The sequence below is a fragment of the Canis aureus genome, chromosome 6, assembly GCF_053574225.1.
Source record: "Canis aureus isolate CA01 chromosome 6, VMU_Caureus_v.1.0, whole genome shotgun sequence".
In the NCBI taxonomy this organism is placed as follows: domain Eukaryota; kingdom Metazoa; phylum Chordata; class Mammalia; order Carnivora; family Canidae; genus Canis; species Canis aureus.
This window is the reverse complement of record NC_135616.1, coordinates 4920041-4979312: the sequence shown is the minus strand read 5'-3', so window position 1 is coordinate 4979312 and position 59272 is coordinate 4920041. Positions and strand designations below refer to the sequence as shown.

The 59272-nt window shown below is 43.2% G+C and overlaps 1 long non-coding RNA gene across 1 annotated transcript; it reads left to right on the top strand.

The window, feature by feature from the left end:
- Positions 1-14686: 14686 nt before the first annotated feature.
- On the top strand, positions 14687-52940 carry LOC144315096 (uncharacterized). Its single transcript, XR_013380886.1, has 5 exons — positions 14687-14807; positions 15611-15683; positions 45702-45938; positions 50507-50543; positions 52460-52940. It is a non-coding gene; the product is annotated as an uncharacterized LOC144315096 (long non-coding RNA).
- Positions 52941-59272: the final 6332 nt, after the last annotated feature.

The window sequence follows — 59272 nt, the reverse complement described above, 5'->3', positions numbered from 1 at the left end:
ATATGACAAGTTCAGGCAGTTAGGAGGCAGTGATTTTAGTTTGTAGACAAACTGACTTGAGAGGAATGTAGTTTTGATTGGGTGCGCTTTGCATTATGAAGATAAAACTTGAGATCCGCAGAGTATGTCTACATGTAACAAGCAGGGAAAATGCCAGAAACATTTCTGTTGTCCTTTTGAGATTACTAGGTAACTATTGGATTCCCTTGTCAGGAAATTGCTTGGCAGCCTGGATATGGTGCGGCATGGCCCAAAGAGAGGCACCGTGGAAGGCTGTGGTTGTTTCTCTGGCCTCCAGGCTCCCAGGACAGGGCATTCGTGATGGCTCGTTATATTCAACCCAGGTCAGGCAGCTGCTGCTGTTGCTGCTGCTTCTTCTTCTTCTTTTTCTTCTTCCTAGGAGTAAAATTTAGGCCACAAAATATAAATATGCTATGCATGATTTAATTCAAGTTTAAGTGCATCAGGGAATGCACTGAGCCTGTCCTCTGCTTTAAACCTTGCACAAGGTATAGAAACCATATCTGTGGACATTAGCAACATTCTGTTAGCCTTGCCATTATTGAGTCAAGGGCTTCCTTTGAGGGAGTGGGTCCAGTAGCCCATAAGTCCTTAGAATGGAGGCCACAGACTTTGAAAGATGGAATGCTAAGGCTTCTTCTTTTTTAAAAAAAGATTTTATTTGTTTATTTGAGAGAGAGAGAGTGCAGGGGAGAGAGAACTCTCAGAGGGAGTGGCAGAGGGAGAGGGAGAAGCAGGCTTCTTGCTGAGCAAGGAGCTCTATGTGGGGCTCGATCCCAGGACCCCGAGAACATGACCAGAGCAGAAAGCAGATGCCTAACTGAGCCACTCAGGCACCCACTCAGGCTTGTTCCTCCTACTGCACCCAGGAGATGAAGGGCTGGTGAGGGAGCACTCCGCAGAAGGAAAGCCAGGCCTTCTGCTGAGCCTCGGAGGGCACGGTAGTTCTTAAAACCAAAGTGGGGATGTTACGGAAGCTGTCAGCTCATGTGATGACTTCAACTGGCCTCCAATATGCTACGTTGATGTTTCTCTTCCTTCTCCCTCTTGCCCGGCGGGTTCTATTTTCCTTCCTTCAATATTTATTAAGTATCTTCTATGAGAGATCAGTGATGGCTCACTAAATACATATTTTGAATACTCTTAGCTGGTTAATATTTTCATGACATTTCTTAAAGTTCTGTGTGCAACTATCTTACTTGGAGATAGGGGAAGAAAAAAAGAGCAAAATGTCAGCTTCTGCTGGGAAATTGTTTACAAAATGTTATCATGATTATCTTTCCATTTTGGGTGCTCTTCATTCCTTTGTGGAGATCTAGATTTCCATCTGGTATCATTTTTCTCCTGCCCAAAGGATTTCCTTTAACATTTCTTGCAGTGCAGTTCTTCTGGGAATGAATTCATTCAGCTTTTACATGTCTGAAAAAAAAACTATTTTGTCTTTATTTCTGATTTTTTTTCCCTGTGTATAGAGTTCCAGGTTGACAGTTTTTTTCCCAGCATGTTCACGATGCTGAACACAAACTTACTTTTTTTTTCTGGAGAGAGAACATTGTTGTAATTTTAATATATTTTTCCTCTGTATGTAATGTGTCCATTTTCTCTGTTATTAAGATTTTTTTTTTTTCTGCTGGTTTTAGGCAATTTGAGGATGATGTGCTTCGGTGTAGTTTTCTTCATACTTCTTGTGTTTGGGGTTTGTTGAATTTCTTCGATCTGTGGATTCAGAGTTTTCATCAAATTTGGAAAAAACTGTGGCCAGTATTTCTTCAATATTTTTTCCTGTCCCTACCATTGAGGATTTCAATTATAAATATAAATATGTATGTATAGTAAGCCTTGAGTTTCACAACACAGTGATGTTCTAGTCATTATTTTTTTTAGTCTTTTTTTTTAGTCAATGTTCCATATTAGATTATATTGCTAGAGTCTAACTTGCCTACAGTCCTGCTATTAATTTCATTCAATGTATTTTTCAATCCTAGGAGTTTGAGTTGAGTCTTTATTATATCTTTCATGTCTTTTCTTAACATGTTTATGCCTTCCTCCACCTTTTGGTATGTACAGAATTATAATAGGAAATTGCAATAATTGTTTTAATGTCTTTGCCTACTAATTCTATCCTTTGGGTCATTTCTTTTTCTTCTTTTTTAGAGAGAGGGAGAGAGAAAGAGAGAGAGAGAGAATTAGCAGGGATGGGGGAAGAGAGAGAGGGAGAGAGAGAATCTTAGACAGATTCTACACCCAGTGTGGAGCCTGACACAGGGCTAGATCTCAGTACCCTGAGATTGTGACCTGAGCCAAAATCAAGAGTCAGATGCTTAACTGACTGAGCCACCCAGGCACTCCAATCCTTTGGGTCATTTCTAAATGTGTATACTGATTGATTTTTCTTTTCATTCTGGGTTTTATATTCCTGGTTATTTGCATAGCTGGTAATTTTTGTTTGGATGCTAGACATTTTATCTGTACATTTTACCTTGTAAAGTACTGGGGGTTTGGTATTCATTTAAGTAGTTTTAGGCTTTGTTCTGGGATAAGTTATGTTACTTGCCTGAAGTCATTTGACTGTGATGAAAATTTCTTTTAAACTTTGTTAGGTGGGATAAGAGCAGTCTCTGGTTTAGGACTTATTCTTCCCTACTCCTGGCATGCTGTACCTGATGGTCTGTATGATGTGACATTGCCCACTCTGGCTGGTGGGTACATGAAGTAGTTCCAGGATTCTCTCTGCTACTCTGTCCTGTGAACCCCAGCTGTCCTGGCTTCTCTGGTTTCTCAGCATTCTCTTCTCAGCTCAGTGAAACCATAGGGCTCAGTTTGGGCTTCCCCTCTTGCCTTGCAGCCTGGAAACTCTGTAGGCAGTACACTGGGACAATCACAGGGCTCCTTTGTTTGTTTCTCTGTTCTCGGGAATCATTATCCTACATTGTCTGTTGTCCAATGTCTAGAAACCATTGTTTTCTCTCTGTTGTCCAGTGTTTCAGGTTTTTAAGATGAGAAGATAAATCTGGTTCTTGTTATTCCATTGTGGCAGGCTAAGCTTTCTTTTAAGCACTGGAATATAGGAAACACTATGATTGAATTAGCCTCTGCTCATATGGAGCTTATAATGTAGAAGTACAAAGGAATTTTTACTCATTCATTCATTCAACAAACTTATGTGATTCCTTACTATGTGCTATTCTACGTTCTTACATTCTAGTGGGAGAAGAAGGCAAACATGTCAAATGTAATGTGCTTTAAGGAAATATAAAGGGGGATGCTGTGATGATGGGGTGGGTGGATATTGATATTTTAAATAGGGCAATAGAGGATAGCATCTCCGTGGAGGTGGAAATTGACTAGAGACATGAATTAAGTGAGATTGCTGACTAGAGGAAGAAGCTTTCAGGCAGAGAAAAGAGTAAGTGTAAAGATCCTTAGGCAGGAATGTCATTAGCCTATTTTAGAAACAGGAGATCAGTGTGGCTGGAGGTAAGTGAGCGAATGAGTGGGGTTTGAGGTCAAAAAGATCTAGATCTTGCAGATTGTGTAGTTACGACAAACATGGGAACATTGTGAAAGGGGACCAACCATGTAGTGGGGTCCTAGCTTCGTTTTTTGCCAGCTTTTTTTTCTAGTAAATTACTTTTAAGAATAAACTAAGTAAACTTAATTTATACCCTGCTAATTCTGTTAATTAACTAATATTTTATGATTTTTACTATTATTTATTACTGTGCCTCTCCATCCTTTATTCTGACAGAGGCTCTTGATAATCCTTACTTTGTTGAAGGTGTAGCTGGTTCATAGAGAGGGTATGTGGTATAAGGCCAAATACCAAAGCAATATGGCCTTGTTAGAATTATAAATCATGGGATGCCTGGGTAGCTCAAAGTTTGAGCGTCTGCCTTTGGCTCAGGGCATGATCCCAGGGTTCTGGGATCAAGCCCCACATCAGGCTCTCTGCATGGATCCTGTTTCTCCTCCCTCTTCCTATTTCTCTGCCTCTCTCTGTGTGTATTTCATGAATAAATAAATAAAATCTTATAAAAAAGAATTATAAATCATATCCCCCAAATTTCAGAGGATGTACTATTGCCTGCCATACCCAGGAAGCCCACAGGTAGTGTGAGTGGTATTCGAGCTAGTTTTCTTTGTGGTAGGATTATTTTTTATTTATAAAAAAGATGAAACTAATATATTTTCATGGTAAAAAATGCAAACTAAATGGAAGTCCCATTCTGCAAAGATAACTATTGTGAACAGTGTCTTGTTTAGCTTTCCAGAAACTTTCATTGCATTTGAAAGCACAGACTTGAATCTGTATACTTTTTGGTTAAACAAATATGAGCTAACTTTTCCCTCCACTCTGTATTTTTTCTTCATAATGCCCTTTTAAGGTATCTTTGCATTTCAGTGCAGAAATAAAACAAACAATCTTAAAATTTGTATGGAATCTCAAGAGACCCTGAATATCCAAAGCAATCTGGAGAGAGAAGAACTAAGCTGGAGGCATCATTTTTCCTGATTTCAAATGATACAATAAAGTTATAGTAGTGAAAACAGTATGATACTGGCATAAAAATAGATAAATAGCATGGAATAGTGAGCCCAGAAAGAAACTCACAGATTTATGGTCAACAAATCTATGACAAAGGAGGCAAGACTATACAATGGGGAAAAGACAGTCTCTAATAGATAGTACCAGGAAAACTGGACAGCTACACACAAAAGAATGAAACTGGACCAGTATCTTACATTGTACACAAAAATAGACTTAAAATGGATTAAGGACTCAAATATAAGACCTGAAACCATAAAGGGGTTAATATCTAAAACATATAAAGAACCCATAGAACTCAGTATCAAAAAAACATGACATCCTAAGTGAAAAATGGGCAGAGAACTGAAACAGGTTTTATTTCTGTTTTTTTTTTTTTCCCAAAGAAGATATACAAATGATCAACAAGGACACAAAAAGATGTTTAATGTCACTAACAAGCAGGGAAATGCAGATCAAAACCACAATGAGATATCACTTCATACCTGTCAGAATGGCTACTATCAAAAAGACAGAAAATGCCAAGTGTTGGAGAAGATGTGGAGAACAGAAAACCCTTGTACACTGTTGATGGGAACGTAGATTGGTGTGGCCACTGTGGAAAGCAGTATGGAGTTTCCTCAAAAAATTAACAATAGAGCAGTCATACAATCCAGCAATTCCATTTCCAGGTATTTATCCCTTCCCCAAAATGAAAGCATTAATTTGAAAAGACATATATGTCCCTGTGTTCACCGCTGCATTATTTACAATAGCTGAGATACGGAAGCCATCTAAATGTTCATCACTAGATGAAGAGATAAAGAAGGTGATAGATAGATATAGATATAGATATAGATATAGATATAGATATAGATATAGATATATATCTATCTAATGGATATATTCGCCATGAAAAAGAATGAGGTTTGCCATGTGCGAAAACGTGGATGGATCTAGAGGGTATTATGCTAAGTAAAATAAGTCAGCTAGAGAAAGACAAATACCATACGACTTTCCTGAGGTGGTATCTAAAAAACAAAACAGACAAACAAGACAGAAGCAGGCTCATAGATACAAAGAACAAACTGATGGTTACTAGAGGGGAAGGGGCATGGAGGATGGACAAAATAGGGGAAAGGTATTAAGAGGTACAATCCTCCACTTATAAAATAATAAAGATATAGGATGTACTGTACAGTATGGGGAAAATAGACAATAATATGTAACAACTTCATGTGGTGACAGATGGTAACTACACTCATTGTGGTGACCATTTCATAAAGTATATAAATATAAACTATTATACACCTAATACTAACACAATATTGTATGTCAATTATTCTTCAATGAAGAAATTTAAAAATGAGCTGATTTTATCCCCTGTCACATCTTTTTTCTAATGCCATTTTAGGAATCTTTGTGTATCTGTGTTATGTAAACTGTTCTGTCAAATGGCTCCAATGTGTGCATTTACTATGTCGCATTCCACTAACTTGCTCTTGGTGGAGATTTAGAGATTTCTCTCAGCTTTTTTTGTGCTGCAATATTCTTGTTGGTAGATCTTTATGTAGTGTGTTTCCTGAAGAGCTTCATCATTCCTTTGTGTGAATGGACCTGCATTGACTGTTTCCTGGTGTAGAGTTGAGTATTTCTCTAGCCTCATCCCTGCACCCTTTCTTCTCATCTGCCCACCTCCTTCACCGTATGCTCTGCTGTGTGGAGATACCTACAGTATCTTCTGTGTTGCCTAAATGAATAAATGGGTGAAGGAATACGAGTGAGCTATGGAAAACACAAGGCCTTTCTTGTGCAGCTCTTGCTCAGAATTTATGGCAACCGGCAGAAGCAAGGACACCTGCCATAAAGCTGAGTGGGCTTCAGCAAAGCCAAATCCCAAGCCGCCCTCCATCACTTTTTGGTTTTTATAGTCAATGGCTATCTTCTGAAGCATGAAATCATTCTCCCAGTCCTGGCATTAGGGTGCTAACCAGTTCTCCTGAGCCCTGGTGGTCTTAGCATGGCGCCCGCTGCTAAGGGAGGTGGGGGAATGGCACTGGAGAGGCCTTCTATAGAAAGAGATAAAACTGTAAGGAAAACCCATCCTGGTTTCCATTGTCAGGTTCTAAACTGATAGTATATCATTGTGCACACGGAAAGGGGAACATAATCAATGGTGCAATTGGAAAAGTTGTGTCCATTATGTAAAAGTAGTAACCCATACTTCAGCCTTTCAATCCTCTGTGCCAGAGAGAAGCCTGGTGATACACTGTTGTCAGAACAAAGATCAAGCATGGTCACCCTGACCTTCTACCTCCGATTCCTCTCCTGCTCAGCTGTGAATAGAGCATGTAACATGAGCTAGAAGGTTTGCAAAGCCCTTCAGGGCAGGGGCTGTGTCTTCTACACCTGTGGGCACTGCTCCAGGGGCAGGCTTGATGCTGGGCATGTGGTCCAACCAAGATCCTTGTGATCCAGTGATGGCTGGGTAACTTAGCCTCCAATGGGTGTAGGGGCTTGATAGAATGCCAAAGAGTGGGAAGTTGGGAGAAAGGAGGCACCAAGCTCGCTGGTTCACCTTGTCAGTTTTTATCAGGATGCTTGGGGTCATCTTGGTGTAGTTTGTGTATGTAAAACACATGTGCACACACATACACACATTATTTGCAAAATGGAGCAATGTTTCTTGCCTAAAAGTATATGTGAACAAAGTAGCTTTCTTTTGATTTCTTAACCTCTAAAGCCAATTTAACATCTACGATTCATTGTTCCCTTTTGGAAAGGAGGAAAGATGACTTTCTTCTCTGTATGCAGAGCATCTGTTTTTTAGTTTATTTGCAGATGGCACTAAACACTGTTTAATTGGCTGTTCTGTTGATGAGAGAGGCCAAGACGGTGGGCTGGTGGCATTAGTGTTTGGGGTGAAAAGATAGAAAAGATGGAATGACTGTCTCAGAGGTTTTTTAGGACGTTTGTGTCTCTCAGGGGCATTCCAGTGCCAATCTCTCTCTTGGTGCCGGACTGTTGGTTTTGGTAATCTGGGGCTCTGCTGTCAGCTGGTCCTATAGCTAACAGAAATCTAACTCAATTTACCCTAGAGTTCTTGTCATTGATAGGATGAGGGAGTAAAGCTGGCTAGGCACTGTATGAAAAGTTGTTTTCTTTGTTTTCTTTGAATTCTTTGAATTCTCTAAATCTTACTTGTCCATAAAACTTTTTTTCCTTTTCTGTTGAACATAAAACATATCAATAGTCCACAGAATCCTGTGTCCAGAGCCAGGCTCTTCAGGAAAGATTCCTATTGCCCCAAAGGCACCAGGAAGTACTTTGCAGATGGAGACTTTATTGCTTAGCCATTGGGAAACCGTATCTTATACAGCAGATGCTTGGAAAAGTTCACTCGGTGCGGTCGTGGCTCATTCTTACTTTCCATACTCCTGAGTGCATAGTGATGTGATCGCACATTTCAATCAGATATAGCCTCCGAGATGAGTGTATGCAGTTAGATCTGAATATACATATGATGGTACAAAGTTTAGTGTTTACTTTGTTGCTATCCTAATAAATGTTCTATAACTGATAGTTACTCTAAAAATTAGGATGGTGGTTAATTTCATTTTCAAATGACTTGAGGTCATTTATATATAACATCCCTTACAAAGTTAGAATTCGAGTAAGTTAAAGAACAAAAAAGACTGGAAATACTTGACTCATCCGTTCACTCGGGTTGGTTGGTCTAAATGGACTTCCAGATGATCAAGAAGACTGACCAGTATCAGCCTGTTTAGTCTAAAATCACACAGACATTCGTATTTTCTGTGGATCAAGACATACGAATCCATGCACTCTACAAATTCCACAGAGGTTAAACTTCGCCTCATAAATAGATGTAGGCTTTTAAAACGGACAATCAGACATTCCAGCTGCATGCTGATAAAACTGCCAGTCCTCCCTATTTTTCTTAGAATCTAGTGGGTATTAAAAAAAATAATGTCCTGCCTTCTCGAGCTATCAAGTCAGAAAATCAGTCTCACCCCAGTGCGGGTGAGGTGCCTCAGCTCCAGGCATCCAGGCAGCAGCCTGTAAATCTTCCAGCCTTGCGCAGCCGGAGGTCCCGCAGGAAATACAATCCTCTCGGCTGGCGTCCAGCATAAGGGATATGGGACACCTGCGGCACAGTCACTAGGCCCCTTTTAGCCTGGTGTCCTGCGACAGACACAGGGTGCTTCAGCCTTGTGGGGGGCTGCCTCCTGGGGACAGCTTGATGTGGGCAACGAGGCCTTAAACCCCTGTCCCTAACTTACCATTCCTTTTTTGTGGACTATAAAATCAACCAATCCAGAAGTGTCACAATCCGATTCCTTTAAGCTCCCTGTACACGCTCCGTGTGCTCCAGGCTGGAACCTGCCTCCCTCCGCCCCATCTCCTGCACCCTTTTCACCTCACCCCTCCTCCTGCACCCTCTTCATGCACCCTTTCTACCTGTACCCCTCCTCCTGCACCCTTCCTGCTTCACCTGTCTTTCTGCAATCCCCCTCCTGCACCCCTCCTTCTGAACCCAACACAGAGCCCTTACTCATGCAGGTCTTTCCAGAGAGATGGAGGTACTGCTTGGGGTATGCAGGGGGCAGTCAGTGAAGCAGAGGTTCACTTCCCCTCGCCCTCGCCACGTGCACGATGCAGAGAGGGTGGAGAGGAGACAAGAGAGAAGGAAGGATAAGGATATGAAGGAAAACTCACAAGGGCTGGAGCAGGACTGGGCAAAGCATTGGTCTGCACTCAGCTTTTCTGCTGATAGTTGAAGATACTACAGGCCTCTGAGGCCCAGAAGTGCAAAGATCTGGGTCCTGGTCCCAGCTCTGCCAGCATGTTCCAGGGTGACCTTAGGCTAATCACTTCCCTCCCTCTGCCTTCAGGCTCCTTCTCTGTAAAATGATGGGACAGGCCAGATAACCTGCAAGGTTTCTGCTGGTTCTGGAACTCTGTGCATTCCATCCTTACCCAGGGCCCACCAAGGAGAAGCCTACCTTCGCTTCTGCCAAAATGTGATCTGCAAGGGCCAGCCCAGACTTAGGCTGATAGCTGCACAGTTATAACCCTCCAGGGGCACCTTGGGTCCAGATATAGTTAGTGTGTGACCGAGGTACAAGGAGGCCATGCCCCCTGCCCACCACCCACACTGGTGTTATTTATGGGACGGCACGAGCATGTGCTATGAGATGGCTTCATTCACAAACACAGACTCCCTTCGCCTTGCCTACTAACCTTCAAACTTCAGCTCATCTGGGCTGAGCACCTTTCTTCTTTCAGTGGGGGATTCCCATTTGCTGGACTTAAATATTTTTTTTAAGGGATTGCCCTTCTCAATATTTTGGTTCCTAACTTTTGAGAGTGTTTCTACTTTTAATGAGATGGTTTCCTTTCTACTTGCTTGACTCTTCTGCTGGGAAAGATCAGAGTAACGACCTGTGCTGGTGGAATTTCAGGTGGTCCACTGATAATAAAAGCCACAATAGTAGCTGGGGAAAAAAAAAATGACTGTGAAAAGTCCCATCTGCCCCCCTTTCCCTGCCCTCTTTTTGTAAATAGAGGGCAAATGTTACAGTGGGAACCATAATATTGCTCAAGCAATAAAAACATCTGGGGTTTGACTCCTTTTTTTCTGCCTGCAGATGGCATTTATTACTGTCTTGAGATTCAACATACCTGTTTTTGCCAGGCAAATGGTGTTAGGGTAGTGATGAGCTCTTCACTGCCCTCCCCCGCTCTTGAGCTTCTGCAGAACCTCGGTCCACATGAGTCAGGCCAACTAGGACTTGGTTAGCCTCCTCTGGTGGTTTCGAGTATCTTGGAGGCGTTTTTCTCACTGGATTATGAGCTTCTGTGTATTTTTGGCCTCTCTCATCACGCACAGGGTACGGATGCTAGGCACAGAACATCTTCTTCATATCCTTCTTATCTGAGTTTCCTGACATTTGTGGAAGACATTCCCAGTCAGTGATGGTGGTGCTTCCAGAAAGCAGAGCTGGGGCTCATGGGACTCAGGGTGCTCCTCTGTTCTCCTTGCCTCACAACTCAAATCAAATTAAGGTTCAGGTAGAGAGTGCAAGAGCCCAGAACACAGTGGCCATCCCCTGCTACCCTTGACAAGAATGAGAGGGCACCGGGAAGTGTGCAGACAGCAGATCAACTGTGATGATTCAAGAAGCCTCAAGGTGTCTGGTCTGCAGCAACCACCTGTTCCCTTTATTCCTGCCTGGTGGCTCCCTGGCCTCCCCCAAGGTGCCTCGGCACATCGGGAAGAGGGGATCTTATCATGGACCAGGGGTTCCTTTACTCCAGCTCTGCAGACCCCTGCTTCAGTGCCCTCCTTGCGCAGAACAAATTAAGTGAGAATTTTCTGCCCACATCCTTGCATATTTCTATTTTACACGTGGCACAGAGCTAACCCCATAAAACTTTTTGCATTTAGCCAAGGATATTGGGTATAGGAAAGGCTTTAGACTTCAGTCAGTTTACATATGAGGGAAATGAAGCCCAGAGATGTTGAACAACTTGCCTGTGGTCACACAGCTTGTTACTTACAGAATGGGGACCAGACCTTGGCTCCCCTGCCGCTTGGCCAGCTCTCTCCGACTTCTCCCTGCTTCTCCCTGTATGAAGTGTTATACACGTGGAGTATAACTTAGCATATAATATATCCACATGTACGTGTTTACCAGCTTATGAACATCAATTTGCAAACATTGCTGCCAGGGGCCCACTGGCATGATGGAGGGACGGCAGACACTCAGAGGTTCTGAGTTCTGGTCCCACCTCCACCTACTAGCTGGGCCCCAAGTAAGTCATTCTGCCTCTTGGGGTCTCATTTTTCTTGCTTTAGAATAAAAAGTTCATCTTTCAAGTCCCCTTCCAGCTACACCAATCTGAATTTGTTGTTCAACTGAATCACATTTAAAGAAAGCTTGTTGTTTAGAGATGTTTTATAATAAATCCTGAATCTTTTTGAAAACTGAGTAGTAGTGTTGGTAATTTCAGATTTTCACATGTCAGTCCTTCTGGAGAGGAGCTGATACTCTAATGGTGCACAGCTTTGAGCTGCACAAAGAAAGGTCTCTGGCAGAGTGCGAATGGAGGTCTATTCCATTTGTCCCCAGATAGGACATCCTTGCTGGCCTCATGAGAAGCTAGGTACGCATGCTGTTGGACCCCTGTCCTCCTGCCTGTCCCTCCATGTTGGGTGCCCTGGGCAGAAAGACATGGCCTTGGGGCCTGAAGGAACAATGACAGCAGGTCCTACTCTGCTATAAGGGGCCTCAGCTTCAGTCTGGACCTCCACCCACCTGTGCCGTGGGCTGCTGACTTCACCACCAGACCCAGCCACGGCCCTTAGAGGCTTTTCAGGATACACAATCTGCATGAATGGTGACCCGTGCAAATGCCCGTATGTGGTCAGTTCTGTTATTCATATTAATCAGGGGAGCTGCCTTATAAATAATTCAGAGTGGCTGCAAATCCACAAATCTTTTTCACATTGCCTGCTCTCCATAAATGTTTATTGAATGACTGAATACATTAACATACAAATGAATATTTTGCAATAGATTTTGGTATTCATATTTGCACATCTGTCTGTTGGATGTTCTGAGGATTTGCAGCCGCCCTCACAAAGTGGTGAGGCACACTGCCGAAATAGGCCCCAGAGACCAAGGAAACCAGAGCACGCCTTGGGTCCCCTGCTCCTCACCTGGTGGCAGGGAATGGGGCCATCACCACAGCCGATACAAGCCTCCCGTGTGAAACCTGTCCAGCAGAGAGCCCTGAGGCTCCCACCGCACACCATGCTTGACTCGGGTGGTTAAACACCTATTCTGGGTTTTTAACTGGCAGCACAGCTGGAAGATGTTCATGCCCTAATTTCTAGACCGTGCGACCATGTCATAGCAAAAAGACGCTGCAGATTTAATTAAAGGTTATGGACCTTACAATAGGGAGATATCCTGAATTGTCTGGGTGGGCCCAACTTAACCCCACACACCATTGAAAGCAGAGACCTTTCTCTGGCCAGAGTCAGAGAGATGCAGCAGAAGGAGGAGTTGGAGAGACTCACATCAAGAGAAGGATTCCATATGTTCTTGCTGGTTTAAGGAGGGAAGGGCAATGAGACAGGAATGCAGGCGCCCCTGGATGACAACCTGTGAGGAAATGGGGACTCTGGCCCTATAACCACTAGGACCTGAATTCTGCCCACAAACTCAATGAGCTTGAAAGAAGGGCCTTCCCAGAGCCTCTAGAAAGGGCTGTAGCTCTGCTGACATCTTGAATTTGGCCTGTGGGGCCCTAAGCAGAGAACCAGCTGAGCCACCCCTTGCCCCAGCTTCTGACCCAGGGAAACTGAATAATAAGTGGGTGTCGATTTAGGGTGTCAGGTTCATGGCAATTCGTTACTATAGCAGCACGTGAGTAAGGAAGTGTACTTCCTTCAGCTTCAGCTTCAGCTCTTGGGGCCCTGGTTCCTCTGTGGAGTGGAAGGGGTTGGGCCAGGGCTCTGATGCCTCTCCCAGCTCATGAGTTCTAGGATACACGGTCAAAAATTAATTGGGTTGATAAAAGTCCCAGGATTTTTATCCTGGAGTGGAGTGGATAGTGGAGTGAGGTAGTGGATTCAACACGACCGGGTTCGGAGAGGGGCTTTACAACTGGAAACCACACTTAGAACCTTTCTGTGTTTTGTTCCTTTTCTGTAAATAGGAATAGTGACACTGACCTCACACAGATTTAAGGACTAAGTGGGGAAAATGTGTGGACAAAACCTGGTTCCTAGCATTTGTCATTTTAGAAGTCCTGTCATCGTGAGTTGGCTGCCCAGAGAAATGCAAGGGCACGACTCAGCCACATTCAAGTTTCTGTCCTCCTTGTGCCTATGATGTGGGCCAGAAGAAATGACCAGGACTTGTTATGGTTCTGAAGAGCCTGACCAGCCCACAGAGCTGCAGAAGTGGCCACATTTACTCTTTCCTTTTGTGTCCAGCAGCTGGCCTGCTTGCCCACCAGTGAGAGAAGCCCACAGAATGGGGCACTGTCGTTCAGCCCGGGGCCAGGAGTCCATTTCTTTCCCTTCCAGTCAGTAGGAACTCAGCTGGCCCAGTTCCAAGGCTGCTATTGATCTCAGGAGGTTGGAGTCATTTTTTTCTGACATTTGGGATAGTTCTAGAACTTTTCAGGCTCTCTGGTATGTATATCTCCTGGAATTTGCCATCTTGAATTCAGAAAGCTTACTGCTCCAGCTGGTGTTCACCCTATTTTACCTGTCTTGTTGACATCTCCTCTGGCAGTAAGTCAGTCATTTCTTCAAGGTGACAGGAGCCTGAGCACAGAGATGAAAAAGAAACAATAGGTCCATACAGACCTCCTGTTTCCACCGCTCCTGGCCCTCTCTGCAAAGCTCAGTAATGTTTGTGATGTCCTGCTTCCCTGGCTCCTTCTGGAAGCAGCCAGAACCAGAACTCAGCGAATGAAGAAACTCATATTATTTCCTATGCTCTGGGATAGATGTGACTAATGACCAACAAACGCTACCAATTGTCCATCTGGATAGGCCCACCTTCGGAAATGGTAGCAACAAGCCTCTTATTGACATGTAAGCCGGGGAATATCTAGCCCTTCTTCAGTCAAGCCTTGACCTTTAAAATGGCATCTATATATCCATTAGGTACATAGGTTGGAATTTTGGCTTTGCATTAGCTGAGGGACTCTTCCTTAGTTGAGTCAGTTCCTTCTCAGTGGGCCCAGTGGGGTTTAAAATGCAAGAACAGTCCAGAGAAGAGCTGAGGGAAAGTGAAACACATGAGATTAGCAGGCACTTTGCAGACTCAGAGCCAAGCACTCTAGTCAAAAACTCTGGCACCTGACAGCTGTGTGACTTTGGATAAGTTACTTACCCTTTCTGTGCCTGTGAGGGCTGTTATGAAGAGAAAAGGAATTTAAATATATGAATACATAAAGCATTTAGACGCTTCGCTCACGTAAGTATTAGCAGTTTGTGTAGAGTCCTAATATGGTCTTGGTACTGACCTGACACTGCCGATCCCCTGAGCCAGCCCTCTTCATCCGAACAAACCAGCGCGACCGTAGGGAGGACGAACACTGAGATTAACCTTTCCACCCAAGGTTTTCCTTCTGGTGCCTGCCGCTGTGGCCCAAAGAGCATCTCTTGTGCAGAACTTACGGAGCTGGCCAGCGCTGGAATCCTGCAAACCAGGTGAGGCTACTGCCTTTTCTCTTATGTACCAGGATTGCTATTCCAGATGGGCAAATTTAGAGAAAAAAAGTACATTTCTGGTACTCAGTTAAAAAAAAAATGATGTCAATAGCTCTATTGGCTCAAGATCAGCAAAAGAAGAAAGGGGAAAAAAGCTTTGCCTTTCAACAAAGCAATCAAAAATGCTGAACATGTCTTCCCCCTGCAAGACTTATTTATGGGTTTCTTTTCAGAATTCCTTCCTTTGGTGGTTAAGACATGCACGAGGTCTTTGAAGTGGGCTAGACATGTTTTCTGCGTGTGTGAGCAGCTGTTTGCCTCTCTGCCAGGCTGGTTCAGACGGACCATTTTTCCCTACGGTTTCCAGTCACTGACAGAGGGATCTTGCACAGGACTTTGCACATGATTTGGTCACCGTGAACAAAGAAGGGAATTTCATAGGTGGGCCCTTGGCTCCACCGAGAGCAGCAGTCGTCAAACGCTCCTTGCAGGCAACGTTTTCGCCAAGGCTCCATGACCCCCAAGGGGCGGCACCGCCCTGGGACAGGGGACTCAGGATCCATCTGTCCTTCCTGCTGTTCCTATGCCGCTTCCAAGTCAGAAGCTGCTTCATGGCAGTGATACATATGAGCCAGCAAAGCCCACCATGTGAAAGAGGAAGCCAATATAATTGGAAGCCTTCCCCGTTAGTTCCGAGATCCAAATGTCAGCATATTCCTCGGGGATCATGTGATGATCATGATTGTGCGTCAGTTCCAACTGATTTAACAATGATCATTCCAGTCTCTGCTTTTCTTCTCCAGGTAAAATCTACAATTCTGGAATCACAGGTTGATTAAATGTGATGATACACGAAGAAAGCGCGACCAACCCATAGTAAGTGCTTCATAAACTTTATTGTACGACTGTCATTAGCACGTGTTGCTTTACCCAGGGATTTCAGAGAAATAAAGTCTCAAAGATCGCCTCCCTTATCCGCCGATGCGGCAGCCTCTGTCTCAGCACTGCCTCTTTCCCTGGGCCTGCCAACATTCCTGATACTTTGCTGTCTCATGAAATAAAAATCCAAGGTCCCGTGGTTCTGCATTCACTGTGGCTACTGTATTTTCTCCCTCCTTCATTACGAAGTCGATATCCAAGAAATTTACTTTAACTCTTGACTTTCCCTTAGTTTTCCTCCATCCATTGACCCCCTACTCCCAAGCTATGGCACCATTAGCCACTGGAACCATTGCTTCTTCCCACTGCCTTGTGTCATGGTCTCTGGCCCATTGTGTCCATTGGCTGCTCTGTGTCATTTGATTCTATGGCTCGGCACCATCCACGGCAGTGTCTGGAAGAGTGGTCAACTGGCCAGAGGGTTATTTCAAGAACACTGGAAATGTGGCAGAGCATTTGTTAAGCAACTGAATTGTTCACTTAATTTTAATTATTTAAAATTTAAAAGGACATACTTGATTCGGTTACTGAGAAACATTAAAAAAAGATTTATTTATTTATCTGAGAGAGAGAGAGAGAGAGAGAGAGAGAGAGAGCTGGGGCAGAGGCAGAGGGAGAGGGAGAGAAGAATCCCAAGCAGGATCCTTGCTGGGTGGGGGACCCAACTCAGGGTTCTATCCTAGGACCCTGAGATCATGACCTGAGCTGAAACCAAGAGTCAGGTGCCCAACTGATTGAGCCACCCAGGTGCTCTTTGAACAACATTTAAGTATGATTGGGACAACTTGGGTCTGTGAATGCAGCTTTCTCAACTGTAAATTTTATGAGATCCAGATATAGCTCACGCCTTGCTGGTAAAAATTTAGCATCTGAATTGAGATGTACAAGTGTTAAATACACACCAGGTTTCTGAGATCTGGTTTGAAACAAAGAATGTTAAGTTTCTCGGTACTTTTTATATTAATTAAAATTTGAAATCCTACAATTTTGGCTAGAGGGGGTTAAAATATGTTACTCAAGTTGATTTCACCTACTTTGATTTTCTTCTCAGTGGAGCTACGGGAACACTGCGTCTTGCACTTTATCTCGATCTGATGGCCCTGCTGTGTGGGTCATTTGCTCCTGGAAACCCGCTCCTCCCGTGGCTTCTGAGCCCCAGCCTCTCCTCTTCCCTCTGACATGTTTCCTGAGAGCGCTGACAGTTTCCACAGCCACTCCTCAATGTTGGCGCTTCCTGGACTTCTGTCCCTTATCCCGTTCTCTTGTTACACAATCCATTTTGCTGAGTGACCATCCCCCGTCCCCCCAGCCCCGTTTGCTTGAATGTGTACAACCTATAAGATTTGCAGAAGCCTCTCTGCAGGATGACTCCAGCAGAATGTCTTTCAACACCTCAAAATCTACCTGCCACAGTTCATCCCACCTTCTTTTCTTCCTTCCTTTGAATCATGACCTTCTTCCTGGATATGTCCCCCTGTGAGTTGTACCATTACCATTTGTGCCGGAAACCAGGGCCAGGCCATTTCCCTCAGGGTTATGTCTATCAGATACTGAATCCCACAACTCCTCTTTACTGAATGATCTTCCTCCCTCCTCTTCTGGTCAGCATCAGGCCTGGCTGGGCTGTGTCTTCCCTGTCCTGGCTCCCTCCCCTTGTCCAGTCTCCAGATCTAGCCAGCGTGAGGTATCTAAAACACAACCCAATGGCATTCCCTGCTTAATATCCTCCACTGGTGCCTGTTTATTAGAAAAATTGTCAAGTGCTTTTTTTTGGAGGACCATGTCAATTCAATTTTAAAAATTAAGGCATAACCGGCATGTAACATTATATTACTTTCAGGTGTACAACATAATGATCCAATATTTGTATACATTGCAAAATGATTACCACAATAAGTCTAGTTTATATCCATCACCATACACATTTTGTTTTACACATTTTACACATTTTGTTGTTGTTGTTATTGTGATGAGATCTAGTCTCTTGGCAGTTTTCAAATATACCATCCAGTATAGGTAACTATAATGGCCACGCTGTACGTGACATCTCGGTGACTTCCTTATTTTAAAAATTGGAAATTTGTACCTTTTGATCACTTTCACCCAAAATGCATGCTTGCTTGTTTTCTTTCTTTCTTTCTTTCTTTCTTTCTTTCTTTCTTTCTTTCTTTCTTTCTCTCTCTCTCTCTCTCTCTCTTTCTTTCTTTCTTTCTTTCTTTCTTCCTTTTCTTTTTAAAAAAGATTTTATTTATTCATGAGAGACACACACACACACAGAGAGAGAGAGAGAGAGAGAGAGAGAGACATAGGGAGAAGGAGAAGCAGACTCTCCATGGGGAGCCCAATGCAGGACTCAATCCCAGCACCCAGGGATCATGATCTGAGCCAAAGGCAGATGCTCAACCACTGAGCCACCCAGGTGACCCCCAGAATGCTTTCTGATGTGTTAGCTACCTAGCACAAAATCTGAAGAGGGACATAGGAGAATAGAGAGGCACAAGATTTGCTCCAAATTTCTGTCCTAAATCCTCAGGATAGTATAGATGCCCTTAGTCTACCTCTTCATCCATATCGTCTGACCCTCCTGCACCTGCTCCCAAGTCCCTCTATGCTAACAGGTGGCCCTTAGTGACAGGCCTTTCTAGGCTTTGCCCAACGGGTTTCCTCTGCCCAGAGATCCCCAAACTCACCTATCTACCTGGCCAGACAGATGAGGCTCTTTTCCAATGTCTTTACTGATGTGTCCCCCACCACAGGATAGAGAATTATCCCTTTGGGCCCCTCTGTGGAGGCTTCTGTCATGTTACCTGATTATTACCATGACTTACCAACTTGGCCACCAGTAACCTCATATTAAGATTAATGTCCCAATTATGACCAGATTACAATGGATCTGATCCAGAAACTCAATTTCCCCCGAAGTCCTTGTTAGCTCTCTGAGGGGTGGTCTCTGATTAGCTAGGATTCACGTTTGCCCGTGCTCTTCTCCTCTTCTGCTCTGTGGTAAATCTCTTGGCTCCCTGTCAATCAGGGGCTATCAGGGAAGGGAGGTGGCCTGGAAGCATGCGGATAATGAGAGGTGCATGGTCTGCAGAGAATTTTAAAAGAATGATAAAATTGACCAAAGTTAGTCTATCATCAGTACTAGCAACTCTACACAGTGGCAGAAATAGACTATTCCTTCTTACCAGGGTGGCCTTCTCTCACTGTAGGAGCATCTGTCTTTTCAACTTAAAGCATTTGTCATCTTAGCTTATCCCACTGTCTTGTAATTTCTGGTTTACTTCACTTCTCTACATCATCAATTAGATTATATATAGTGGTTGTTGGTGGTGGTGGTCAGCATTTTTGGTGGTGTTGCTTTAAAAAATTAAAATATAATTAACATGTAGTGTTATATCAGTTACAGGTGTGCAATAGAATGATTAAACAATTCTATACATTGCACAGTGCTCAAGATAAGTGTACTCTTAATCCCTTTCACCTATTTCATCCATCCCCCCACCCACTTCCCCTTTTGCAACCATCAGTTGTTCTCTATATTTAAGAGTCTATTTTTTTGTTTGTCTCTTTTTTCTTTGTTTTGTTTCTTAAATTCCACATCTGAGTGAAATTGTATGCGAGCTGTATATCTCTGACTAACTTATTTCATTTGGCATTATACCCTCTGGATCCATCCATGTTGTCGCAAATAGTAAGATTTCCTTCTTTTTTGTGGATGAGTAATATTCCATACTGTATATATGCCATATCTTCTTTATCAATGTATCTATGGATGGACAGTTGGGTTGGTTCCATATCTTGGCAGCTGTAAATAATATTGCAATAAACATAGGAGTGCATATATCTTTTCAAATTAGTGTTTTCATTTTCTTTGGGTAAATACCCAGTAGTAAAATTACTGGATCATATGGAATTTCTATTTTTAAGTTTTTCAGGAAGCTCCATGTTGTTTTCCACAGTATCTCCACCAGTTTGCATCCCCACCAAGAGTGCACAAGGGTTCCTTTTTCTCCACATCCTCCCTAACACTTGTCAACTCTTGTGTTTTTTATTTTAGTCATTCTGACAGCCATGCGATGATATCTCCTTGTGGTCTTGATTTGCATTTCCCTGATAATTAGTGAGGCTGGGCGTCTCTTCATGTGTCTGTTGACCATCTGTATGTCTTCTTTGGAAAAATGTCTGTTCATATCTTCTGCCCATTTCTATTTGGATTACTTGCTTGCTTGTTTGTTTGTTTGTATTGGTGTTGAATTGTGTAAGTTCTTTATATATTTTGGATATTAACCCCTTATCACATACATGATTTACAAATATCTTCTCCTATTTGGTTGGTTGTCTTTCTATTTTGATGATGATTTACTTCACTGTGTAAAAGCCTTTTATGTTGGTGTAGTTCCAATGGTTTAATTTTGCTTTTGTTTCCCTTGCCAAGGGAGACATATCTAGAAATGTGTTTACTATGATTAATATCAAAGAGATTACTGCCTATGTTTTCTTCTAGGAATTGTATGGTTTCAGGTCTTGTATTTAGGTCTTTAATCCATTTTGAGTTTATTTTTTTGTGTATGGTGTAAGAAAGCGATTGAGTTTCATTCTCTTGCTTGAAGCAGTCCAGTTTTCCTAACACCATTTGTTGAAGAAACTTTTTCCCATTGTATTTTCTATCTTTATTGGAAATTAACTGACCAAATAAATTTGGGTTTATTTCTGGGCTCTCTGTTTTGCTCCATTGATCTATGTGCCCATTTGTGTGCCAGTACCATACTTTTAAAATTACTATAGCTTTGTGGTACATCTTGAAATCTAGACCATATTTTTTCAAGATAGAGGCTGAACTCTATATTTATCATTTTTCAAGGCCAACATAGCGTCTACAACAAAGAGAATGTGAAAAATTTGCTGAATTGATAAATCAATGGATTTCCTCAATTTACCAGAGTATCCTGTGACAGGAAATCCTTTGTCCAAAAAGCAAGTGGTAAGAAAACAAATTCATAGTAGGGATTTATTTAAAATAACCCTTTAAAGCATAGTCTAAGTTTATTAGAGATCCAGCCAGTAGTTTATACCTAGCTTTTGTTTTTATGATATTGGAAAGGAATTGTTGCATACAGAATATAAATTTGAAGCCCTTTGAAATCTTAGATCAGTAGTGGAAAATGTGATTATTTCATTCATTACTGTTTATTGCTTAGCATGTGCTAGGCCTGTGTTATATAGTAAAGCAGGAAAATAGACCAGTGTATTTTATTGAAATTTTCAATGATGACAGTAAAATTGATATAGTGAATACTGAATTTATAGGAAAGCTCAGTTAACCAGACAGGGAATTTTGCAAGGGTTTCCTGGGATAATGTGACGTATTCCCCCAGTACAGTGATGCTCCAGCTTCATTCATCATGGTGTCTTGGACACTTCAATCAACTAATGAAAATAAAAACCACCACACTCTCAGGCAATCTATTGATTTCTGGGTCCTTTTGGTATTCATAACAGAGATCAGAAAGTTTTTACCCATCTGGACAGATTTTATTCATCATTGTGTGTGTGTCATACATATGTGCAGAAGAAAGACTTGCTAGATTTCATCAACCAGAGCCTTTAAGGAACACATGAGATGTCTTGTCTTCTTTTTTAGAGGAAGCCCTGGTGTATGCTGCCTTTTATCTGAGCCTGAGATGGCCCTGCATTGGTGCAGAGTGGGATAAACCACCATTCATATTGTGTGGATGAACTATGGAGGGGTCAGAAGTTACTTTGGCTTAACGATTTTTTTTTTTTTAAGAGAGAGAGAAGTTGGGGAGGGACAGAGGAAGAGAGAGAATCAATCCTAAGTAGGCTCCATATCTAGTGAGAAGTCCAACACGGGGGCTTGATCTCACGACCCTGAGATCATGACCTGAGCTATAATCAAGAGACAGACGCTTAACTGACTGACCCACCCAGGTGGCCCCTGGTTTAATAATTTAAAGCCACACTTTAGAATAGTAGAAGGCGATCTTCTCTGAAAGCCTGTCCACAGTTTTTTAGACAAGTGACAAGATGTGAATCTCAGTGTGTCAATAGTATTAGTGTATTTTGGGGTGAGATTTGCTGCCTGAGCAAGAAATAAGGGTATTTTACTCATGGTTACATGTCTCTAAAAAGTTTCATGCAAGTTTCTGTGAAATAGGACTCAGTAGACAATATTAAAGAAGACTTTTCAAAATAGGCTTTGGCCTACAGATTGGACCTTAACCTAAGTCTGGCTTCAGCCCTATTGAAATTAGGTTTTCCTTTTGGGCTCTATCTATGTGATGTGAACTGCAGAGAGACTAGCAAGCATCTGAAGTCAGGTCAAACCATTTATATGGGTAGATGGGGTGAAAAAATATACAGTTTGCCATAGGAGATATTTGTATGGGACTTGGAAAGAGTGAATTAGTGGCTGTTTTTATGCTCAGCAGGTCATAGCAGGGCAGGCACCGTAGTGTGGATGGAGCCGCACGTCCCTGGCCTGCTGGCTGACCTTGTGGGGTGGAGCAGCAGTCAGGTCTGAACAGCTCTGGCTTCTGTGCATCTCCTCTTCTGTATCCGATTTACTTTGCAGGTCACCCATGTCATCATGGCTGGAGGACGCAGTGAGAGACAGATCTTCTGTCCTTCTTTCCCTGCTAGGGGCTGGCTTGCTGACCTCCTGCCCACCAAGCACCGGGCTCAGAGGTAGCCACTCACACAGGCACCTCATCTAGCTCCCAGCATGGTGGAAGGGCTATTCTCTGTAATAAAGCCCGTATTCCACACCACTCAATGTGGTCTGGGGTGCCGATTGCACTCTGGCTGAAACATGAGTTAGTTCCCTGTTTCTGAGATGAGAAGGACTTGAAGGAAGAAGGTTGGCCGCTCTCCTCCATGCCAAAGACCACCGAACAGGAGTGTCCTCTGGGACACAGTGAAGTGGTGACGTTAGGCCTCGGCTGCATTCCCCCAGAGACTTTGGGGGCATCTGCTTTGGAGAACTTTGGAAACAGTGGGCTCTGCTCTTTCTGCAAGGGTGGCATTGCTGGAAGGCAGAAGAATGAAAGCTTCCCAGCAGCTTCTGATGGAAGAGAGCTGTGGTAGATGAGCAGTGACCAAGGAGGCAGAAACCCAGTTCTGGCCGCAGCCCCATCTACCACTGTGGGTGGTTTGACTTCTGGCAACTTGTTTAATCTCCCTACCACCCAGGGAGGGATCAAAATATTGGGGAAATAGCGATTCCTATGTTATTGGCTGTTTGAACGATGAAGCAACCCGATTTTTGTTTAAATGCCCCACAATCCACAGTGTTACACAAGTGTTATTTTTATTGGTGTGCCCATTAAAATAGTAAATTGGATTTGTATTTCTCGATCTCTAACAATGGAAGAAAAGAAATCAATGAGTTGAAAGTCAAACTGTCCTCAAAACAACCCATGAAAGAGATGACTTTGCCCCCTAGTGATACTGTGACAGGTATGGTAGGCAGGCAGGCCAGGCCCAGGTGGCAACTAGACTGTGTACCAACAGGAATCAGAAGACACCAGCAGTCAGGGATGAACATAAATAGATCCTTGTGAAGCAAAAGAGATCTTCACCACCTTAAAGTCCCAGAAACTGTTCCCTCCACAGGCTGTCCCCACTCCCATGGCAGAAAGAATGGGATTTTCAAATGTCTTAAAAAATTGAAAGACCAAATTCAACAGGGCTCCTGCATGGAAATTTCTACCAGGATATGTCTCTCAAAGACTCAATCTCATTGCAATACCATTTCAAAATAGCTGAATTCATAATCATCTACTGTACAGTCTTGAACTCATCTCATTTTGGAGGTGTTCTGGGAAAAGTTTGACATTTAATGGGAGTAGCTATGATCGGAAGTCTTTAGGTCAGCACCCTGGAGCATTGAATTTTTTTCGTGACTGTTTTGTGGAGAACGTCTAGTAAAAATTATTCATCTTCTTAAAGGCCCATCTGTCAGGGCAGGAACATTTTTTGCCTCTGTGGGTAGGCACAATGATGTCCCAACTAGCATGACAGTCACGGAATGAGCTGGGCTACAAAATGCTGAGACTGGGGAGAGAGAGAGAGAGAGAGAGAGAGAGAGAATGAGAGAGAAGAGAAAGAGCTCAGAGTGGTCCTGTCAAGATGCCCCTGGAGGTGGGTCAGGAGGTGAGGGAGGCTGCTGGCTTGGATCCACCAAGGTTGGCACCCATCCTCTCAGAACCAGAGTCCATGTCCTCACAAGGGGGCTCAGATGTAGTTATGGCCACTGCTCCCATCGTGGGGGAGGAGTTTTGACAGGTGTAGGCTGGGGTGATCGAGGGTCAGGCAGGTGGGGTGCGGTGGGGGATGAGGCCCTAGAGGCATTCTCCCTTTCTGTCCAGAATTGCCCTGCTGAGAAGTTCCCCAGAATATCTGAATCTAGGCGAGCCTGAAGTAGAAACTCTGAAGACCTACACTTTGCTGGTGGTAGGGTCATAGTAAATATTTACCATCAGATTTGTTTACTCTGGTATGAAGACAATCCTGTTTCACCCTCATGCCATTCTAGTGGATTTTAATTTACTTCTTGTCATAGAAATGCAGATGGTCACCAGGTTCGCTGATTATTTTCAGTTACTCGAGACACATTTCTTTCGCTTTGCCATTTAAAAAATAAGTTCTCAAGTTCAGTTGAGGGGGACTTTCATCCTAAAATGCACAATATAATGAAAGGAAATTGCTCAATCTACTGTGGATGCAGTAGATGAGATGGTGCAAAGGAGCTTTTCCCCACCCGACCCCCATGGCTAACCATCACTCCTCTGCCGTCTTCCCAGAGGGGTCCCACGGGGTGTGGGTGTAGAGAGGGATGAAGGGGAGGAGGGGGAACAGTCTAACAGGGAAGAAGAAAGGAAAGAGACAAGATGGAAGAAGAAATAGATAATGACACAGAGGAGTAAGGGGAGAACAGGTGGGAAGGGGGTTATTTACAGGTGGGTGAGTGTGGCAGAGGCTACAGAGAGGGTTCTTGACTGTTTTTTCAGCTCTGTAGAGAAATCTGGCACACCATGAAATTCTTTGTTTCTCCAAAAGCAATCAAATCAAAAAACAAGCACACAAGAGCATGACTTAGCCACACTCCCTACCACCACTCCAGATACAGAGTGGAGTTGCCCGTGGCTGCGGGAGATGGGGTAGCCGAGGGACATGGGGCTATTAGCTATTAATCTCTTTCCTGGGAACTTAAGGCCTCTTCCAGAGCTCACAGGCTGAAGGGACAGGGGAGCAAAGTTATGATCCAGCCTCTGTGCATCACAGCTGGACACTCTGCCAAGAACCAGCTTTCTTTTTGGGCTGCATGTTAAACAAAATTGGGTTCTGGGACCAGTGGCTGTGAGGGACAGGTGACCAGAAGGTAGACAGGCTCTTGAGGAATCCCACGGGCAGATGTGGATTTGCTTAGTCCTTGAGCACTTACCACGTGCCTGGCAGGGTCACAAGTGGTCAGTGTGTTTTCCCTTTGGACCCCCCACCCTCACCCCCATGACCTGCTGGCAGTGGCTGCTGCCACATGTTAAGCCCAAATGGAGCCCAACCTGGTATTTGCCTGGTTTGGACTGTCCTGGTTGCTGGTCTGGAAGGCAGGCTTTGGGGCTGCCTGAGGCTTGCAGTGCTTGAATACAAGGGTGAACCAGCAAGGTGGTGTCCCCAGCAGAACCAGTACAATCACAGCTGAATGCTGTCGAGAAGAATCCCACCACCATCCCAATGCAGGAGTGAGTGGTCTTTGCCGAGTTGATGGTTCACTTTAAACTGGATTTGCCATCGGATTCCTCGGAAGGCAAAATATTATCAGAAGATCAAGCAGCGTGTCCCCTCTGCTCTGGCCAAAGCAGAAACCCCCAGCTCTGCAACATCCTTATTCCTTTCTCCCATGTAGCAGTGGGGCAGGGGGAAGGTGGGTGCTTTGCTTAGTCTCACTCTGATGTGATGGGCTGTGACCAACGGCGGTACCTGCTGTAAAAGAAACGTCTGGAAACGGTCATGTTGTGCTCTCTGGATGGTATGACACAGGCCAAAAGACTGCCCTTGTCCACCATCAGTTTGTCTCTGAGACACCAGTGAGCCAAACTGGGGTCCCCAGAGGCCCTGGTTCTGAAGCTGAACTCCCATGGTCACATGGATCACCTGCTCCTGATAACTGGATTTGAGGACGCTCTCCGGTGTTCAGTTATAGAGGCCTCTGATAAAGCCAAGCTGCGCTGCTGCTGAGCTGATGCTCATCCGCAGAGGGTGTTTATAGCTTTACAAGTCCAAGTCTGTGCTTATCCCTCTGGGTGATAAGGAACCGATAAGATCGTCTTGTGGGAGTGGTCCCGAGCCACCAGTATTGTTCTCCTGCACTTAAACGGCCTGGTGTTTGTGACATGGAACTTTGGGCCACAGCTGGGTTCCACATGTTCCCTGCTTGGAGAACATGATCTCCTGTCCCTGGGGATGAGGCCATCGGGGGAGGAGGTACATAGAGCACTCGGGCAGCAGGAAAGGAGACAGCCCTGTGTTCTCGGCCCCGGCTCTTACCCAGTGGCTGCTGGAGGGGGGCCATGGGGGCTAGGAGATGTAGGGCACATCCTGGCCACGAGGAGAGAAGCAAATTCACCTCCCAGGGCCCAACCCCACTTCTCAACCCTTCTCCTCCCTGCCTTCCCACCCTCTCTTTCCTGCTCATCTGGGTTTCTCTTCTCCTCCTCCTCTTTCTGGGCTTTCTCCAACTTTCCTGGCACATGATTCCCATGTGCTCCTCTCCCTGTGCTCTGCCCCACTCTGTGATGTCAGGGTCCATCCCACCCCACTCCTGTTCTCAGGGCCCCTAGACCAGCCCCACTGCCGGTTGCCCTCTCCGAGCCTGTGACCAACTCTTTTGCTAGCCCAGAGGGCTTTCTGTGGAGCCTTAGCTTCTTTGGAACTCATGACAAAACAGGTTCTGTAAGGATTAGTGAGGCACCGGCTTTTATGCAATAATAGCTAATCCCTTGTTTTCATAACAGGGTTGGAAGAATCTGTTTCTTGTTTCTCCAGATTGTTTGTTGATTCCAAATAGCTGCAGTGCCTGTGGCAGAGACGGTTCAATTCCATTCATGACTCGTCGGTCCCCCTGTGTCTGCCTCACAGTGACACCTGCGAGCTGGGGGGCTGACTGCCCTCTGCCACTCAGCTGTCCCCAGTCCTGGATGCATGTGGAAATCACCAGGAGCTTAAAAAATACTAATGCCTGGTCCCTCCCCAAGCCTTCTGATTTAAGTGGTTTGGATGGTGGCCTGGGGATTGAGATTTTTAAAACTATCTCCTGGTGCTTGTCATATGCAGCCAGGAAGAAAACCACTGCTTTATGTGAATTCAAGAAAGGCTGGAGGCCACAGTGGGGCAGGGGCCCAGCATGGGATGGGTGATCAGATCCTTTGTGTTCTTGAACAGCATCATAGGAGTCCTGTCTCCCTAGGAGAGGTACATCTTGGTCTTCCTCTCTTTTGTCCACTCAGCAAACATGAGTTGGGATGCAAATAAGTGTCAGGCATTAGATGAGACCCATGGAGAAGACATGGAGGCAGCTGTCACAGAACTTACCAGCTCTGGGGAAAGCAGAGTGGAAAAGAGGTAATTGGGAACATCCCGGCATACCTATTTTAATAGAGATTGTATTGCTCAGTGGAAGGAAGGACTAACTTGGCATGCATGTGTTGGGGGTAGGGTTATAGAATGCTTTTTAGAAGTTATAATCCTTATTTGACAGCTGAGGGGTTTAGCACAAGTTGTGTGCTCTCCGTTACCCAAAGGTAGGGAGCAATAAGATGTCAGTTCCCTCAAGCTCTTCAGATGGGTCTAAATAGGCTTCTCTCCCTAGCTAAGGAGATGTCCTCACATTGCATTATGAGATATTAGATATTACCTGGAGAATTAAAATGTTTGTACCTACTGTCCCATGGATCTGATGCTCAGGCTCTTGGAGTGTGCTTTAGCTCATTGTGACTGGACATGTGGCCTGTAGACCAGTTGTGGCAGCATCACCTGGAAACACCCTAAACCTACTGAGTCTGGATCTCCAGTGATTGGGTTAGGAGTTTGTATTTGATGAGCTCTGGAGGCCATTCTTATGAGTGCCAGAGTCTGAGAAGCCCTACCAGAGGCCACTGACTCAGTTCCTGGTAGGGTGCTGTGATAGGTTTCATTGTTATTCCCAATTTTTCACCCTCTTGATATCCACACCTCTCGGTCCTGTGACTCTGCAGTTCTTCCTACTGGAGTAGGAGTGTACTCTCCTGCCCTGATGGTGCTGGGTTGGCAGTGATGATCTTGGGCAATAGAAAGTGGGAATGACAGGGTGCTAGTTTTGAGCCTAGGCCTTGGGAAGGAATTTCATGATTCTATTTACTCCTCTGGGAGCTTCCAACTTCTGCATGGAAAAAAATTTAATTAGGTAGCTGCTATGTCTCCAGGCTAGGCTGCAGAATGACCACATGGAACAGAGCTTCTGCAGCTGACCGGGAGACTGTAGCCCAGAGCAGAATTTCCTCAGCTTACCATAGATCTTTGATTTTGAGAATGAAAGCATAGTATTATTTGTCACTGCATTCTGGGATGGTTTGTTATGCTGCATCAACTGACTGATACAGCTGACTGAGGCAAGTTTTTATATATCTACACACACAGAGTCAGCACCCCAGAGGTGAGGCTATTGGTAGAAGGAGGTCAGGTCAGCAGTCTGGTCTGGGGTTAGGGGCCAGGGGAGGCTGTTTGTGCACTGGGGCTTGGAGGCTATTGGCTTCATGCGTTCTCAGTGGCTCCCTGAAGCTCCCTGATTCGTTCTCCTGCTATGATCTATTCAGATCCTTAAGAAAATTTGATGAGTTATGCCATAGACCCTGAGAGCCACCATTATCTCTCACCTGAATTATTACAATGACTTCTCAATAGATTTCTCCTTGCTTCTACACATTTCTCCTACTGTCTCCCCTCACCGGAGCAACCAGATCTCTCCTTTTTTTTTCCCATTTGTTTTTATTGAAGTTCAATTTGCCAACATATAGTATAACACCCAGTGCTCATCCCATCAGGTGCTCTCCTCAGTGACTGTCACCCAGTTACCTCAACTCCCCACTCACCTCCCCTTCTGCAACCCTTTGTTTGTTTCCCAGAGTTAGGAGTTTCTCATGGTTTCTCACCCTCTCTAATTTTCCCCACTCAGTTCCCCTCCTTTCCCTTATAATTCCTTTCACTATTTCTTATATTCCTGTATTAGTGAAACCATGTGATGATTGTCCTTCTCCGATTGGCTTACTTGACTCAGCATAATATCCTCCAGTTCCATCCATGTCGAAGCAAATGGTAGGTATTCGTCCTTTCTGATGGCTGAGTAATATTCCATTGTACATAGAGACCGCATCTTCTTTATCCATTCATCTTTCAGTGGACACAGAGGCTCCTTCCACAGTTTGGCTGTTGTGGACATTGCTGCTAGAAACATCGGGGTGCAGGTGCCTTGGTTTTTCATTGCATCTGTATCTTTGGGGTAAATCCTCAGTAGTGTAGTTGCTGGGTCATAGAGTAACCAGAGTGGCTGCACCAGTTCACATTCCCACCAACAGTGCAAGAGGGTTCCCCTTTCTCCACATCCTCTCCAACATTTGTTGTTTCCTGTCTTGTAAATTCTCACTGGTGTGAGGTGGTAGCTCATTCTGGTTTTGATTTGCATTTTCCTGATGGCAAGTGATGTGGAGCATTTTCTCATGTGCTTGTTGACCATGTCTATGTCTTCCTTGGTGAAATTTCTGTTCCTGTCTTTTGCCCATTTCATGATTGGATTGTTTGTTTCTTTGCTGTTGAGTTTAATAAATTCTTTATAGATCTTGAATACCAGTCCTTTATCTGATACGTCATTTGTAAATATCTTCCCTTATTCTGTAGGTTGTCATTTAGTTTTGTTGACTGTTTCTTTTGCTATGCACAAGCTTTTTATCTTGATTAAGTCCCAATAGTTCATTTTGGCTTTTGTTTCCCTTGCCTTCATAGCTGTATCTTGCAAGAAGTTGCTGTGGCCAAGTTCAAAAAGGGAAGTTGCCTGTGTTCTCCTCTAGGATTTTGATGGATTCTTGTCTCACATTTAGATCTTTCGACCATTTTGAGTTTATCTTTGTGTCTGGTGCAAGAGAATGGTCTAGTTTCATTCTTCTCCACATGGCTATCCAATTATCCCAGCACCATTTATTGAAGAGACTGTCCTTTTTTTCCAGTGGATAGTCTTTCCTGCTTTGTCAAATATTAGTTGATCATAGAGTTGAGGACCCATTTCTGGGTTCTCTATTCTGCTCCATTTATCTATGTGTCTGTTTTTGTGCCAGTACCACAAGGCACAAGATGTCTTGATGATGACATCTTTGTAATACAGCTTGAAATCCAGCATTGTGATGATCCCAGCATTGGTTTATTCTTTTTGAATATTCCCCTGGCTATTCGGGGTCTTTTCTGATTCCACACAAATCTTAAGATTATTTGTTCCAACTCTGTGAAGAAAGGTCATGGTATTTTGACAGGAATTGCATTGAACATGTAAGTTGCCCTGAGTAGCATAGACATTTTCACAATATTTATTTTTCCAATCCATAAGCATGAAATGTTTTTCCATCTCTTTGTGTCTTCCTCAATTTCTTTCAGAAGTGTTCTGTAGTTTTTAGGGTATAGATCCTTTACCTCTTTGGTTAGGTTTATTCCTAGGTATCTTATGCTTTTGGGTGCCATTGTAAATGGGATTGACTCCTTAATTTCTCTTTCTTCAGTCTCATTGTTAGTGTATAGAAATGCCACTGACTTCTGGGCATTGGTTTTGTATCTTGCCACACTGCTGAATTGTTGTATGAGTCCTAGCAATCTTGGGGTGGAGTCTTTTGGGTTTTCTATATATAGTATCATGTCATCTGAGAAGAGGGAGAGTTTGACTTCTTCTATGCTAATTTGAATGCCTTTTATTTCTTTTTTGTTGTCTGATTGCTGAGGCTAGGACTTCCAGTACTATGTTGAATAGCAGTGGTGAGAGTGGACATCCCTGTCTTGTTCCTGATCTTAGGGGAAAGGCTCCCAGTGCTTCCCCATTGAGAATGATATTTGCTGTGGGTTTTTCGTAGATGGCTTTTAAGATGTTGAGGAATGTTCCCTCTATCCCTACACTCTGAAGAGTTTTGATCAGGAATGGAGGCTGTATTTTGTCAAATGCTTTCTCTGCATCTATTAAGAGGATCATATGGTTCTTGTTTTTTTTTTTTCTCTTGTTGATGTGATCTATCACATTGATTGCTTTACGAGTGTAGAACCACCCTTGCATCCCGGAGATAAATCCCACTTGGTCATGGTGACTAATCCTCTTAAGGTACTGTTGGATCCTATTGGCTAGTATCTTGTTGAGAATTGTTGCATCCATGTTCATCAGGGATGTTGGTCTATAATTCTCCTTTTTGGTGGGGTCTTTGTCTGGTTTTGGAATCAAGGTAATGCTGGCCTCATAAGACAATTTTGGAATTATTCCATCCCTTTCTATCCTTTGAAACAGCTTTAGTAGAATAGGTATTATTTCTTCTTGAAACATACTATAGAATTCCCCTGAGAAGCCATCTGGCCCTGGACTTTTGTGTCTTGGGAGGTTTTTGATGACTGCTTCAATTTCCTTGCTGGTTATTGTCCTGTTCAGGTTTTTTTTTTTCTTTTCTATCTTTCTTCTTCTTCTTCTTCTTCTTCTTCTTCTTCTTCTTCTTCTTCTTCTTCCTTTTTTTCTTTAGAGAAGTCTCATTTATTTGTTACACAAAGATCACAAGGTAATATATAATTGGACAAAGACTTTTTGGTTTTTATTTATTCATTTATTTTTGTATATTTTTTAGTTGGAGTTTGATTTGCCAACATATAGCATAATACCCAGTGCTCATCCCATCAGGTGCCCCCCTCAGTGCCTGTTACCCAGTCACCCCAACCCCCTGCCCACCTCCCTTTCCACAACCCCTTGTTCGTTTCCCAGAGTTAGGTGTCTCTCATGTTCTGTCACCCTCACTGATATTTTACACGCATTTTCTCTCCTTTCCCCTTTATTCCCTTTCACTATTTTTTATATTCTCCAAATGAATGAGACCATATAATCTTTGTCCTTCTCCAATTGACTTACTTCACTCAGCATAATATCCTCCAGTTCTATCCACTTTGGAGCAAATGGTGGGTATTTGTCATTTTTCATGGCTGAGTAATATTCCATTGTATACATAGACCACATATTCTTTATCCATTCATCTGTCAATGGACACTGAGGCTCCTTCCACAGTTTGGCTTTTGTGGACATTGCTGCTTTAAACATTGGGGTGCAGGTGTCTGTTCAGGTTTTCTATTTCTTCCTGTTCCAGTTTTGGTAATTTATGGTATTCCAGAAACACATCCGTTTCTTCTAGATTGCTTAATTTGTTGGCATATAGCTGCTCATAATATGTTTTTAAAATTTTTTGTATTTCCTTGGTATTGGTTGTTATCTCTCCTCTTTCATTAGTGGTTTTATTAATTTGAGTCTTTTTTCTTTTTAATAAGGCTGGATAATGGTTTATCCATCTTATTAATTCTTTCAAAGGACCAACTCCTGGATTTTTTAATCTGTTCTACAATTCTGGTCTCTATTTCATTGAGTTCTGCTCAAATCTTTATTATTTCCCTTCTGCCTGGTGTAAATTTTACTTGCTGTTCTTTCTCCAATCCCTTCAGGTGTGAGGTTAGCTTGTGTATTTGAGTTTTTTCCAATTTTTTTGAGGGAGGCTTGTATTGCAGTGTATTTCCCTCTTAGGACCACTTCTGCTGTATCCCAAAGTTTTTGAATGGTTGTATCTTCATTTTCATTAGTTTCCATGGATTTTTAAAATTCTTCTCTAATTTACTGGTTGACTCATTCATCTTTTAGTAGGGTGCTCTTCAACTTTCATGTGTTTCAGTTTCTTCCAAATTTCTTCTTGTGATTGAGCTCCAGTTTTAAAGCATTGTCATCTGAAAATATGCAGGGGATAATCCCAGTCTTTTGGTATCTGTTGAGACTTGATTTGTGACCCAGTATGTGGTCTATTCTGGAGAAAGTTCCATGTGCACTTGAGAAGAATGTGTATTCAGTTGTGTTCAGATGGAAAATTCTGTGTATATCTGTGAAGTCTATTTGGTCCAGTGTATCATTCAAGGCTCTTGTTTCTTTGGTGATGTCCTGCTTAGAATATCTGTCATTTGCTGAAAGTGCCGTGTTGAAGTCTCCTACTATTAGTGTATTATTATCTAAGTATCTCTTTACTTTGGTTAATTGCTTGATATACTTGGCAGCTCCCACATTAGGGGCATAAATATTCATTATTGTTAGGTCCTCTTGTTGGATAGACCCTTTAAGTATGATATAGTGTCCCTTTTCATCTCTTACTACAGTCTTTGGGATAAACTTTAATTTATCTGATATGAGGATTGCTACCCCGGCTTTCTTTTGAGGACCGTTTAAATGGTAAATGGTTCTCTACCCTTTTATTTTCAGGCTGAAGGTGTCCTTAGGTCTAAAATGAGTCTCTTGTAGACAGCAAATAGATTTTTTATTCAGTCTGAAACCTTGCATCTTTTGATGGTATCATTTAGTTGATTCATGTTCAGAATAACTATTGAAAGATATGAATTTAGTGTCATCATATTACCTGTTTAGTCCCTATTTTTTAAATTGTTTCTTTGGGCTCCCTCTTTCTTTTACAGGGTCCCCCTTAACATTTCTTGCAGAGCCAGTTTGGTGGTCACATATTCTTTCAGTTTCTGCCTATCTTGGAAGCTCTTTATCTCTCCTTCTATTCTGAATGAGAGCCTTGCTGGATAAAGTATTTTTGGCAGCATGTTCTTCTCCTTTAGGGCACTGAATATATCCTGCCAGCCCTTTCTGGCCTTTCAGGTCTCTGTGGGGAGGTCTGCTGTTAATCTGATATTTCTCCCCATATAAGTTAAGAATCTCTTGTCTCTTGCTGCCTTCAGGATTTTCTCTTTATCTTTTAAATTTGCAAGTTTCACTATTAAATATCGAGGTATTGAACAGTTTTTGTTGATTTTTTGGGGGGGTCCTCTCTATTTGTTGGATCTGAATGCCTGTTTCCTTCCTCATATTTGGGAAGTTCTCACCTATGATTAGTTCAAATAAACTTTGAGTTCTTCTCTCTCAGCCTCTTCTGGAATCCTAATTAGACATATATCCTTCCTTCTGAGGCTATCATTTATTTCCCTAAGCCTTTCCTCATGGTCTCTTAACTGTTTTTCTCTTTTATCCTCAGCTTCCTTCCTTACCATCAACTTGTCTTCTATGTCCCTCACTCTGTCTTCCACCTCATTAACCCTAGCAGTTAGGACCTCCAGTTTGGATTGCATCTTATTTAATTTATTTTTAATTTTGGCCTGATTAGATCTCAATTTTGCAGTAACAAAGTCTCTAGTCTCTTTATGATTTTTTCCAGAGCCACTAGCAGCTTCTGAATTGAATTTCTGACATCATATTTAAATCCAAATTCTGTAACTCTGTGGCAGAGAGTATTGTTTCCAGTTCTTTTTTTTTTGTGGTGAATTCTTCCTTCTAGTCATTTTGTCCATTGCTAAGTGGCTGTATGGGCGGGCTGAGTCAAATATATCAACCACGACCTAAGTAAAATCCACCCTAGGTAATTCTGAAGAGGTCAGAGACCAGAAAATAAAAGAAAATAAGAACAGAACAAAATAAAATAAAGGGACCATTAAAGTGAAAAACAAATTTTAAAAAAGTAGTACAAATAAAAAGCCAAAAACCAAAAACAAAGAAGGTAAAATAAAAAGTGAAAAAAAAAGGCAAAGAAAAGAGGAAAAAAAAACGGGGTGGGGGATGGTGGTGGTGAGGAAGTGGTGTGGAGAGAGAATGTAGTCTACCTGAGGGGTCCTAGAGGGTGATCTTCTTGGTTCTGAGTGTATTTTGTTCCATATGTTAGAAGATACTCAGTCCCAAATTTATATAAACCAGCAATACTTATAGAAAGCCCCAACATTGACCAGAAAAACATAAACAAGATAAAAGAGGTGGGCAGAATAGGAATGAAGAGAGAACATAATCTCACAGAATGAACCAACACAGTATTTCACTTGGTTCTGGATGTATGCTGGTTGTGTTTTAGAAGGTACAAACTTCCACCTTTGTAAAACAAAACGAGGCAGAAAAAACAAAAAACAATACCTATCTCGTATATCTACCAAAATTAAATTGAATACATTGAAGGGAATCCAGAAGTGTAAAATATATCTAAGACATGTAATTGTAGAAATATGAAAGTCAAAAAGGAAAAGTCTTAAAATTGAAGAACTGGTAAAATATTGTAGTTAAGGTGGGAAAAGAGAAAAGATATTGGAAATTTTAGTCTGATATAAAAAGAGTCATAATGGAAAAAAGGAAAAAAGAAAAAGAAAGAAAAAAAGGACCCTCTAGTTCTATATACTATTTTCCCTCAGTCCTAGAGCTTTCCAGCTCTGCTTGGTGGAGAACTTGCTCTTCCCCTGTTCTTCCAGCTGGTCTTCTCAGGGAGGGGCCTGCTGTGCTGATTCTCATGTGTGTGTACCTGGGCGGAGTGTGAGCTGTTTACCCAGTGGGGCCTCTGTTCCCTGGTGACCCCGGCCCATCCCAGGCACAAGGTGAAACAATGAGGAAAAATAACAAGAGTGGTGGCCAGGTCTCCAGCTCTGGAGTTAGCTTCCTGTGGGTAACTATCCACAGTCTCCTCTAGTCCACTAATCTCCACTAGTCCACACTGGCCTAGATGCTCCTGGGGTGGCGTGGGTGTGCTGATCTGCACAGCTTGGGGGCAGCCAGCAGCAGGAGAGTCCTTGTTGTCCTGTGGCCTCCTTCTGCCTGTCTCAGGGGGAATGCAGGATCGCTGGCTTTGTCTATTCAGTGCCCTGGGATTGGGGTCCTGTGCCGCTGGACCCACGTTCCCAGGGACCACCTCTCCCGAAGGGAATAGGGCTCAGCCACCTCCTTCCATTGCTGGGATCTAGGGTAAAGGGAGCTCTGGAGCTGGCCTGCCTAACCGCTGGTGAGTACTTTTCAATCAGGGAAAACTCTGGCATGGATTTTTAAAGTTCTCGCTTCTCCAAGGCTGGGCTTTCCTGTCCCAGAGGCTCTCACTGCTTCACTTTAGCTCTGCTAGTCACGGTTCTCCTCCCCCACTTTATTCTTTTTTATTTAAATTTTTTCATCTTCCTACCTTGTTAGAAGCAAAAACTTTTCTCTTTGTAGCATTCCGGCTGTTCTCTCTTTAAATCTCAGGTCAAACTCGTAGGTGTTCAGGATGTTTTGAAAGTTATCTAGGTAAGTTGGTGGGACCAGGTGAATTGAGGACCCCTACTCTTCTGCCATCTTTCCCTTCCCTCAGATCTCTCGTTTTTAAAATCTAAGTCAATGCCACTCTTCTGCTCCAACCTTGAAATGACTTCCCATTCTACTCATAGTCAGAGTCCTTACCATGCTTACATGAGTCTATGTGTTCTGTCCCCCTGTTTCTCACTGATCTTCATTCATATTATCATTCCACTGTTCATCTCCTGGCCCCCCACCTCCCTTCCCCCCGCCCTCGGCTTCCTGAGGTTTCTTCACCAAACAAGTTTGTGTTACCTGAAAATTTTTGAATCGTTGTTCCTTTCACAATCATCACCTTCCCCTGGCTCTGAGGAATGCCTACACAGCCATCTCCCAAATTTCTTTCATGTTTTGCTCAAATGTCAGCTCACTAGAGAAACGTTTCCCTTGAGACATAGAAGTGACAATCCCCCCTTTTTCCCGTATTACGCCCTTATCCTTCCTACTCTACTTTCTTTTTCTTCTGAGTATTTATATCCATATGTTTTCTATTTTATCTATTTTCATATGTAGCAACTGCTTTCTACCCTCTAGAATATAATATTCATGAGAATAGGGAGTTTGCTTCTTCACTGCTCTATCCCCAGTGTCTGTAACAGGCATATAGTAGGTGCTTAATAAATACTTGTTGAGTGAATGAATGAAACAGAAGCTGGACTATGGTTTGGAAAACCCAGGGTTCAGAACATGGCTACCTAAGTTTGCCCTTCAGCCTGGCCTCTGGGCAGGGACATTTCCCAAGCAAAGGGCTATAAATTTGACTCTGTCACAGGAATATTTTTTTTAGTTTATCCATAGAGACACAGGCAGAGGGAGAAGCAGGCTCCATGCAAGGGAGCCCAACATGGGACTCGATCCCAGGTGTCCGGGATCATGCCCTGGACTGAAGGCAGCGCTAAACCACTGAGCCACCCGGGCTGCCCTGTCACAGGAATATTTTAACTCAAAATTTGTCTGATGTGATATCCTCTACCTGTCAACAAAACCACATTGACTTTCAAATCATAATTAGAAGATTTTTTGGTGAGTGGTGGATAAGAACAAGGGGCTGGGATTGAACTGGTAACTTAATCATTTCAGATAGTTCAACAAGTTGACTGAATAACCTTATTTGTTTCCACCTCATGGAAGACTTTGCTGGGGTAGGAGTAGGGCAGAAACCCTCCTGAGGACGAAAGCCCCCACACCCCTTTCAGTCCAGTGCTGGGTAGAGCTGTGGCTCACAGTCTTTGGAACTAATTCTCTAACTTTGGGATGGACCCGTCGAAGTGCCAGGATAGGGTAGGCTTTGCTGGAGTTACAGACCCTCCCATGTCAGTGGCTTAACACAAACCAGTTGATTTCTCCCTCACACCACATTCCAAGGAGATCAGACATCTCTCTTAGAGACTCTTGTCCAATGGGGACCGAAGGGCCCACAAAGATTCCAGCTACGACTCTGCCATCTGGGAGTTCTCTGCTACCAACTGTGCAGATGCCAGCGTGTGTGGAGAAGGCACTCCTGCTCCTCAATGCCTTGGTCCCAGAGTGGCATTACTCCTGCTCATGTGCTTGTAAAGTGGACTCAGGCATGTGGTTCAAACCCAACTTTAGGGAGGCTGGGGAAGGTGGACTTCCAGCATTCCTAAACAAAGGAGGTGGCATTCTTTCCATTATTCTTGTATGTAAGGTAACACGTCTCTTCTGTGGGTCCTTTAAGTTTTTTTTTTAAAGATATTATTTATTTATTCATGAGAGACACATACAGAGAGAGAGAGAGAGAGAGAGAGAGAGAGAGGCAGAGACACAGGCAGAGGGAGAAGCAGGCTCCATGCAGGGAGCCCGATGTGGGACTTGATCCCGGGTCTCCAGGATCACGCCCTGGGCTGAAGGCAGGCACTAAACTGCTGGGCCACCCAGGGATCCCCTATTTCTTATTTTTAAAAAGATTTTATTTATTTATTCATGACAGACACACACACGCACACACATACGCAGAGAGGCAGAGACACAGGCAGAGGGAGAAGCAGGCTCCATGCAGGGAGCCTGAGGTAGCACTCGATCCCGGGACTCCAGGATCACGCCCTGGGCTGAAGGTGGTGCTAAACCGCTGAGCCACTGGGGCTGCCCCCGTTTAAGTATTTATGTCATAGTTTAGCTCTTATGGGGTGACCTTATTTCCAATAGGACAAATAGCAACTGGGAACTGACTCCAGAGATAAAAAAAAAGCAGAGCTGGGTTAAGGAGTAACGAGTGGACACTGGACGGTTGCTCGTACTGGTAAGCCCCTGTGGGAAGGGCACTGAGTGAAGCATTTACAGATAAGCACAAACTTCCTATTGATGCAAATCTTTTATTTTTATTTATTTTTAAGGATTTTATTTATTTATTCATTAGAGACACACAGAGAGAGGCAGAGACACAGGCAGAGGGAGAAGCTGGCTCCCTCTGGGTATCCTGATGTGGGACTTGATCCCGGGACCCCCGGATCATGACCCTCCCTGAAGGCAGATGCTCAACCACTGAGCCACACAGGTGTCCCATGCAGATCTTTTAGATGTGGACGAAAGTCACTGAGACATTTTTTACTAAATATATGTCACCAATTTAGTCAAATGGTTAGCACAAAAGCCAGGCATTGCTCATCCTTGTTGGCAGTTTGCATCATCTCGGCATTTCAGATCATTAGATCTTGAGGGATATGACAGTTCACTAAATCTGAATCCTCTACTGTTACATATGGGTTAACTGAGGCACAGGGAGGGGAGTGTCATCCTGGCTGACCAGGTCACCTGACTCCTTCCATTCTCATTCAGGCTTCCTCTGGAACTTTGGTTCTTCAGGTACAGGAGTTCCTGCCAGTGCTGTCAATGATGCCCCAGGGCATCTGCGAGCCTAAGGGTTTGTGCTTTCTTCTGATTTTTAGCCATTGCCTGGAGGCAAACCTAGAACTGAGTGGTGTTTGCATGCTCCATCTCCAGTAGGGAGTAGAGAACGGTCTTTTCCTGCCAGAGCTCCCTTCCAGGTGGCATGGAAGGAAGCAGCAGGAAAGCTTTCAATGGCCTCGGGGGAAAACACTTGGGCAAGGTTTCTTTGTGTCCTTTTCTGGGCATTTGATTAGCTTCCTTTGCTTTATATATAGTTTTCCAGGAATAGCATATGTGCTTCTCACCACAAAGATATTAATACCCCAAGCAGAGTTTGAAGGAAAACCATCAGGGATGGAAACATCAAGTGGAATGGGAGCAGAGTGGAAAACAGGAAGAGAGAGAGAGAAAGAGCGAGAGCGAGAGCAAGAGAGAGAGAGAGAGAGAGATGGAATTTCACTGACATGGAAGAAAGAAAAATGGAGAGAAGTCTCAGCAATTTACTGTGAATCGAATGATTTGTTTTATAAAGATAATATCCTTATAAATGGGAATTTTCTATGGCCTACTAGGTGATGCAAAACATAGTTTATTTTTATGATATTATATATTATATGACATGATTATTCATTTTATTATCTGATACGAAACATGTCAGAATTAGCTGATCATTCTAGGAGGTGTTGGGAACAATGTACTGTCATCTGCCAATCACTGGACAAGCTGGTCCTACCTCCCTGCTGCTCAGTCAAAAGTAGTGGCATCGAGAGAAGACACAATAACCAGGCCCAACAAGAAGGCATGCAGAGTCAGAGCAGTCCTTTGGTGAACAAGGCTCTGATTTAGAAAGCCCATTTGGGGGCAACTCTAAAATGGAAGATTCCTGGTTTTATGAGCATTCAGGGTTGAAGTAAATGTAGATTTATTTAATCTATGAAGCTTAATTGCCACAACATTGGGCTAGGGGTGATGTGCAAACACCAGGGGAGGCAGGAACGTGGGGCCATTGCATAGGCTAAGCCAAAGGGAACTTAGGTACGTGTGTGCATATTGGGAGGGAGGAAGGTGGGCCTGAAGGCTGGGGACTGGGGATAGGAAAGAATACAAATGGTCCTGTTCCACCCCCCAGGGACATCCTAACCTACAAGAGATGCTCTCCTGGGGGAGCATCAGGAGTAAGAGGGGCTATGTTTTCTGAGGTTACTGTGCACATTGGGTGCATTGTGTGGCAAAGATGTCAGCTAAGGAAGTGCCATCACCTCCTGGAAATATGCTGCCTGGAGTATTTCAGGGAACAACATAGAGTAGATGCCCAAAGTAAACATGGTGCCAGAATGCAGTAGACCTGAGGGGGCCTAAGTCTGACCATGGGGGTGCAATGTCCTGTGTTTTTAGTTTTAGGCAAAAGTTTGAATGGTGACTGTAGGCCTTGCAGAATCCCTCTGGGCTAGCCAGGTGGCTGTCAGTGGTGATTGGGAGCCGGACTTTAAGGTGGGCAGAGACCTTGGTTGTCCTTAGATCTAGGATGGCTGGAAAGGGTCATACACCATGGGGGCCACTGGGCTACAGTCAGTAAAACTCCCCTGAAGAGCTTACAAAAGTTCTGATACCTGGATTCCATCCTAGCAAGACTAAAGCAGGATCTCAGGAGGTGGGATGGGGACCTGCGCTGCCTGAGTCTACAGGAGCCACCAAGTGCTTGCAAGGCAGTTAGGGTTGAGAAATACTCTTAGAGAGCTTGTGGGATTAACGAGTGTCCCTCCGACAACCCCACCAAATTGATGGTTACCCTGAGCCAGAGGATAAGATCTTATCTGGAATCAGGGTCCTTGCAGAAGTAATTAGCTGAATTTGTGCTATAGTGGGGTGGGCCCTAGGTCCAATGACTGGGGTCCTTATAAAAAGAGGTGAGGAGACGCAGAGATGCACCTAGAGAAGAAGGTCATGTACAATGGAGAAAGCTTTGGCGTGATGCCACTATGAGCTAGAGAATGCCTGGGGTCACCAGAGGCCGGAGAGGCAAGGGGGGAGCCTGCCTTAGAGCCTTCAGAGGGAGCCCGGCCTGGCTGACACTTTGATTTCTAGCTTCTAGCCTCTAGGACTATGAGAAATTAAATTTCTGTTGTTTTAAGCCACCTAGTTTGCCAGTAATTCCAACAGGCCTAGGAAATGAACTCAGGAGGGATTTATAATACCTGACTTATAGTTGTTATAAATACCTATAAGTATTTTTATTACTTATAGGTAATAGTATTATAAATACCTACAAGTATACCTATAAATGCCTCTTTTTTTTTTTTTTTTTTTACTAAGGTGCAAACAGATTTATATGCAAAGGATCTCATTAGGGGCTCATGTTCTCATAAGGTAGGTGCAGAGTTGAGGCAGCCGCCTTTTTCCCTCTGGGTTGCCGCAGAGACATAGATCCCCCAAATAAGGGGTGCTGCAGGGGTTGTGAGGCCTAGCAGAAGGTGTCCTCGGTGTGTAGAGGACATGTTTGTGCAAGAGTCCATCAGCATGGGGAGGGTGCCTACCATTTGAGCATGCAAAGCTGTGATTGCTCGTCTGTAGTGAGGCTGACCCTAAAGCATAACCACAAGTGTATACTGTAAATCTCCTTGGCCTTCTCTAGAGGAAGTGCTGCCATTTTGCAGGTGACTGTTGTTAAGGAAGGGGAATTAGTGAGACTTTGGGGGAACTCTTGGTTACTGGCTGTGAGGTGACACCATCTTCTAGGGACTCAAAATGGCCCATCAGCCAGAGTAGCAGATTATTGTGGTCAAGTGGTTAATAGGGTTTTGACTCAGGTCCATTTCACAGTGGGCCAAGGATGTCTCTCGACCTGTCCTACGCTTATATCCATTTACCTTGCCTCTTTGGCCTGTGAAGAAGACAGATGGATTTTAGGAACCCACAGTGCATCATTGTACCCTCAATCAGGTAGTGATTCCAACTGCAGTTCCTTTTCCAGATGTGTACATTTTTCATATCCTCTAGCATCTGGCATGTAGTTATCAAGCTTGCAGATGCCTCTTCCCCTCTGTGTGTGTTAGTAAAGGTTATCAGAAGCAGTGTGCCTTTAGCAGGCAGGGCTGGCAATGTACCTTCACTGATCAAACTCATCTTTAGTCCTCTGTCATAACCTAATCCTCAGGGCTCTTGCTTGTCCCTCTATCCCATGGGACATCATACTGATCTACTACACTGATGACAATTGATGATATCATGCTGATTGGACATAGTGAGCAAGAAGTGAGTTGGAGGAAACTGACCTAGACACTTTGATAAGACATACGTGTAACAGAGGTGAATATAGATCCCACAAAAATTTAGGAGCTTTTATCTCGGTGAAAATTTCTAGAGGTTCAATGCTTTAAAACATGCTGATAGAGAACTTTCTGCATCTAGCATTTCCTCCACTAAGAAGACAACACAAAGTCTAGCAGGCCATTTTGGATCTAGAAGGCAGCATGCACTTCATTTGATCATGTCATCTGAATAATTTGTTGTCAGTTTTGAGTGAGTCCCATAACAAAAGAAGGCTCTGTGGCAGGTGGCTTTGCAAACTGTGCTGTCACTTTGGCCTGGGAGTAAAGGATTTTTATGACACCCGATGTGTCTCTGACACATGGATGCTATACCAAGACTTTGATAACTATTCATTTGAAAAATAGCTTTTGGCTCCTTACAAGGCCATGGAGACTGAATCCCTATATCTGTATAGAGCAGAGACTGAACACTTGACCGTGGAATCTGTACTGCCCATTGTGAACTGAGGGTTTTCTGACAGGTCAAGCCATAAAGTTTGGCAGGGACAGCCTTCTGTCATCAGGTGGAAGTAAGATGTACAATATCAGGTGTGGGCAGGTCCTAAAGACGCATGTAAGTTCTACAAACTAGTGGCTCAGATTCTCACGGCTCCTAGTCCTGCTATATTGCCTCCTCTCTCTCAGCCTCCACTTATGGCATCACTGGGGTTCCTTGTGACTGGTTTACTGAGAAAAAAAAAAAAACCTTCAGTCTTAGTTTAGAAATGGTTTTGGATGACATGGCCGTCCAAAGATGGATGAAGTAACACATGGGCTTTTGTATGTTGTTTTAGGGTGAGACTTAGTATGTCTCTGGTTGTGTGATGGTAGTTGCACCATGTTGGGTGAAAACATTCTTTTGCTATCACTCTTACTCGGGAATAAAAATGTTTTCAAAAGTTGTATGTGGATGTCTTGGGGAAAAGGGGTGGACTGTGGTGATTCTGTACTGTGTCAACTTACCTAAGCTGGAACTATGTTCCCAAGAATCAGTGTGTGGGTGTGAGTTAGATCCACTCAAGGAGGAATTGCATGACGTTTGAAAGATGGAAAGAAAACAGCAGCCAATACTTTCTGAAGATGGTTGTGGTTAGATGTAATGAGAGACAAACGTAGAGACACAAGTGGGTTCCGGGCTATTCTTTCCGTTCCTCCATGAGAGTCTGTCAGACTATTGCTAGTGGGCAACCTTGTCCTTGCTTTGCCTCACTCCATGTTCAGCTCGTCTTTCTGGCAGTTGGCCCTGCTGGCCACCAGCAAGCCAGGCCTCCCTTCCACAGGCTTCTCCACTGGCTCTTCTCTGCCATCCCACCTCTGTAGATGGATGTGCCTGGTCCCAGCAACTCTGGCAAATGCTGACTTGTCTATTGGTGCCATGCCTCCACATTTCTGGTTAATGACTCCCTCTTTTGACTCTATTTCCCTAGCTTTCCCACAATTGTGTGAGGTTTTATTTCTCTAATAAATAAGACTTTGATATCGAGGTTGAGAGAGAGGGAGAGAGAGTCACCAAATCCTTGAAGAAATGACAGCAAATCTGGCCATTGTCATGAGAGCACAACAGGAAGCCAATCACTGAGCTGTCTGCCTTTTCCACCTTGGCTACCCTGCAGACACACACTAGCACTCATCTCAGTAGAAGTTTTAAGCATGAAGTTTCCATCTCAGTGATCTGAGTCTGAATGTATACTTTTAGGCTGAGAGAAAACTGTGAATCCAGACAGATTTGTGGCCCTACCTTAGCAGACGATAGAAGTCCTACACACCAGTCTTGGCAATCTGAGTTTGAGGAAAGTTATGTAATAATGTCAACAGTGAAATCTTGTGTGTGGGATGGAGAAAGGAAGCTTCCAGTGTATGTCAGTGGGTGGATTGTTGAGGTCTAAATCTCAAGCAGTCATATTAACTTGAAGTTTGGCAATAAGCAACATGTGAGTTGGGGGACTCAGGGAAAACTGTTGAAACATGTGTCTGGAGTTTCAAAATGCCACGAGGCAACCATTTTAAAACTTTTTTATTCCTGAAACCCCTAAATATATGCTCATGGAACTGCGATCATTAAAGCAGACTTCTAAGATGAATTTGGAAAGACTTCTTATCTAGAACCCCTAACAAACAAAACCCGGGCCCTATAAGGTGCACTATGGGATTCTAGAAGGTCTTAGTTGCCGAGATCCTTACACCTGGAACTTTTAGGAAATTACCTGAGCACCATCATATTTGGCTATCTTTGCAGGGCAAGGGGACTTTTTAATGTTTAAATCAGAGAGAGTTTAGTTACTAAACCAGAAGTGTGGTGCTTTTGTAAGAACTCTGACAAAATCAGGAAATCTGCATTCTCATCTGGGTGTTCCCAGAAGAGTAACTTATTCTCTTTAAGTCAAAGTTTATTCATCTGTAAAACAAACAGGTTGGGCTAGATCAGAGGATAGATTAATCTCCCGATTCAGCTCTAATCAACTGGAGACTTCAGGGCTGAGGGGAAGTGTTCTGGGAATGACGTCTGCTTTGGCTAGGCAAGAGCTTGTAATTTAACAAGAACCAAGCCTCCAGACCAGGATCTTAGATGTTCAGCCTCACCACTTGCCAGCTTTGTGATTTAGCATCAATTTCTTCAATTTTAAAATGGAGACACTGGAGTACCTCCATGATATGGAGCTGGTCAAAGCTAAGTCAGGTGTCTGTCAAACATAGATCAGTGCCCTGGCATATGGTAGGAATTCAGTGAAAGTTGGCCATTAGTATTAGTTTATATGTACCTCACTCTCTGGTTCCCAAATGCCACTCTGTGCTCTGACTATAGAACCAACTGGGTGCTTTTAAAAAGTACTGGTTTCTGAATTTCAAACCTGGAGACTTTAGTTCAATAGGTCCAGTTTGGGTACAGGGATCTGTATTTCTAGAAAGATTTTCATGTCATGAGGACTGGCAGCTTTTTTTTTTTTTTTTAAAGATTTTATTTATTTATTCATGACACACACACACACACACATACAGAGAGAGAGAGAGAGAGAGAGAGAGAGAGAGAGAGAGGCAGAGGGAGAAGCAGGCTCCATGCAAGGAGCCTGATGTGGGACTTGATCCCGGGTCCCCAGGATCACACCTGGGTTGCAGGAGGCACTAAACTGCTGCACCACTGGGACTGCCCGAGGACTGGCAGCTTTGTTTGAAAACCCCTGCTCTAGCCAACACACACACACACACACACACACACACACACACACTCTGGTTAACACTAACACACTCCATCTAGGTAACGAAGTCTATTTGACATAGAATTATAATTTGAAAAAGAAATAATTCCTTAGTCTCATAATAAAATGAGTTTATTTACTTACACCCCTATCTCTTTGAAAGGATTTGAAGTGGCAGAAAGTGCTCTACAACACACTGGGTAAGCCTCAATAAGAAGTTCTTCATCTGACTTCCAAAAAGTCTGCGGGAAAGGCTCGCTTGGAGGAATGCAGTGGAGATGTCCGGCATCTGGACATTCCTTCCGCGTGATGGCACACATCTGGCTCTTTGGAATGAGCAGAACATTTCCCTTCCAGTTTCCCTCCAGATGTCTGAGGGTACGGAGATACAGCCCAAGAGGTGAGCAATTTATCAAGCTTCACTGACTAATTAAAAGCCAGAGCTCAGCAGAACCCTTGCCGGATTCATTATCCTCATCGTGTATAAATGTGCAGGGTTTTTCATGCAGACCCACCCTGCAGGCTTTTCATCAAACAGACGGTGGACATTTTTTGCTCCTTTCACTGTATATGTACAAGACTGAGAGGCCTAGGACTAAGTGAGTGGCTGGTGTGCACATGCAAAGGGACATCCTGAGTAGACATCCTGGAGAAGACAGACGGGTGGACAGTTGTCTGGCTTCTATAGAATCCAAATTAAGCCAATGCCATTCAAATTCCTGCCTAGCAATGTTGTGCCTTCTCAAGGTTGCTGAAATTGAATTCAAAAGCCAAAAACATATGCTGGCTGGGCTCAAAGAGCAACTGCCGATTGCAAACACATGGCTTAGCAATGCATAAGATGCTCTGGGGTGACATTGGGGGTTGCTGATTACGTGGGATAATCAAAGAAACATCATTCAAAAACTCTTTCCTTGCATACAAGCACACATGCAAAATACTTTTTTTTAAAGAAAGCACTAAGCAAAAACAAAACAAAACAAAACCAAAACCAAAAAACAAACACAAACACTAAGTAAAATAAAAATCTCTGATGAAAATACTTAATGGTCCCAAAGATGGAAACTAAACTTTGAGTTTTATAGACGTCAGTGGAAAACACCACATAAAGCAAGATGCTGTGAGGTTAGGAGTTCTTGCAGCCTTGGGTGCAATTTCTGAAACAAGGGACGTTAGGATCCTTGGCCAGGAAGACTCCAATACAGGTATATTTAAGTGACTGAATAAAAAAATCATGCTGGAGACATATCTGTTTCATCAGTCAAAGATGCATGTGGACACCAGGCTAGGGTGTCACTCAGAAAATACCAACTGGGCTTAGAGGGGAAAAGGGAGGAAGTGGTCAAAGATAGCCTGTAGGCCTCCTCCAAAATCCCAGCTTGGAAACACTATGTTATAGCAAGTGTCTGCGGGTTAGGGTGGTGCAGGTGAAATCTGAACAAAGGAGGTGGGCCCACCACGTGGAGGAAATGAAAATGGGCTGCACGGAAATCCTTATAAAGGCTGCTGGCATTCAGGCAATTTCGCCGTTCTGGAGTATTTTCTTCTAGTGCATGCCATTAAAAGAACCCCTGTCTGTGAGATGTAGTGCGGGTCGGCAGAGAGTGGCCTGGCTTGGCTCTTGGGGCTGTGTGCTCAGCCTGGCTGCTAACTCCCTGAAACTTTGGGGATTTACCCCATCTCTCTGGTCTCTGTTTCTCATCTTCTTCAGCAGGTTCCCTTTGCAAGAGGATTTCCTGGCAGTTTTGCTTCTTTCCCCTCTTCCTTCTTTCTTGTCTATAACCATGTTCCTGCTGAATAAATCAATCCACATATCCTCATTGACACTTCCCCGAAACCCTTCAAAATGTACTAACAGAGTGTGTATTTGAGGGGGGTGCATGGTTTACACTGCTGTGAATAGATTGCCATGAGGATTAAAAAAAAAAAAACAAAAAACACTCTCTGCTTTCCTATTGTGTCACTTATTTCTGAGGTTTGGCCTGGTTAGAGCGGAGCTGAGCATCAGGCCGTCCTGAATTCAGAAGGCAAGGAAATAAATGCAGTCAGCAAGGGTTTCTCTTGCTCCCATCTCATCCTGAGTGTGGGCAGGCCCTGGGGCTGGTGACTTGCCTGAAGCAGCATTTCCCAAAGTGTGCCCTAAACTCTTGGCTGTGCCAGGGTCACTTCTCAGAGAATCACTGTGTCCATTGGTGGGTCCTGCAGGATAGAAAGCAGCTGGACTACATTTAACTAAGAATTCTTCAAATGGACTCTCGAAAACTCTTCCTTTTTGGGAACACTTATACATAGGTTTATGTGTATGTGAAGAACACATTTGTATTCTTGCAAGTAATTGAGAAGGTCGGAAAAGACACTCTAGCTGGTTAGCAGCCAACACTACCCAGTTTCAGGGAAGGAATGTGGGTGCAGGTGGGGCCCCTGGGGGCCATTCTCAATCTCAGTTCATTTCCCAGTGGATTCTCAATTACTTTTTTCATTATCATCTTCCTGAGGAGGAAAATTAGATTAGATTAAAATTCTCCCTATTGAGAGAAATGAAATACTGCGAAATAAGCTTTTGATGGGTAGCATTGCACTTCGGAAGGCCACAAACCATTATAGAAAATGTCTTTGGTGCGAAAGAATTAATTTGTGCCCCGTTAGAGGTGATGTCTCCTACCTTGAGAATGTGGACTTTGGAGGTCCAAGCAAGTGTTCCAACAAGTTTACCTGGTTCAAAGGGGTTATACCTGGTGTCTCCTTTTTCTTTTGCTGAGACAGGAGTAGAGGTGTTGGAAAGATGGAAAGAACAGAGGTTGTGGCCCACTGTTTCCATGGATTCTAAGCAAATTAGGAATGAGTTTCCCAAGTTTCTGTAAGAGATGACAGATATAAGAATTATTAATGTATGGAAGGATACGGAATAGGTTTTAAGAGGAAGGGTTCACATTTTAGTTCTACCTACTGTTGGCTGACTACCTTAGGCAAGTTACTTAACCTCCTTGAGTTTCACTTTCTCAATCTGCACATTGGGGATAATATGACCTCATTGGATTTTTGTGAATATTTAATGAAAGCATACATAAGACGTGCTTAGTATAGTGCCTGGGACCTATTTAGCTTTTTTTTTATTGGAGTCCACATTTAGTTATTTTTTGTGATTAATTTTCAATCTGACTACCTGATTTCAAGCATATCAAGTAATAATAAGTCACGCTTTGTTATTTTTGCTCATTGGAGGGCAGGGTGGATGGGGTGGTGGTTCTGATTTGTCTTGGCTCCTGCCATTGGTAAACAATAGAGTTGTTTTGGGTAGCATTTTTCTGCAGCCTCCCGGCTGGGTCATATTGTAAGCCATGAAGTTATTTGGAACCTAAGTTTTAAATCTTGGCTCTATTGCTTGAGACTTGTATAAGCTGAAACAAGTCACTAGATGTTGCTGTGCCTCAGTTTCCTCTTCAGTGAAGTAGGAGCAATCACGCTTAGCTCAGTGTTGTGATTTGATGAGGTAATGCATGTAAGAGCATTGTGATTTCCTTTCTAGCTCTGCTAAGGACTTAGATTATCTACTGAGCATCAATTACCACCACCCTTCCTCTTGCTTATTAGCAAGAGTGTCTATCTAGTCTCATTAGAAACCTAGCCAAGGCAGTCCAATGTTTTCAGTACTGCTGACTTCCCCCTCAGGTAGTCCAAGCTGGTTGGCCCAAGCCACTCCCCTGGGATGTGCACAGGGAGGCGGGCTATCTCCCGCCAGATTCGAACAAAAACACACATAGCCCTCCTTGCTGCTGGCGGCCATCTCGTAGCCACAGGGTCACCTGCTTAGGATGAAGCCAGCAGGATGGAAGCAGGACAGGGAGATAGGACAGGCTTGCATTTCTGATGACAGTGCTGAGTCCCTTAGCAGCTGGCTCTGATACTCTTTCTCCTACTGGACTTCCAGTTACATGTGATAATAAGAAATGGCACATTTCTTTATTGCATAAGGAAGTTTGAGTGCAGGTTAAAAGCATCCCAATGAGTACATATTTTTTTTTTCCAAAAATCATTCCAACTTTGGATTTTATTTTATCCATTCACTCTTCTACTCATTTTTCAGTTGTGTTTTCTGAGCCTTTGTGTGAGTAGCGCCACACCACACAGTGGGAAACACAAGAATTTAACGCTCAGCCTACATCCCCAAGAAACTTAAATTCAATATGCATCTTCCTGTGAGCAGGAAGCCCTTAGTGGAGAAAGACACTTCAGGGAGGGGCTCACATGAGATAAGGCACTGAGGCAGGACCATGAGTCTATTTCTGAGGGACAATGGCAAGTCAATTTGGTTACAGAATTCACGTAAGACAGTTAAGACCAGGATCTAGGGAATCTTGAACTAGCATGGAATTAGCCTGAGGAGTTTGAATTGTTTTTTAAATGGAAATAAAAATTCATTGAAAACTTTTGAGATATAGAGTAATAGGATGAAATTGTATTTTTAAAAAGATTTTATTTATTCTTGAGAGAGAGAGAGACAGACAGACAGACAGACAGAGACAGAGACACAGGCAGAGGGAGGAGCAGGCTCCATGTAGGGAGCCTGACATGGGACTTGATCCCAGGACTCCAGGATCATGCCCTGGGCTGAAGGCAGGTGCTAAACCACTGAGCCACCCAGGCTGCCCTGAAATTGTATTTTAAGAGGAGTAAATTGATAGACTTGTGGAAACAAGACACTGAGGTTGGATAGAGAAGGGCCAGTTTGGAGGGTCTATTGCCCATGTACCACCGCCACCAACTCCTTTTGAAGCAAGAAAAGTGTCCAGGACCCCATAGTGGAACGCTGGTTCTGTCTGCCTTGACTCTAGTGTTTCCAGTGATACTCTCAGGTTATTAGTGAGACCCACTCTTGAACTAATGTAAGGCATAAGGATGATGTGAAGTTTTTAAATTGTGTAATGTAGGAGATTTACTAACTTTTTTTTCATTTCTCTTTATCTCAAGTGCATGGAGTTGAGTTCATCACACTGCTCAGCTTATGGTAAGTGGGAGGATTGAAGGAGGGTTCTCAGTTTATTATTCTCTGGTAAAGCAGCCCAGAATTCAGATGGTTGGTCTTTTTATTGTCTTTGTCCTTTCTGTTTCTATCCATATTCTTAAACATTTAAGATAACCCAAAAATATTTAGACTATTTGCTCTGTCTTTAGCTAGGTGAGGAAAATAAACCTTTACTTGAGTCAGAGCAAGGTCTTCTTTAGATCATCAGATTTTCAAAGCCTGAGTATCTAATAGTCACTTACTAGTGTACTTCATGATCTGATTTACTGCATTCATTACAAACATAGGCAACTTTATAGTCGTATCAATAAATAGAGTTCATCTAGTTAAAAAATAAAAACTCAAGGCTTTTCTGTAACTTATTAGCAATTGTCAATATGCCCACCTCCCACTCTTAATATAAACAGTCATAAATTCAGCAGTAACAATAGTTTTAATTGCTTCTTTCCAAGTGTGTATTTATTCCCTCATTTACATATATGACAAACATTTGAGTGTTGACCACATGTTGCCTCTGTTACCAAATATGGCAGCCACTCTGAATCCACTTCATTCCTTCCCTTCACTGTTCAATGTGGATATCATGCCTGCTGCTCCCCTGAGATTGCTCCTGGCTGTAAGACCCCATGGGATCCTTGAACCATGCTTTTGGATACTGTTCATCACCTCACCCTGAACTGCTTCCCTTGAAATTTTGCTATTCTTCTATCTCTCTGATGACTTGTCTTAAATAGAATTTCTTCTGGCCTTGGTACTCTTTCTTTCTGAAGCTCTAGCTCTAGCTGGGTTGTCCCATCCCATGTGTCCATGACTTCCACATCTGTCTCTTAAGGCTGACCTTTCCCTGGAGATCTGTCCTCAGCTCCTACTCTACTGGGGTTGGGGGGGGGGTCATGTCTCAGTCTCTATATGAAAAATGAAGCTACTGTTGTCTTCCCCAAACCTCTTCTCTTCCCATATTTTTGTCCTGGCTAATGTAGCTCATCACCAAAGTCAGCTGATCCATCATGGGGAATATCCACAAGACAGAGGCTGTAGAGGACTCTTTCTACCTCTGGTAACTTGTTTCTATTGACTAGGGTGTGGGCAACAAAGGTGTTCAGACAAAAATGCTGAACATTGGTCTTTTCTTATCTGTAAGAATGATTGTTCCTGAAGAACACGTCTCTTTAGCTTGAGACCTTTCTGGATTGATAGAAAAAGGAGTAGAGTTAAGGCCACTTTGTTATCGGTGCATGGGGTGTTTTGCTTCTTTGAGTGACCTCTCTCCTGGTTGTCAAGGAAGGAGAAAGTTTGGGAACCAGTCCCATTTTGGCTGTTTTGGGAGCTTACTTGGATTAAGCACCCTCAGAAGATGGAAATGGTGAGTTTTCAGGAGAGTTCCTTTCCCTATGGCCTCATCTGTGAGTTCCCCAGTAGATCGTTCCCAATGGCTTCTGGCAGCACAAGGTTACCTGGGCTGTTCTATGCCTTGGTACCTCTGCACCAATTGGTGTCTCTGCTGAAAATGCTCATTCATTTGTTCATCCATCAAATGTAAGTGGAAAGATGACCAGCGGTCCCACTCCTAGGTAAATACCTGAAAGGATTGAAAAAGGGATTCAAACAACAGATACTTATACACCTGTGTTCATAGCAGCATTATTCACAAGAGCCAAAAGATGGAAGTAACCCAAGTGCCCACCAATGGATGAATGGATAAACAAAATGGGGGATATTCATGTGCTTGTTGGCCATGTCTATGTCTTCCTCTGTGAGATTTCTGTTCATGTCTTTTGCCCATTTCATGATTGGATTGTTTGTTTCTTTGCTGTTGAGTTTAATAAGTTCTTTATAGATCTTGGAAACTAGCCCTTTATCTGATATGTCATTTGCAAATATCTTCTCCCATTCTGTAGGTTGTCTTTTAGTTTTGTTGACTGTATCCTTTACTGTGTGGAGGTTCCTCAAAGAGTTAAAAATAGACCTGCCCTACGACCCAGCAATTGCACTGTTGGGGATTTACCCCAAAGATACAGATGCAGCGAAACGCCGGGACACCTGCACCCCGATGTTTCTAGCAGCAATGTCCACAATAGCCAAACTGTGGAAGGAGCCTCGGTGTCCATCGAAAGATGAATGGATAAAGAAGATGTGGTTTATGTATACAATGGAATATTACTCAGCCATTAGAAACGACAAATACCCACCATTTGCTTCGATGTGGATGGAACTGGGGGGTATTATGCTGAGTGAAGTAAGTCAATCAGAGAAGGACAAACATTATATGGTCTCATTCATTTGGGGAATATAAAAAATAGTGAAAGGGAATAAAGGGGAAAGGAGAAAAAATGAGTGGGAAATATCAGAAGGGGAGACAGAACATGAGAGACTCCTAACTCTGGGAAACGAACTAGGGGTGGTGGAAGGGGAGGTGGGCAGGGGGTGGGGATGACTGGGTGATGGGCACTGAGGGGGGCACTTGATGGGATGAGCACTGGGTGTTATTCTATATGTTGACAAATTGAACACCAATAAAAAATAAATTTATTAAAAAAATGGAGGATATTCACACAATGGGAAAATATCCAGCCTTAAAAAAGAATGAAAATCTGATACTTACACAACACGGATGAACCTTGAAACATCATGCTAAAGTTAAATAAACCAGATATGAAAGGAAAAATATTGTATGACTCCATTTACATGGAATATATAGAATAGGTAACACAGAGGTTGCCAGGGGTTGAAGGAGGCGGGGGGAGGGGCTATTGTGTAATGGGTATAGAGTTTCTGTTTGGGATGATGAAAAGTTTTGAAAACTGATCATAATTGCACAACGTTGTGTATATAATTAATGCCACTGAATAGAACACTCAAAAATGGTTAAAATGGCAAATTTTGTTATATACATTTCACCACAATTAGAAAATATTTAAGTGGAGAAATAGCATTTACCATGATGGTTCTCAGAGTATTTGTAAACCTCTGTGAATTTCTAGGGCAAGAGCCTTGTCTGATTTAACTGTGTATCCTCTGAGTCCAGGAAGGACAAATGAGGAGGACCTTGAGGCTGAGTCTTGAAAAGCTGAGAGGTGAGAGACAGTGGCATCTAAGTACATCTAATGTTTTTATTTTATTATTCTGGAACTTAGGTACAGTGTTGATTACATTCCTTTTTGCTCTAAAAATCATTCCTTTCTGGGGTAGAAGGGGCAGAGAGAGGGGTTGGCCAAGGCTGGGTGAAGTGTCTTCTGGTGACAAGCTCTGAGCAAACCTGGAGGATATAGGACATGGTTTATTTAGGGCACACACGGGGGCTGGACTTGGAAAGCTCAGGTAAAGGGGACTGGGGATGCCTTGATTCTCAGCTCAGGGCCTTGAGGTGGGGAGGCTGGAGATTCCTGAGCAGCAGAGTCCCATAGGAGAGTGTGGGTCAATAGAGGTGGCCTCTGGGGACCAGACACACTCTGTGCAGACTGGACTTGTCCTGACAGTCTCTAGCAGGCACATGTGGCTTTGTGGCTTCAGTGTATGGCTAGGCACTGCCTGTGCAAAGGTTGTGATTATGTTGATCAGAACTTTCCCTGGGAGGGAAGGATGTCTCTTCTTTTCCTTCTTCACTTTTTGCTGAAAACAAAACAAAACAAAAACAAAAAACAAAGAAGTACTCTTCCTCATGTCCTTCAAAGTGCTGTGGCATCTTCAGATCTGAGTACTTGAAAGCTAAAGCTGGTCATAATTTCCGATGGACATAACGTGCATTTGAAATTCTTTTCCACATCAAATTAAATCTGTCTTGGACTGATTTCCTGGAAGTGTTTCTCATTAGAATAATAGTCCTCAGCTGAGAGATCAGATACCACAAAAGGAGAAACAGGAACAGGGGATCGTCAAGTGCATCTTTGAGAGACCTACCCAGCAATGGCTTCTAAAGGACTACTCAGGAGAGACCTTCCCTTCTCTAGACCTGCCTCCAGATAGTTACTTCACTGACAAACTCTTTCTTTTTTTAAAAAACTTAAAGTGTAAAGAAAAAAAAATGAGTTCAACCAGGAAACCACCCACCGATACCCAACCAACCAACCAACCAACCAACCAACCAACCAAAACCCATCACGTACCTACTGGACGTGCATCCTTCTGTGATGCCAGGAACACAATGGTTAGTAAGCCAAAGTCCTTGAAAAAGAGTAAAGTTCATAGGAGGAAACCCCAGGGACCAAGACAAAGCTCCAGCGGTATTTGATGTCTCTTTTCCTGGTCTTAAATATGTCCTTCTGTGTAAGGCACATATGCACACTCGGCCTTACCTCCAGAGGGTTCCAGACTGGTGGAGGAAATCCTTCTGAAATTCTTTTCTCCTCCTCCTCTCTGAAACATGACTTGTTTACTGCAGGCTGTTAACGGCCTCGAGAGCGTCTTTAATCCTTAGCCAGGGTCTTTAAATATAATACATCAATAACAGGTAATTACTCGCTTTGAACTTTTTGCTTCTTTCCCCCATACCCTGCGGGGTGAGCTTGGAACTTTTAAGCACTGTAACAGATTCTTCCTATCAAAGTGTCAAAACTCGTAAGGCATATGTCAAAGTATTCATTTGCTTACTTTCATCTGTCTCCCCTCCCCTCTCCTTTGACTTCTCAGTCTCGCCATCAGCTTTGTGGATTATTGCGCCGAGCGCCAGTTTTCAGCCTTGCAGCTTTTCTCTAAGCCAGGACCACCTCGGACCCTGAAGAATTTGCCCCCATGCACCCAACCTTGTGGCCCTTAAGAGGCTCATGTAGTTGAGTTTGTTACCCCCAGCCTGTCACGTTATTCCTGTTTTGAACGTGTCCAGGAAAATCCTGTCAAATTCAAAACTTCCTTTTGCCCTAAACCAATCTTTGATCTGAGAGGCCTGGTCACGACTGGCTCTGAGCAGCTTGCTCCGTGCACACTGGGGCCTGGGAGCTCTTTTGCAAGCATCTTGAGGAAACAGAATGGTTTATTTGTCCTGTCAGCTGGGATTGATGATGAATGGCCTGGTCCTTAGCTCTTGTGGGCTCCTGGACCAGCCCTGTCCTGAAGACAGCTTCATTACCAGGGAGTGAGTCCCATCTCCTTGAGCACCACTGTCTGTGGGCTGTGGATTGGTCTGCTCCATGAAAGTCACACACACAGCTTCCCATGGCTTTTTTTTTTCTGACAGGTTCAAGTAGCCAAGTGACTTCTTTAACCTTATTGCTATATCATTGCATTGAGTGGTGCCAGTTTGGTTCTCTGTTTAAATAAAATCTTCATTGCCCACACAAAGCTCTCTTGTATGTATGAAGGGTTTTTCCAGACATCAATTAAAATGGTACACAAATTAATATAAGGGCTGGTCCCTCAGAAAATCAAAGGCTTAGGTGTACAGAACAGATGGTCAGGGAGTTCTGTCTGTATTCCCTACCTCAGGCTCTCCCAAGGGTACGAAATCAACAGTGAGCTAGGAACTCATTCTATCTTTAAGGAGTTAGCCAGATTTAACTAACAAGAAACATTGAGGGTGTTGCTTGACATTGAGAAAGTTATTCACATTTCTGTACCCCAAATAATTATATTGGATAATTGGATTCTGCGATGTTACTCGGATGATTTCCTTACTCGCTTGCTAAGGATAGAAATTCACTTTGAATGTAGACATAACAAGATCTAACAGGATGTTCTGGAGTCTCACTGGGGAGTAATGACTAACAAAGTGGAAACTTTCACTCTTAAATCTGATTTCATCCTTGACCTTACTAGTGACCTTTGGCCTATCGCCTCCTCTTTCAATATCTGTTTCCCCATGATTATGATGGTTATACAGCATCAAAGGGGCTTTTACATGTTATGAAGAACTCATATGATAAGCAATATGTTTATATTGAAGAACACTGAAGAATTTAGATTCTATCTATCCAGGATGTCAAAATGTCCTTATTTAAATCAATGTGGTTTAAAAAAAAAAAAATCAGTGTTTGGATATCATGAAGATCAATGAACTTGTGGGCTGACTATATTTTTCCTTTATCCAACGGTTATTTTGGCAACATATGATAGAGCTTGAGTGTGCCATGTGCATAATTAACAATGGCAGAAAAACAAGGATAACATTGTGCTAGTAACCTTCAGGGAGGGGCTGTCTGTTTGCCCCTGAATGAGCTCAGCGGGGAGGGTGGGCTGAGTTCTGTAAGAAAAGAAGTCAGATTTAAAGCTCCCGTGTTTTTGAAACTTCAGCGAGCAGAGGGACATCTGGTAGAGAAGATATCCACAGTTTCCTGTTCTTTGCTTTGTTATTTTTTCCCCCATTCTGATTATAGGTTAGGCTTTCACGGGCTGCCCTGGCCAGAGCCTGGGAGTTGTAGAGTTACAGGAGTGGGTAGTTGATCACTTTAATTACAGGCCCAAGGGTCTTTGAGGGGGTATTTCTTTCTTTGGGATAATCTTCTGCAGCTTTGTTAGCATCTCAGGGACCATGGATCCTTGTCATCACCACACTGGGTTCCCACAACTGGCTAGCTTTCTACCTAAAGAACTGTCAAAAATGTGGAATTCATCAGCATGAATTCCTAAACAAGTATGAAGAGTAGCCATAAATATTGATTGTTAGCTTAGTGTCAGAATGCATTCTTTATCACATTTGAATAATCTGGCTACAGGCTATTAAATAAAATAGATACTTTGGTAGTTAATTTGTCAATATAAAAATAATTTGACATAAACAGAAGATGGCACATTTTTTTGGATAAAAATGGAATGAAAGGGATTACTGCTTTAGAATGGAAGATTTTGATGAATCTAACTAGAAATAACTAAATACTGCATATTAAAAAGAATAATCTGCTCTACATAGCAAATACATATTGAAGGCAAAAATAACTGGTGCCAGCTTCATTAATATAAAGAAATTTTAGCAAATCACAGACACACTCCGTATTATAAACATGGGGTTTTTTAGCATCCCACGTACTTCTAGGGCTCAGATCACAGGAACTGTGGCTCAGAATATTGTTTCCAACACTAGATGCCATATTTCTAGGGGGGACTGGTGAACTGAAGTACAACGAGAAGGCACAAGATGGTGGGAAGGTCTTGAACCATCTCAAATGAGGAAGAGGTTAATGTATTTTGTGCCAGAGAAGACTGTGGGGATATCATATATTTGTCTTCAAACAGTTAAAAGACTCTTTTGCAGAGAAAGGAGTAGAGTTTTTTCATGGGAGATCAGCTAACATTTCACAGAGAGAAAATTCCTTTCTTTTTTTAAAGATTTTATTTATTCATGAGAGACAGAGGCATAGATACAGGCAGAGGGAGAAGCAGGCTCCATGCAGGGAGCCCGACGTGGGACTCGATCCCAGGTCTCCAGGATCATGCCCTGGGCTGAAGGTGGCCCTAAACCGCTGAGCCACCCGGCTGCCAGGGAAGATTCCTCTCTATCTAGGAAATATCTGTCAAAGAGTATAGTTTTCCAACTTTGGCGTGGACTGCCTTCTAACCAAGTTCCCGTGCACTGGGTACTTATATACGTAGGGATGCCGGAGAAGAATTGTCACACATTACGAAGGAGTGTGTATAGAGTGATTAGTAAACCCCTTTCTTTGAATCTATGTATGGGCTGGTGGTTTACTGTCTTTCCTTCTCCTCTTGCTGGGAGGCCCCCATCAACTCTGCTCCCTTATTCATAGTATTATTCCAAAGAGGAGATTAATGTTGAAGGCTAAAGTTTAAAAGAGAATAAAATCCTGACCTTGATAAAACTTCAGAATGAACTTGTGTCAAAGACTGTCCTTAACTCATAGATTAATGAGAGATTCACTGGAAGTCACAACTGGTCCAAGGAGCAGACATCTAGAGTCAGATAAGGAGCAAAGAAATTAATTTACAAATGAATGCAACGCGGGCAGAACTGGCCAATAGCCATAGGGCAGGGGGCCATGGCATTCCACTGGATACAATCTACATTTCTATGGCTAGGAATAACTTGTCTTTCTCTCAGTTTTCTACAAGCTAACCTTTATCTCTATAGATTTGTGAAACAGTCTAGTCAAAAGGTGAACATCCGCAGAGGAGTGTCTGGCATTCCAATAAGAAGATGTCTAGTAATCTCTCCTGCCCGTTTCAAAATCTTCCATAATTTTTTCCTACGTGAGTTAACATAGAGACAGCTCTCCCTAGAGTGCCTGGCAAACGGTAAGTGCTCAATCAACGTTATGTACTATTGTCATTGCTGTTATTTTTATACAAGTCCTGGGTAGATGAATCACCTGGTGGTTGATGTGAAAGACTCTGTAACCAATGTCTCGACCACCATTTTTTCTCTTTCTTTTTGGAAATATACACACATCAGGCTACCATCTTTCATCTCTCACAAATCAATGCTCTTTGTGTCAGGAAGTCTTTTTTTTTCCAGTGTGCATACAAAAAAGCATCCTTATTTTGATTCCTTCCAATTCCTACTTACCTAATGTAGGAAAATTTCTTTCTGAATCAAATTTGTAGTGACGTGTAAGAAAAATTCTAATGACGTTCCTCAGTTAGGGAAAGAACAGGCTAAGTTTTTACTAAAGTTACAAGTGACAAATTTTAGATTCAATTATCTCAGCAAATAGAAGCCAAATATCTGTTGCTTAAAGTTGTTGAGAATTCAAACATCCACACAGGAATAATGTAAGTTAGATAGTCTACACATACAGTTGACCCTTGAACAATGTGGGGTGCTGAGT